At 42.6% G+C, this 72,089-nt stretch overlaps 2 protein-coding genes across 4 annotated transcripts; one reads left to right on the top strand and one right to left on the bottom strand.

Annotated features, from left to right (window-relative positions):
• Positions 1-40,643: 40,643 nt before the first annotated feature.
• On the top strand, positions 40,644-58,445 carry LOC104606070 (uncharacterized). 2 transcript variants are annotated; one of them, XM_088898863.1, is made up of 4 exons: positions 40,644-41,143; positions 55,497-55,566; positions 55,728-55,816; positions 57,443-58,445. In XM_088898863.1, exons 1-3 carry the CDS (start codon positions 40,954-40,956, stop codon positions 55,789-55,791), a joined length of 324 nt encoding a protein of 107 aa, XP_088754989.1. In that variant the 5' UTR covers positions 40,644-40,953; the 3' UTR covers positions 55,792-55,816; positions 57,443-58,445. The 2 variants fall into 2 exon arrangements, with proteins under 2 accessions (XP_088754989.1, XP_010269423.1); XM_010271121.2 differs by lacking the exon at positions 55,728-55,816 and having other exon boundaries at positions 40,653-41,143.
• A 1,992-nt stretch (positions 58,446-60,437) lies between these two features.
• LOC104606071 (calcium-dependent protein kinase 2-like) lies at positions 60,438-65,744 on the bottom strand. 2 transcript variants are annotated; one of them, XM_010271122.3, is made up of 8 exons: positions 64,912-65,744; positions 64,062-64,205; positions 63,758-63,910; positions 62,966-63,093; positions 61,929-62,096; positions 61,679-61,806; positions 61,394-61,493; positions 60,438-60,871 (listed from the first exon to the last, which is right to left on the bottom strand). In XM_010271122.3, the coding sequence occupies exons 1-8, from the start codon at positions 65,600-65,602 to the stop codon at positions 60,779-60,781; spliced, it is 1,605 nt and encodes a 534-aa protein (XP_010269424.1). In that variant the 5' UTR covers positions 65,603-65,744; the 3' UTR covers positions 60,438-60,778. The 2 variants fall into 2 exon arrangements, with proteins under 2 accessions (XP_010269424.1, XP_010269425.1); XM_010271123.3 differs by having other exon boundaries at positions 62,966-63,081.
• Positions 65,745-72,089: the final 6,345 nt, after the last annotated feature.

Here is a 72,089-nt window from a genome sequence, read left to right as displayed (position 1 = left end):
TGTGCATTCAGCCATGGTGTGCGCAAGAGCCACTAACGAGTCTTCATGGGCCAAGTGCTTATGGCCCATGGTCGGCACATCAAACATCCAAACATCACATGTAAAGGAACAATTGATCCAATCAATTAACTGCTGTAAAGCCCATTTTGTAGCCCATTTAAAATCCTAAAATTAACAATTAATGTCGACTAGGTATATGGGCTGAATCGCAGTTAGCAGTTCGGCCCATACAACTTTTCTCACAATAGTGGGCTTTTGTAGTTTTAACCATTTAAAACTGGGCTTTACAGGTGGGCCGAATTAATCCCTGTAATTGAACATCAGATTTGGAGCAGCAAGTGTGAGAAATATGGACTGAAAAATAGTCCCCTTTGAACCCTAGATTCGGTCCAAACAATTTTGGTCCAATCCAGTCCGAAATGGTCCAAAACAGATTTTCAATTCAAGAATTAATTCATGAAAGATCTGAAATTAATAATCTTGATTTTAAACAATCACAAATCAACTATGGATTGTTCGCACCACCTGTAAAACAGAGGTTAATCACTAATGTTGCAATTTCACAAAATGCAAATCGCAAGAAGCGATTTCTCCATCAGCAAATCTCCAGCGCTGCCATCTTCTTCCTTCTTGTTTAATCAGGAAAATAAATAAAAAATAATGGAAATCCTATTTCTATTAATTAATTTCATTCTTGATCAAATCCTATACATTCAGTCTAGAAAATAAAAAAGAAATTATTTACAGACCGAATTGAATAAAAGAAAAGAAAAAGGGTGCGCAGACCATCTACGCCAAATCTGCACTGCGATCTCCAGGTTCGAACAGTCCATTAAATCAAAATAAATAAAGAACAATTCTAAATAAATTTTTGGATTTGACAAAATTAATTTCAGATCAATCGCCCTTAACAAGAAACCATTTCTTGAAATAAAGAAAGCAATCTGTGCAAGTCTTGGCAGAACTTCTTCTGTCCATCTGCACAGGTTCAGATCTGATTTTCTTTTGGTTCAAGATTCGAACCTGCGGCTCTGATACCACTGAAAGAATGGTAGGATCCATCTAATGGATGCCAAGAAGGTTGCGGAATGGGTGGGCGAATTTCAAAAATTTTCCTACCTTCTTCCAATTGGGAATCATATTCCCTAAATTTAGAATTCAATATTCAAGGATCTTACTTGAACCATAATCGAACCAGACCTAAACCAAAAACAAAAGGGAGGAATATACCTGATCCGGAGAAGCAGTATCTCCCAAAGTTGGTGTTCACGCCCAAAGAAAAAACCAAGATCTGCTCCTGCTGAAGATGACACAGCTGTGGGTGGAACGGAACCAGTAGAGTGCGTCCTACACACTCCTTCGCAAGAATCCTCTAGAAACTCTGAACACCGAATCTTCTTCAGTCTTTTCTGCAAGACTGATGTCAAGAACTGGTTTCTTGACTTCTTTCCTCTACAAAGATCGAATCTTGTGAGAAGCAATGGCGGTGGCGGCTGGAGGAGAACTCCAAGGGCGAAGGCAAAAGAATTGCTTCTTTTCTCTCTGGAGTATGAATGAGATCTAATCACTATTCGCAGGAAGCTTTCTTGCTTTCTCTCTAAAAAAAAACCCTTGGTTCGAAATCTGATATTTTTTTCTCTTAGTGTTTCTCCTCCTTTATTCTTGATTAAGAAACCTCCTAATTAGGAGTTATCCCAATCCAAATCAGTATTTGGATAGGGGGTTATCTTAATCCTATCTGTAGAATAAGTTAGTTTACTCCTGTTCTTATCAAGAGGTTACCAGATTCAAATCTGATTTGAATTTGGTCTCCCATAGTGGATAAGGTTAAAAGGCCCTATCCTTTTTCTAACATAATCTCAGATCTGCCCCATAGATGGGTGATCACATCAGCCCAGCTCGAAATGGGCTTTTGCCCCATTAAGTGTTCAGTGCTTAATTTGTTTCCAATCTGCTGCCCAGTTGGGCTTCTTTGTATGGCGTGGGACCCAAGCATTGATCTATACACCAGCCACATGGGTTCGGCCTAGCCTTTATTACAAGGCCCAACCGAATTCATTGAAAAGCTCAGTGTACCCCTGAGCCCATCACATGGACCCTATGGGCCCAACACTTACATTAAGTTGTCCCTGGGCCAAACCATCTTATAAAAACCCAGGGACTGTGGGCAAGTGCAAGATTAGCCCATCAGGTACTATCCTAAATGGTCTTACACTTAACCTCTCAGCCCTTAATGATCAAGCACTGCCCGACAAGAGAGGACCTCTCCCTTGGCTGCAAGGAACAGTGCCACACTCTCCACTCACATGGATCCCGGGAATTAAAACCATTTGCAAACATTTTGAAACCGTACATATATATATATTAATTTTGCAAAACAAAATTCCAATGATTGAAATCAACTACCGGCAGTTTGGTTTCCATCAGAGAGAGTGCATTACCGATCATTACCCTTTGTCCGACAAAGGGGCTGATCCTGTCACTATGATCACCCACTCAGATGAGTTCTCAGACTGTCCCAACATACCCAGGTTTTGATCCCCATCTAAGGATCTCACTGATTGGTATATCAAAGACAGCCCGATCCGACACCTAGTGAAGTGTCATAATCGAGTCTAGGGGTCAGGTGTAACTTTCCAGTTTTGCCCATCTATCTCCAAGGTCTAGGAAAATACTGGAAATCTGGTCCTGTTCAAGGATTCGAGTAATCCCATACTACATGTGCCTTGGGTCTCACCCTGGTGGCCAAGACAGGCCATCCCAACACTTGGTGGCACACCAGTATCAACCTTGGCAGGATAAATCTCCCCAGACTTATCCAATGGCTGTGAACATTTAAAAATAACACGAGTCTCTATAAGTGTCCAGTTTTAGGGTCTTACACAAAATCATACCAAACAACATGAATCAAACATGCACCTTATTTATTTACACTAAATAACAAAAGTACATCAAATCGGATTGAAGCTAAGGGCATACAAAACTGTCTAACAGATTGGCCAGCTTGAGGAACTCGGTGATGTTCTTCGACTTATTGGCAATGATGTGCCACTTGAACTCTTTGTGAGTGATTCCCTTCCGCGTTGCGGTGAGACGTACTGCTGGGTCAAGGTCTGGTATCTACAGGCATGTCTTGTTGAAGTGCTTGATGTAGCTTCGAATTGACTCTGCATCACGTTTAAAAGGGTATCCTGTGACTTTAGACACTTCTTACTTGTGATGAAGTGGCCCGTAAACATGTTTGTGAACTGCTACCAGCTTCTGATGAAACCTAGCATGAGGTTTCTATACCAGGTCCGAACTACTCCTTTGAATGTGGTGGAGAAAGCCATGCACATACAAGCCTCATCGACCTTGGTGAGATGCATCTGGGACTAGAATGCATCTACATGACCGTTAGGATCAAAGGACCCATCATACTTGTCTAGCGGTAGTACCTTAAAATCTTTTGGCATTGGGCCTTCCAGGAGCTCGGGCGACAGGGGGAATGGCCGGCCCATCAGAGCAGGCATGGTTCTTGTGGCCACCGAGCTCACCTCCTCTCTTTCTCGACCTTGATCCGTTGGATGGCTGGGCTTCATTGGTGGACTGCTCCATGCTTCTTTGGTGGTGCAGCATTTGTACTGCCAGCCTCAGTATTTTCAAGTACTTCGATCTTACTCTGAATGGTAGGGCGAGGTCATTCAGGGATTCTCCTCACTGCTTCTTCTTCGTTGCGTGTCCGATGTTGGTTGTCGCAGGGAACCGAGGGATCTCCTCTCGAGCCTACACCTCGGGCCCCGAGTTGACAATCTACATTACCTTGATGTGGAACTTGCTGACTACGCCTCTCAGGCTGGCTGGGTTTGGGCCTATCCCTCGACCTCTCTCTTTGAGAACCAGGGGGAGTATGTCGGTCGCCTATTGTACCCCGTGGCGGGGTTTGTCCCGAGGGAGGGACCAGTACCTGCGAAGTTCTCTCACCATGGGGGGAGATTGGTGGACATTCTGGTGAGCCCGATGCTAATTCTGGTTCTGGGTTTGCCCTTGATGATGATTTGCCGGCTGGTTCGGTTGTAGTGGTGGAAACTGCTGCCGATATTGTTGATAGAAGTAGTACTATTGAAACTGTTGGAATTGATGGATCTGCTGCATTTGGATCTGCATCGTTTGGACACTCTGGACGAGGTTGTTAAACTGGTAGTGCCCGACAGGGGGGATCATGGAAGGCTCTGAGAATGTAGCGCTCACTTGGGGGAGAGGAACACTCACCTGTTGGGTAGTGTGTGGCACGGACATTGATGGGACCTCGGAGACAGTCAAGGGAATGGTGAACTGGCCAATAGTCACCAAGGAACCCTAGGGAGTGACTATTTGCTGCTCTTACCTCCTAGAGATGTTCATGTCGCTCTTTCCGTTGTCATTGAATGATGCTATTGAGGTTGAAATTGAGACTGGGACTGTAACTAGGATTGGGATGACCTTTCGATTCGTTCCCACAAACGACGCCAATTGATGTTGCACGATCTGGAAGCTCCTAGCTAGAAGGTGGGATGGACGTGCTCACGTGGCGAGCTGGATCAAACTGCAAATAGGGATCAGAGAAATCGGGGTGGATGACCCGGTGAGGTTGCTTTGATGATTAAGTTAGTATTCTTGTTGTGGTTGCGAGCTAAAGTTTGTATGCTAGAGAGCTTGAATGTATGTAATCACACATACCCAAGCCCTGAAGGGGTTGTTTCCCTTGTATAGATGAGTTGTCGGGGGTCTCACAAAACAGTTCGGGATCTTCGGCCTAAGTAGATGAGATCAATTTCTTCTTTAGTCGGGGAGTAACATATCAGTCAATGAAATCTAACGTTACCGCCCGATCTAGGTGGGGAGAGGATAAGGTCTGCCGTTGTGTGGCGTGATCCTGTGAGGTTTGGAGTTCGTTGGGAAGCTTCTGGAGTTGATTACGTGTTACTTCGGTTCCTGGGCTCTGAACTGGCTTTATACCAAGGTGGTAACAAGGTGACTTTATATCGAGGTGACTTTATGCTGAAGTGGCTTTGTGCCGAGGTGGCTTTGTACCGAGGTGACCGATCACCCAAGCACTGAAAACTACTGACTAGGCTCCTCTTACTGAGTTATCATCCTACGGGAAAATTGCGTCCAAGTGACCTTTACTTACTAGGTCGTGCCAAATTACCCCTCATCAGTTTCCATCATACTGATTGGCGTATCAAAGATCTCATACTGCCCCAACATACCCAGGTTTTGACTCCCGCCAAGGATCTCACTGATTGGCATATCAAAGACAGTCCAATCCAACACGTAGTGCAATTCCATAATCGAGTCTAGGGGTTAGGTGTAACTTTCCAGTTTTGCTCACCAGTCTCCAAGGTCTAGGGCATAACTAGAAAATGGTCTAGGTTTAGTGTTTCAAGTAAACACAGACTACATGTACTTCGGGTCTCACCTTGATAGTTGAGACAAGCAACCACAACCGACTTGGCAGCACATTATTGTCAGCCTTGGCAGGATAAACCTCCCCAGGTCTATCCAACGGCTGATAACATTCTAAACTAACACGAGTCTCATAAGTATCCAATTTAAGGGTAATTACACAGAAACGTACCAGATATACCATGAATCAATTATGTATTTTTATTCATTTACAATAAATGTCTAATGTACATCAATATGATTGGAGCTAAGGGCATACACTATCTAACAACTTCCACTTGCACTTAGGTTCAATCGGGTACAAGCTGGAGTTTCATTCTGTCCACGTGTTTCTCAAACACTTTCTGTGTCAGTGGCTTTGTCAATGGGTCTACTACATTTTCCGTTGATGCTACCTTCTGAATTTGAACACCCCCTCTAGCAATAATCTCCCATAGTACATGGTACTTCCTCTCGATGTGTTTTGACTTCAAGTGGGCTCTTGGCTCCTTAGCCTGATCAATGGCTCCAGTGTTATCACACAACAGTAGCATCAAAAGGCCAATTTTGACCTCTTTTGTGCTTCATCCTGTACCCATCCTAAGGCTAAGTAAATGCATAACTTTAAGAGTTCAACTCTTGAGAAGTAACATCAGAAGACCACTTTGACCCTCCTTACTTCTTGGAGTATTTAGTAGGTATGCATATGGCGAGGGTCTAACCCTCTCATGACCAATATCAAAAGATACTTCATCTCTCGACCAACCCAAGATAAGTAGGTGCACTTCAACCTTGCCCTATGGTTTCTAAATTCTAGGATGTCTAATAGGTATGCGTATGGTAAAGGGCCTGACATCCCTTTAACCAATACTCTGCTCCTTTGTGTAACTTTGTGGCTTCAAAATCTAGAAGTGTCTAGTGAGTACAAATGGCTAAAGGACTAATCATCCTTTAATCAATATTAAACTATACTTCATTGGTGTTCACGTTCTTTTATTTAAAATAAACTAAGGGTGTTATAATAATAACCTACTTAACCCTCTTCTTTTTTTGACAAAAAATGGACCAAGCCTTTTCTGAATATCTAAGATGTTGTACACCCCTTAAAGACCGGATTCTCGAAAAAATAGATGACATAAGAGCCATTGGAGGGACACCCCATTGGGAAAATGTTATGAACTTATCACTGGTGCAATTGGAATGGCCATTGCTTAAGGCGGCCTTTGAATGTTGGGATCCAGAAAAAATGGTCTTCTCCTTTGGGGAAATTGAGATGTGTCCGACATTAGAAGAGATAGCTTATCTCTTGTGAATGCCCATCGAAGATGAGATTGCCTTCTCAGTTGCCAAGCAGGGGTACAAAGCAGACCTATGACAATTATTATCATGCAAAAAGCCCTAACTATAGATGGTAGATGAAGAATCCATCATAGTTAAGTAACTCCTAAACCACAATACCCAAGTCTTCAAATCAGATAAACCAAAGAAGGATATCGAAAGACAAAAAAGATGCCTTGTTCATGGCCGTCGTAGGTCATCTCCTCTTTCCACTTGACCATAAAAGGATTCACATGAGACTAGTCACAGTGTTGCGTTAAATCAAAGACGCATCGTAGATCACCTTGGTCACCATGATCTTTGTAGAAATTTTGTGGAACTTAACCATGTTGCAAACATGTAGAGCATGGACCTTCTATGGCTCCCTCTAGATCTTATGGTTGTGGTTGATACAACATCTTTCGTATTTGGTCATCCACACTGGATAGTTTTTATCTTAACCCACATACAAGGTAAAATAAATATTGAACACTAATTCACAAGCAGCAGCCTTGACAGAGAAACAAAACTTGGCATTATTGCAAAGGGCCACAGGAGGAAAGATAATTGGAACATTGGATTGTCTATCCAAGAAGGGTGTAATCAACCCTATTTAGCGATAGAAAGAAGACAAAGCATGGTTCTAGCAGGTTTATTGAGCAGCTTTGCAGGCCATGGCTTGATTTATGGGGAGTCTCCCTTTAGGTATTGCATGATGGGATCCATCCAACTATGGTCAGATTAGACTGGTAGTATTGTTTTTTGGGTCTCTCCATTAGTGCTAGGCTGAGCTAGTGTCTCAATGCACACCTTCCTCCCCAAGTTGGTGCAAGAAAAACTAACAAGCTTGGATAAGGCATTGGCTTAGATGTTTCTCCAACCTGGGTTTCTACTACAACATGAAACTACACAATCCTTTGATAAGTCCTTAGTGGTTTTATAAGTAGTTTACCATAGTAGGCTCCCATGCCTCATACTCACCATTGATCTGATTCACAACAAGTTAGGAGTCATTGAAAACTTCTGACTTTTCAAAAATGAGCTCTTTAGCCAATTTGATTTGGACAATTAGTGTTTCATGGTTTGGTTCATTTTACTAGAGAATGTGAACTCTTCTATGAAATTTTATGACACTTGAGCTTTGATGACCAGTCGAGGCTTGTATTGAATCTTGAACTCCTTTAGTTCTATGGCCTACTTGACCAAATTGTTTGACATTTCTAGATTTTGTAGGATCAATGTCTAGGTACCTCATCTCCGCATCCTGTAGGACCTTATTCACATAGTAGATTGACTTCTACTAGCCACCTTATTCTTTGACGAGGACTATGCTTACCACTTCATCCCTAGTTGACAGATAAAGGAGGAGCTCATCTCTAGGGCTCGGCTTAGTGAGCAAAGGTGGTGAGCATATATATTTCTTAAGCTACAAGAAAGCATGCGTGCATTCATTAGTCAATTGGAACCCTTGGGCCTTCCTTAAAGCTTTGAAAAATGGCTAGCACTTCACGGCCGATAGGGGCATGAATCGACTGAGGTTTGTGAATCTTTGTTAGGCTTTGTACTTAATTCAATATCAAGGCATGCCAATGATAGCTTTTATCTTCTTAGGATTTGACTCAATGCCTTTTTGTGTCTCTACAAACCCGATGAACCTTTCCAAACTGACCTCGAATGCACACTTGATTTGATTGATCTTCATCATATACTTCTTGAGGATGCCAAAGATTTCCTCTAGGTCTGTGAGATCCTAGTCGACTTTGACACTTTTCACCAACATTTCATCAATGTTCATCTTAACGTTAGCTGATCTTGTCTTTGAAGATCTTAATCCAAAAGGCATCACTTGATAACAATACCTGTACAATGGTGTGATGAACAAGGTCTTCTCTTGGTGGAGCAAATGCATCTTGATTTGCTTACACCCTGAGAAAGTGTCCATAAAGTTGGGCAACTCATGACTTGAAATGACATCTATGAACGAGTCATTCTTATATAGCAAGAGGCTATTTTTAAGGAATGCTTTGTTGAAGTCGATGAAGTTAGCGCAGATGTGCCACTTTCCATTTTCCTTCTCCACCATCACCACAGTGGTGAGCCACACGAGTAGTCAACTTCTTGAGTAAATCTGGCTTTGAAGAGCTTGTTGACCTCCTCGTTGATGAGTTGCCACCTCTTTAACACAAAGTTTCTTTTCTTCTACTAGACGAGGTAGCAAGTTGAGTCCATGCTGAGTCGATGGACGATCACTTCGTGGTCAATCCCCATTATGTCCTCTAAAGACCAAGCAAACGCACCTGCATTAATCCTTAAAAAACCAATAATGTTTGCCTGAAAAATGTTGCCCAATAGGGAGGCTATTTAGGTAGTCTTCTTGGTGTCATCATTAAAAAGTGTCAGCTATACAAGGCTTGGTTCTTCACGTTGGGCTATGAGCTCATTGTCACCACCCAATTTTTTTCTTGGTTCTCCGTTTGAACCCCCAATTCACCTCGAACACCTGATCAAACCATTCCAATCCATTAAAACCTTAAAGAACCCAAATCTTAGACCCTAAATCCTTAAAATCCACCATTGAACCCACCAGGTACCCTTAAAGCCTAAAAATACTCCTCATGCCAAATGATCAAAATACCCTCCTTCCAAATCACCAAAACTACTCCCTTACCAAAATCCCCCTCTTTCCAAACCACTATAAATCCTTCCCCATTGCCAAGTTACCAAAATACCCACCAAATCAAATTCCCAAAATACCCTTCAAATCAAATTCCCAAAAATACCCTTCATAGTTTCCAAAAATACCTTCCCCATTGCTAAGTTACCAAAATTCGCCCTCACACCAAACTACCAAAATGCCTTTCATTCATCAAATTACCCAAATACCCCTCTAACATACCCCTTCAGCCCCAAATTACCAAATTGTCCTCTAAACCCAAATTACTAAACTGCCCTTCTCATTCCAAATTACCAAATTACCCCCAAAGTCATAAATTACAAAATTACCCTTTGGACCCAAGTTATCAAACCCTCATATCCCTTTAAATCCTGACTTACCAAAACCCCATTCATTTTTTGAGAGTTGACAAAACCTCCCCTTCCTCTCCATTATAAATAAGAGGCTCCATTTCCAAGAAAAGAAGAGGTAGATTGGAATATGTAAGGAGACCCCTGTATTGAATTGGCAAGAGGGCTTTTGAAGGGCCGAGGGAGAGGAGACTTTCTTATATGAGATTAGAGCTAAAAAAGAGATGAGAGGGAGAGCAAAGGGAGAACAAAGGAAAGAATAGGGAGTTTGAGAGAGATTGAAGAGCGAGAGAAGGCATAGATAGAAAGGGATTTTAGACTGAAGAGAAGGGAGAAAGGGATTGTGAGATCAGAGGGGAGAAATATATTGTGCCTTTCATCCTAGTCACCGAACATATTGCTAAATCCCATCATCCCTATCGTCAACACCTCGCAGTTTTCCATATTCTAGCGTTGTAGTTGACGTCTTCAACTTGTCTTCTTATAATCAGCAAGCTCAAATTGCATCCAAGATCTAGACTCGGTAACATCATCAAGACATCTAAATCACCCTTGAAGTCATTCAAGCATTACCACTGAAATCAATAATGGCTTATTCTTCATGTCCAGATAGTAGCATCGTTAATCTGTTGGAAGGCTACAAGAGGTAAATCTTTTACCTCACTCCCCATATAGTTTGAAACTTTATCTGCTGGTAGAGTAATGAATCTATTAGTTTATTTTCTATTTCATCTTTTTAGTTGCGCTTATCATCTACATAATCAGTTCATTGCATCTTGCTATTGAGTTTGGGAGTAAGAATCAGGCGTTCTCCGGCTTTTAGGGAATGTTGCCTTGCTATTTCAACTCTTCAAGCCTTCCAATTAAGTCTGAAGGTGGGAATTTTGATAGAAAAGGGGCGGGGATTCCCACCCATTTTGCTTAAGTCCTTGCATCCAAAAAGGGGTTGGTCTAAAAGAGGGGGAAGATGTAATCTTAGCAACACTCTTCCAAGCTGCTAGAGAATATAGATTCTTAGTCCGATGAGATGCTTATTTTTCTTTGTTTTTCATCAAAAAAATTAAATAAAAATAAAAAAAAAAAGAGAGAAAGGGGGTCTGATATTCACACTGACTTGAGAGGGGTGCCTAACCCCTTCCCTTTCTCTCACTCTCTCTCTCTCAACTTACACAAACTAGACTTGTCTAGGCTGAGAAGCGTGGATTTATGGATTATTCAATTTAAATATTATTCAAATAAAAAAGATTTAAAATTAAAAAGTCAAATATTATTTAAATATCATAATAACTAAATATTTGAAATAACAAAATATTTCATAATACATAATAAATTTTAAATAGTTTACTTATTATTTCAATATTTAAATCACTAAATATTTAACATAACTAACTTTTAAATAATTAAAATAACAAAATTATGTAATAAATTTACAAAATTTATTAAAACAAAAAAAATTAATTATAATTTATTTCATATTATTGAAATTAAAATAACTTAATATTTGAAAAGAAATAATAACGAAATTATTTCATAATAGTATAAATTCTTATTTTACGAATTATTAAATTCAATAGATAAGTAATATTTAAATAACAAATAATGATATTATTTAAATAACTAAACCATAATTTAAATATTATTTAAGAAATAAATAGGTTAAGTAACGAAAGTTTATAATAACTTCAAAAAATGTATCAAAAACACAAAAATAAATATAATAGATTTAAGTAAAAATATAAAATATAAGTAATTTAAAATTTTTTAAATATTACTAAAACAACTAAAAATATATTAAATAAGTTAGAGGTATTGAAGCTTTGAAATAACAAAAATATTTAATAACTTTCAAAAAATATTTTTAATATATAATAAAAAATAGAACAATGATTGCAATTATTAATGTACTAATAATAAAAACATTATTTCACTTTTACCAATTAATAATCCTAGAAAACAACTTTCAAAAGAATTTATGTTTATTAATAATAATTTAAAATGTTAATATATATTTATTGTATATTTACATATGCTTAAATTAATATTTATTGTATTTTTATTAGTTATTTATAGTATTTTTATGATAAATATATTTTCAATAATTCTTGAGATTAAACTATTGTTATTTATTAAAGATTAGACTATTAGTTTAGCTAAAATTAGGAGTGTTCACAAGTTGGTATGCTTTGGTTCGAACCTGGAAATGATGACAAAAGTAGTTTCGGTTCTGAGTCGTTTTTTAAAACATTGCAAAGAACTTTAGCTTCCAATAAATTTTAATCAATTTTAATATTTTTAGTAATTTTATATTTTCATTAAACACTATTTCTTAGTTAATTCTAGTAATTTTCATAATTTTCAATTTGTTAGTAATTAATTTAATATTTTCATAAGTACTATTTTTAAGTTATTTTTAGTAATTATGATATTCTTTGGTTATTTATATATATTTTTCTCAGTAATTTTAATATTTACAGTAATTGTAATATTTGTAGTATTTCTAAAGTTATTTCTATTTTTTAGTAACTCTAATATTCGTAGTTATTTATTTTTGATATTTTTAATATTTATATTTTGTTAATAAATGTAGTTAATTGTTTACTAATAATGAAAAAATTATTGAATAATTCTTTTCAATTAACAATTAATGAAAAATTATAAATTTTCAATTTAATTTAAAATTTTTAGTAATTGCATATTGATATTTTTCAAAATATCAATTTTCAAACATTTATTGATTTTTTAGAAATTTATTGTAAATTTCAGTAGTTTCTTATTGATATTTATTTTTCATAAATTTATTGAAAATTTTCTGTTATTGATTTTCACTAGGTTTAATATTTTCAATCTTATTGAAAATCAATTTATTTTTTATTAAAAAGAAAGTATTAAATTATTTTTTATTAATAAGAAAATAATAGAAACAAAAAGTTGAGGGGAAGCATTTAACAAATCTTGTAAAGTTCCTTAGGCTGTGTTAGGTTGTGGTACAAATTTATTTGCACTAGCACAAATGCATGGGAGTGCAAATGTAAAAAATGCAAATTCTTGTTTAATTTAGTTTTATATTTTACTTTATTCTGTTTCATGCCTTAATTTATTTGCACTAGCACAAATGCATGGGAGTGCAAATTCTTGTTTCATGCCTCAGCTTATCTCCTCCAGACCCTCAAAGCCTTCGGCCTTCGTTCGAAGCTTGGGAGCGAATTTACTTTGTTTCCCTCAACCAATCCGAGAATCAATAATTGGCGTCGTCTATGGGAAACGTTGCTAAGACACTCCTATCTAACTTAAACTTTGAAACTCCTGAGCACCCATCACCATGGTATGAAGAGACAGGAACTCCTAGAACCTGGTCACAAATTAACAGTTTCAGGCGGTCCTCGATCGTTTGGAATACCTCACATAGCACGTGGAGCAAGTCTACCCCGAGGCAGGAGGTTCCTCTCGAGGCGACCACCCCACCGGGCTGTCAAATCACTAGGGCTAACGTGAGCATGTTGAGCCCCCAGCACTCGGCTTAGCCGACCCCCAACAGGCCGAGCCCGCGAGTCCGGCAGCAATCGACCCGCCAGCCCAACACAAAGAAATGTAAGGCCTCCCTGCCGAAGGGAGGAAGAGCCAGCACGGTCCGAAGACAGCTGCTAGCCCTCTAAACAACACCACTACCACAGGAGGGAGAACCCCCGGGATGAAGGCGAGGACCTCGGCCGCCGTAGCGCCCACTCAAGGGCTGAGGGTAGATGCCGAGCCTTTCCCACACCAGTCTCGGACCTCTACGACGTCTTGAATGATCGCTGGGCCAGATGGGAGGTGTGCGGTCCTGCCTTGGAGAATTCTGGAGTTCGTGCCGACCCTCACCATGCCCACGAAGACAGAGACGAGTGGCAAGCTCCAATCAACCCTCGAATTGTGAAATTGTGAGCCAAGCTCGAGGCCATCAAGGACGAGCTCCGCCAAGTCTGAGAGAGCCGAGTTGACACCTCAGCCGATCAAAGAAGTCTGATGGGGAGAATGGACACCTTCACCCCAGATATCATCTCTGAGCCTCTCCCCCAACACTTCAAAGCTCCCACGCTGGAGATGTACGAAGGGAACTCAGAGCCCGATGACCACCTGGAAAGTTTCAGAGCCTCATGATACTTTATGGGAATTCCAACGGCATAACATACCGGACTTTCCAGGCCACCTTTAGGGGGCAGCCCATCATTGGCTCTCCAGTCTCCCACTTCGGTCAATCAGCTCATGGGAGCAGTTTTCCAACCTATTCCTTGCTCGCTTCATCAGCAACAAACGATGCCAGAAGAGCGTAGTCTTGTTAATGTCCATCAAACAAAAGTGGGGCAAGAATCTACAGTCCTACATCGACCACTTTAAGAAAGAAGTGCTCAACATCCAAGACCTCGACCGTATGGTCTCCATGAACATCGCAATCAACGGGCTCCTCCTCGGCTTGGCCCTCAAGTGTTTGGTTGCCAAGACCCCACTGAAGACGAAGCTAGAGTTCCGCAAGAAGGCCCAAAAGTGCATTGCAGCCGAAGAAGCTTTGGCTGGGGATAACCAGGAGAGGGAGGCCGAGCGCCACAATGGGGCCCCCGAGAAGAAGAGGAAGAGTGGGGACCACCAATACTACAACAGCAAGGACAACAAGAAGCCACTGGCCTCAGCCCTGGCTTATAGTCATACACGCCACTGAACTCCACCAAGACCCAGATCTTGATGCAGGTCGCGGAGGAGAAATTTATGAAGTGCCCTAAGAAGATGAAGAGGACCCCAAGAGGGGGAACCCAAAGAAGTACTACAAGTACCACCACGGCACTGGCCACAACACGGAGGACTACTATGATTTGAAGAATGAGATAGAGTCCCTCATCCACCGTGGGCACCTCAAGCAATACGTCGAGGGCGAGGCTAGTGCCTTGTCCTCCCAACAGCAGCTCCACGACCACCACCAGCACCAACAGATAGCTGGAGTCATCGACGTCATCACCGAGGGCATGGCCTCGGGTGGGGCCTCGGCTTCAGCCCGCAAGGCCTACGCTAGGCAGCTAAACATCGAAGGGCCTGCCCCCAAGAAGCCAAAGCAGTAGGAGACCCTCTCCTTCACGGACGAGGACCTGAAGGGGTCACGGTTCCCCATGATGACGCTCTGATGATCTCGGCCGTCATCACAAACTTCGTAGTCAAGAGGATTCTCATCAATAGTTGATCCCCGACCGACATCCTCTTCTATGAAGCCTTCCAAAAGATCAAGATAGCGCCTGAGAACCTCCAACCAGCCGATGTCCCACTAGTCAGCTTCTCCGGTAACGTCGTTAGACCAGAGGGAAAAATTACCCTACCTGTTACGATAGGGACTAAGCCTTGGTAGGTGACGAGGATGAACGAGTTCCTATTCATGAAGATTTCTCGCCCTACAATGCAATCATGGGGAGTTCGACCTTTCACGCGCTCAGGGTATCAATCTCCTCATACCACCTCGCCTTTAAGTTCCCCATCGAGCATGGCATCGGAGTTGTTCGTTGGGACCAGCAAGCCGCCCGCCAATGCTATGTGGTAGCACTAAAGGGCAAGAACAAGGAAGCATTGCCACTAGAGGGCTTCGACCGCAAGGAGGAATCAGTGAACCGAGGCCACCCAGCCGAGGATCTCACCTTAGTTCCCCTAGATGAGGTCGAGCCCGAGAAGACCGTCCGTGTCGGGTCCAACCATCCCCTAGAGAGCCTATCTGAGCTAGTAAGTTTCCTCAAAACTAATGCCAATTTCTTTGCTTTGTCCGTCGTTGACATACCCAGAATTGACCCCTCGGTCTTAACTCATGGGTTGAGAGTGGACCTGAGCTCTAGGCCAGTTCGGTAGAAAAAGAGGAACTTTGCACCAAAGCATTGGAAGGTCATAGGAGAGGAAGTTGGCAAGCTACTCGACATCGGATTCATCCGAGAGGTATACTACCCTAACTGGTTGTCAAACGTGGTTTTGGTAAAGAAAACTAATGGGAAATGGAGGATCTATATTGATTTCATAGACCTTAACTGAGCCTGCCCTAAGGACAGTTTTCCTTTACCAAGGATAATCCACCTCGTCGACGCCACTGCGGGGTATGAACTACTTACTTTTATGGATGCCTTCTCCGGATACAATCAGATAAAGATGCACCAGAGGACGAGGAGAAGACCTCGTTCATCACTGAACACGACACTTACTGCTACAAAGAGATGCCCTTTGGCCTCAAGAATGCAGGGGCCACCTACTAACGCCTCGTCAACAAGGTGTTTAAAAATCAAATAGGGAGGAATGTCGAAACCTGCGTGGATGATATGGTGGTGAAGAGTGTTAGATAGTGTATGCCCTTAGCTCAATCAAATTGATGTACAATATGTCATTTATTGTAAATGAATAAAGTGCATAATTGATTCAAGTGATTTGTTGTATTTCTGTGTAATACCCTTAAACTGAACACTTATGAGACTCGTGTTAGTTTAGAATCTTCAGAGCCGTTGGATAGATCTGGGGAGATTTATCCTGCCAAAGCTGACACTGATGTACAGCTTGAGGTACATGCAATGTGGGTTTTCTTGAAACCCTGAATTGGACCAAATTCCAGTATTGCCCTGGACCTTAGAGATAGATGGGCAAAACTGGAATGTTACACCTAACCATTAAACACGATTATGGTACTGCACTAGGTATCGGATTAGGCCATCTTTGATATGCCAATCAGTGAGATCTTTTAGAGGGGGTCAAAACCTGGGTATGTTGGGACAGTCCAAGAATTCATCTGAGTGGGTGATCATAGTGACAGGATCAGCCCCTTTGTTGGACAAAGTTAATGATCGTGGAATGCACTCTCTCTGATGGAAACCTAAACTGCCAGTAGTTGATTTCAAACATCGAGATTTATTTTTGCAAAATTTATTTATAAAGAGATATACATACACACACACACATACATATATATATATATATATATATATATATATATATATATATATTATGATTTCAAAATGTTTGCCAAAGGTTTTAATTCTCGGGATCCATGTGAGTAGAGAGTGCAACATTGTACCTTGCAGCCGAGAGAGAAGTCCTCTCTTGTCGGGTAGTGTTTGATCATTATGGGCTAAGAGGTTAAGTGTAAGACCATTGTGGGTAATACTTGATGGGCTAATCTTGCATCTTCCCACAGTTCTTGGGTTTTCATAAGGTGGTTGGACCCAAGAACCATTTAGTGTAAATGTTGGGTCCATTAAGAGCCCATGGTGAAAGACTCAGGGGTTTATTGTCTCCTACAGTGAATTCGGCTAGCCTTGTAACAAAGGCTGAGCTGAACCCATGTGGCTGATGTGTAGATCGATGTAAGGGACCCATGTCATACAAAGAGAGCCAACTAGGCAGTAGGTTAAGGAGTAAGTGAGCACATAAGCTTAATGGGCCTAAAGCCCAATTCGAACTGGGCTTAATTTCGTTAATTAAAAGGGGCAAGATCTGATATATAATTTGATTAGGATTACCTGAAGGATAAGATAAGTCTTATCAATTTAAGAGTCCATATCCAAATATCAGATTTGGATCAAGAAACTCTCTCCTAATTAGATTAGGAGGCTGATCCAAAGAAGACTATAAATAGGGGGCGAATTCCTCAGTTTTATACATAGCAATCTACAGAGTTCTCCCTGTTCTTTCCGCCCCTACCCAGTTCAATCTCTACATGTGGAAGTGACCAAGAAGCGTTCTTGATATTGCTTCTTGGTAGAAGAAGCAATCTGAAGTCGTGCTCACCAACCCCTATTCGATTCTTGGTGAAGAATCCTGGTTCTTGATGAAGAGCCATCTTGCCCATCCTACTTCAACATGCACTATGTCATCTTCAGTGGAAGCGGGTTTTGGATTTCTCTTTGGGCGTGAACACCTTCATTGGGAGTTACTACTACTTCGAATCAGGTATATCCCTCACTTCCTAATGGTTTCAGATCTGGTCCAATTTTAATGATCCTTGAAAATGTTGTTTTCTAAAATAGGGAATGCGATTCCCCGATGGGAGAAAGAGAAAATTTTGAAATTTCGCCCAACCTTTCTGTAGGGTCCAGACATCCATATGATGGATCTCTCATCCCTTCAAAGAGCCTAAAAGCCGAAGCACACACCTCGGACCTAGCCAAGACCTTCGACACCTTACGAAGGTTCAACATGAAACTCAACCCTAGCAAGTGTACCAGAAAACCGATGATTATTCCTGGTTTGGTTACGTGTACCTAATGAGACATAAGTCTGAATCCTTTGAAAAATTCAAAGTGTTCAAAAAATAAGTCGAGAAACAGTTGGGAAGAGAAATTAAGACCCTTCGGTCAGATCGAGGTGGCGAGTATCTCTTTGACGAATTCAGGGACTACTTAAAGGAAAATGGGATTGTATCACAACTGGCTCCTCCTGCTACACATTTAAATGGTGTGTCATAAAGGAGAAATCAGACTCTATAAGATATGGTCTGTTCACTTCTCATTCACTCAGAGTTACCCACATCATTTTAGGGTTTTGCGTTAGAGACTGCGATTTACGTGTTGAACCGGGTTCCAACTAAATCCATTCCTAAGACTCCATATGAGCTATGGACTGGTAAGAAACCAAGTGTAAGACACTTGAAGATTTGGGATTGTTTGGCACATGCTAAAAGAACTAGTGCTAACAAATTGGAATCCAAGATTAGACGTTGCCTATTTGTAGGCAACCCGAAAGGCTCTGTAGGTTACTTGTTCTATGATCCAAAAGAGCAAAAGTTGTTTTGTAGTCGAAATGCCCACTTCCTAGAGAAAGATTACATCCTGGATAATCTTCATCAGGAAGTTGTTCTTGATGAGGAGAGCCAAGGGGTAGTGGGACATGTCCCACCAGCTCTAGAAAATAACCAACCCAGAAGATCTACTCGGGTTTCCAAACATCCAGTTTGTTACGGCTATGACCAAAAAAGTTACTTGGTGGAAGCCACAACCAGTGAGGAGGATCCCATGACTTATTCGGAAGCTAAGTTGGACATAGATTACTTGAAGTAGGTAGATGCCATGAGAGCTGAGATGGACTCAATGGATTCCAATGGAGTCTGGACCCTAATAAATCCGCCCCCTAGGGTAAAAGCAATTGGTTGCAAATGGATCTATAAGAGGAAGAAGGGCACCGATGGTAAGGTTGAGACCTACAAGGCTCGCCTTGTGGTGAAAGGGTATACTCAGAAAGAGGGAATCGATTATGATGAAACCTTTTCGCCTGTGGTCATGCTTAGATTCACTAGGATCCTACTAGCTATAGCAGCATACCATGACTACGAGATTTGGCAAATGGATGTCAAAATCGCTTTCTTGAATGGAGATCTTACCAAAGATGTCTATATGCAACAACCACAAGGTTTCATAGTTGCAGGTCAGGAACACAAGGTATGTAAACTCAACCGATCCATATATGGACTTAAGCAAGCTTCTAGGAGTTGGAATATCCGGTTTGACTCTACCGTCAAACAGTTTGACTTTGAAAAAAATCCGAATGAGCCCTGTGTTTACAGGAAGATAGTGTGAGATAACGTTACGTTCTTGGTTCTGTATGTAGATGACATTCTACTCATTGGAAATGATGTAGGAATGTTGACTACGGTGAAAGTATGGCTTTCACAGTAATTCTCCATTAAAGATCTTGGAGAAACCTACTACATATTGGGTCTACAACTCTATAAAGATAGATCGAAGAGGATAATAGGATTATCCTAGTCTGCCTACATTGATAAGATTGTCAAAAGATACAGCATGGAGAACTCCAAGAAAGGAAATGTTCCTTTCAGACACGGAGTCACTCTCTCCAAGGGTATGTATCCCAAGACTCCCGAAGAGATTGAAGGCATGAAAGAGATTCCCTATGCCTCAGCCATAGGAGTATCATGTATGCCATGCCGTGCACTCGTCTTGACAGTTCTCAAACAGTGAGTGTGGTAAGTAGATATCAATCTAACCCAGGGCAGGAGTATTGGACCGCTGTGAAAAATATACTAAAATACCATTGAAGGACAAAAGAGTTTTGTCTGGTATTCGATGTCAGTCCACTATAGATCCAGGGGTATACTGATGCCGATTTCCAGTTAGATCCTGATGATAGAATGTCTACATCTAGTTATATCTTCACGATAGGATTGTGTGTTGTTTGCTGAAAAACCAGCAAACAAGGGTCCACAGCAAATTCCGCAACCTAGGCCGAGTACATTGCTGTAAGTGAAGCTACCAAGGAAGCCGTTTGGAGGAAGAAGTTCATTCAGGAGTTAAGAGTAGTTCCATCCAGCACATCACCCATTCCACTGTTGTGTGCAAACACTAGAGCCATTGCTCATGCTAAGGAAGCCCAAGCCCACTCAAAGTCAAAGCACATCGAGAAGAAGTACCATGTACTCCTAAGAGCTTGCTACAAAGTAGCTCACTACAAAGTAACTCACGACTAAGCAATGTGATGCCCTCAGGAAGCTTCTATCTGACAAGACCGTACTCGTCAGACTGCACCATGTCTCTCGACTGACGGCGCAGTCCCTGCCCATTTGATAGTCTGCACCCACGTCTTTCGACAGATGGTGGTATGCCTGTCCCTTTAAAACGTGTCACTCATCCAAGCGGGTACTACATTGTAATGATCACCTGCACAGCCCTGGAAGGTAACAACTGCGGCAGGAGCCCAGTGGCGGTTACGCCCAATTTGACAAGAATGCCCCTATAAAAGCCCTTTTATCGAAGAGGAGAGGGCTCTCTCGAATTAGATCTAAACTTGGACTCTTACTTGCTTACGAGCTAATCTCGAAACATAGTGATCTAGCGCGACCTACACTCTTAGCCTTTTACACTCTTTTCTTCCTCCCTAGCGTTCTAACTTAAGCTTTGGAGTATTCCCGCTGGGAAAATCCCACAGCGATCCTTCATCTTTCTCTTCTCAGGTGTCGTTCGTTGACAACAAGGAGCCAGTTAACAGCTAGCTAGGAGTTCCTCTAAGCTTTCACAGTTTCTCTTCCAAAAAACCCAGCATTCATGGCTTCTTCCAGCAATGTCGGACGTGGCACCATCCAGAACGCTTTTGGGGATCAGTCCTAGCTTCCTACTGTCTGTATTGGATAGTTCACCGTCCCCCTCTCTGTGAACGGAGTCCCCAGTTTGAACGTGCCTCTTACAGTGGCACCTGCGGTCGCTCCACTCCCTTCCACAATTGGAGCAACCTTTGCTGAACCCTCGGTTGTGCCCCCAGCGGCCAGCCCGAACCAGTTGGAGGACTTAATGCAATGCATGCAGGCCATGCAGGCTCAAATGCAACAATTTCAACAATTCCAACTCTACCAACAACAAGTGCTGCACTAGGTCTCCCAGTACCAATACCAGCAGCAGTTCCCCTATCTACCTCAGGCCCAGTCGTCGCTTCCCCCTCGGCATCCGGCCACAAAGCAGACCAAGCCTTCCCGCCAGAGTGAGCGACCTCCTCCGCCCCCTCGAGAATGCTAGGCCATCCCGGCCTCGGTGGAAGACCCAGCCCAAACTCTTTAGATCGATGCTTCCATTAAGGAGCTCCTGCGATCTAAACTGTTAGGCCCGTTAGACAGAAGAAACGCAACCTAGCCCAGAGCGATGAAGGGCAATCGACGAGGAGGTCGGGAAGCTCCTCGCAGCCGATTTTATCAAGGAAGTCCATTACCTGAGCTGGGTGGCCAACCCCGTCCTGGTGAAAAAGGCTAACGGTAAATGGTGCATGTGCATCGACTACACCGACCTGAACTGAGCTTGCCCAAAGGACTACTTCCCACTCCCCAAAATCAACTGTTTGGTGGACGCGACCTTGGGGCACGAGTTGCTGAGTTTTCTAGATGCCTACTCGGGCTACAATCAAATCAGGATGGACCCGACAGACGAAGAAAAGACTGCCTTCATAATCGAGTTCGGCCAGTACTGCTACAAGGTCATGCCCTTTGGGATAAAAAATGTCGGGCGACCTTTCAAAGACTTGTGAACAAACTGTTTGAGCCATTGATTGGCCAAAAGAAAGATTGTTATGTAGACGACATGGTCATCAAAACCCAGCTCTCATACAATTTAATACAAGACTTGAATTTAGTTTATGAAATCCTACGTAGATTCGATATGAAGCTAAACCTGAATAAGTGTCTTTGGTGTCACCTCGGGTAAATTTCTGGGATACATCGTAAACCGACACGACATTGAAACCAACCCGGACAAAATAAAGGCCATCTTAGATATGAGACCACCCCGAAAAATGAAGGAGGTTCAGAGGTTGAATGACCGAATAGCCGCCCTGAGCCACTTCATGTCCAAGTCGGCAGATCGCTGCCTACCTTTCTTTAAAATAATTAAAAGCAGAGAGTTTGAATGGACCCAAGATTGTCAGCTCGCGTTTGACGAGCTCAAAAAGTACCTCGCTAGTATACCGGTTTTAACCCGGCCCAAGGAGGGCGATGTTTTAGAGTTGTACCTCTCGGCAAGTGACGAAGTGGTCAGCTCGGTACTAATAAAAGAAGTAGATCGGGTCCAATGACCTATCTACTATGTTAGTAAAGTGTTGCAGGGAACAGAAACGAGATATCCCGAGATAGAAAAACTAGCATATGCACTGGTCATTGCAGCCCGAAAGCTCCGCCCGTACTTTCAGGCTCATACCATTGTCGTCCTCACCAACAAGCCTCTGAGGCAAGTCTTACTTAAGCCCAAGGTCTCTGCTTGACTGACGAAGTGGGTCGTTGAGCTCAGCATGTACGACCTCCAATATAAGCCGCGAACTTCTATTAAGGTCCAAGCCTTAGCAGATTTTGTTGCGGAGTGCACTTTCAGCTCCGAAGTCCCCAGGCCGGTTAAGCACGAGGCCCCCAGCTCAGGCGAGCCCGAAGCTCCCAGGCCGGTTGAGTCCGAGCACCGTGAGGTAGCAGCCAGTGCGGCATCTCTCCTAGTTAGGCCAAGAGCGAACTGGGATGAGAAGCCCTGCATCCTTCACGTAGATGGCTCCTCGAACCAGTAAGGCAGCGGAGCCAAAATAGTTTTGCACGGTTCAAGCGGCATGAAACTGGAGTATGCACTACGCTTTGAGTTCGCCGCATCTAACAATGATGTAGAGTACGAAGCATTGATATCCGGGCTAGCTCTAGCCGAAGAAATGAAAGCCAAACACATTATCATCTGCAGCGACTCCCAGCTCGTGGTCAATCAGGTAACAGGAGAATATAAAGCTCGCGAATCGACTATGATTGCCTACCTGGCCAAAGTAAGAGAGGCTCTGCCCAACTTCCAGTCACATTTCATTAGGCAAGTCCTGAGGTCCGAGAACGTTGAGGCTGATGCCCTATCTTAGTTAGCCAGCACCAGTGATAACACCATGAGAACCATGTACATAGAGAACCTACCTCGGCCTAGCATTCTCGGGGGGGCAGAGGAGGTCGCTCCTGTCATTCAAGTAGAGCCGAGATGGATTGACCCGCTCGCGCGCTTCTTGCTACATGGGGCCCTCCCTATAGATCACAATGCCGCCAGAAGGGTAGAGCGTCAGGCGGCCAAATACGTAATGATAGATGAACGATTGTACCGAAGATCCTACACGCTCCCCTACCTGTGCTGCTTGCGACCCTCCGAAGCCGAGCTCATACTCCACGACACTCATGAGGGCCTATGCGGCGGACACTTAGGGGGCAGAGCCCTTGCCCAAAATGTACTACGGCAGGGATACTACTGGCCAACACTGAAAGCATATGCTATTGAGTTCGTCAGAAAGTGTGACAACTGCCAGAGACATGCCAACATCCACCATTAGCCCGCTGCCGATCTCAAGTATCTCACAAGCCTGTGGCCTTTCGTGCAATGGGGCATCGATATACTTGGACCGTTTCCACCAGCAACCGGCTAGAGGAAGTTTCTAGTGGTCACAGTGGACTATTTCACCAAGTGGGTAGAAGCCGAGCCCCTTGTAACAATCACAGCCTGAAACATTCAGAACTTCTTTTAGAAGAACATAGTATGCTGCTTCGGGTTACCTCAGGTACTGATTTTTGATAACAGTAAGCAGTTCGAGGATATCAAATTCCAGAACTGGTGCCAAGACATGGGAATCTAACAGAACTTCACTTCGGTCACACACCCTCAAGCAAACGGCCAAACAGAAGTCACGAACAGAGCTATACTCCGCGGACTGAAGGCACGGTTAAACCGAGCTAAAGGATTATGGGCGGATGAGCTGCCTAGTGTTCTATGGGCATACTGAACTACAGAGAAGACCGCCACAGGAGAGACTCCCTTCAATCTCACCTACGGCACCGAGGCAGTCATCCCAGCTGAAATCAAAGTTCCCTCGCTACGACTGGAAGCATATGACGACAAGGCAAATGAAGACAAGCTACGTACCAACCTCGACCTACTCGACGAAGTAAGGGACCTCACATATATCAGGACCGCAACCTACCAGCAAAGAGTAGCTCAGTACTATAATGCCAGGGTCAAGAAGCGGAACCTCCACATCGGTGACCTTGTCCTTCGTAAAGTTATGGTACCTGAGCCCAGAGTTGGCAAGCTCGGACCGAATTGGGAAGGACCCTATCGAGTGAAATGGGTACTCGGGGAAGGAACATACAAGCTCGAAACCCTCGAAGGGAAACAAGTACCTCGGGCATGGAATATTGTCAACTTAAGGAAATATTACCTATAACTACTGAATAGACCACGAGATACACTTGGAGCCTAAGGGTCAGAATGCCAAGCTAACACGACCTCGGCGCAATAAGACCTAGTCGCTTCCATGGCACGGGCAAACTCCAAGGGCAGACTATAAGTCACTCCCTCAGCCTAAGGGCTAAAAAACTGAGCTAGCTAAGATCTCGGGATCAAGAAAGACTTAGCCACTTCAGTGCTGAGAGCAAAGTATGAAATATCAGAGGTGTAAGCAACTCGGGTTTAAACCCCACGAAGCATAGCTCGTCTCAGCACGTTGGTTGGATTAAGGAATCACCAACAAGCGTATAGTTTGGGCTTACATGGTAATCACTACACGATATACCATAGAGATGCCTTAAATGGTAAGGGACAGCTCGGGGTAACGACTACCAAAAAGTCCTACTTCGAATATGCAGTGCCAATAGCTCGGGTGATGAGATCGCTTTGGCAAAAAAAAATAAAGGGAGCACGCCATACTTTGAACAAAAAAAGAAATTTCATTACCATTTAAAAAAAAAGGGATAATCAAGCTAAACCGCTCGAGAAAGTTTAACAGAAGGTAAAAGGGCACAACTGCCCAACAAGATCTTTTCAAGACTGGGTTTATGGCACCCGGGAGCCACCAGAAATCAGAGCAGAAAACCAATGTCGCCAGCCTTAGGGGTCCACCTCCTCCACCTCATCCTCATCCTCCGGGGAGTCAGGCTCTTCCTCCTCCGCTTGGTCCGCCGTCTCGGGAGACAGGCCCTTCATGGTGATGCCGTCAAGATTGAGCCCGAAAAATTTCTTTCAGACCAACCAGCGGCACATCTTGAATCCGGAGCGGTACGAGCTCGAGCCATACTCCACTTGGAGGTCGTGATACTCCTGGGAGTCCTTGAAGTCCCAGACCACCCTCTCCCGCTCGGCCTCCACCATGTTGTCAAAGTTCCGAGTGGGTCCAGAAAAGTGGACTCCAAGTCCCGGACCTATTGACGAAGAAGCTCCCTCTCCACGGCCACCCTCGACGACTCCTCCCTATAGCACGCACTCTCCTCGGGAAGCCTGGCGATCAGTGCCTCCTAGTCTTGGATGAGCTGCTCCTGGGACTCGCTCCCCTGACGAGTGTGATGCAGCTCGCCCCGGGTCCGGTCTTCTGAACGATGACCCTCTGGTTGCGAGTGTCGCCGGAGTGGATGTTCGTCTGGAGGGCCATGGCGTGGATGGCGGAGTTCACCTACAAAAAGGAAACTAAGGTCAAAAGGCAGCAAAAGGAAGAAAAAACAAGAAGAGGGAAAGGACCACTTACCACCATACAGTGAGCAGAGGCGAACCCAGCGAGGTCCCTGGGGTCCACCTCCCCCCACTTAGCGATCTCCTCATGGCAGATCGCCCTTCGGCTCTTCCGCATGGCCACTACATCGTCATTAATCCCCTCCCAGTTCCCCACTAGGAACCGCGGGTAGGGGAATGATTGAGAAGAACTAGGAGGAATCACCCCTTGTTGCGGGAGCTCGCCCTCCTCGAGGCCAACTCCGCCCGCACCTCCTTCAAATGGAGGCAGCGGAACTTCAGGCGACGGGGAAGTGAAGTCTGGCTCTGCAGACCTGAACTCAGTACCCCCAGAGGTGGGAGTCCGGTTAGGATGCGATCTCTTTACTTTGTGCTTCTGGTTGCTTGAGAGGAAGCGGCGCGCGTCAACACCAGACATGATGGCTGCCAAAAGGTCCACAAGATATTAGTTCGGTAAGAAACAAAATGTATGTATAAACAATATTGTTACAAGGCACTATGCGACCTAAAAAGGCAACCTACCCGGGCTCAAACCGGCCTATGCGAGCTTCTCCTCGATCAAGTAGTCCGAATAGAGGAAGCCTACCGATGCCCAGGATAGCATCGTTTTCCGAGTTTCAGGGTCCAGCTCAGCCCCGGGGTTCTGGATGGCGCCCCTCCAAGAAGTTGGGAAGGGCCACCCCTCGGGGTTATGGACCACAAAATAATTCCGCTTCCACGCGGGAATCTTATTTGGTAGCTCGTATAAGAGCTTGTAGCCACAGCGGGGAGAAAGGTAGTAAAAACGCTTTTCCGGAGGAACTCCAGGAGCGGCATTTTTAATACAAAGAATAGAAGCAAAAATGTCAAGGTTCAAGGGGAGGTAGTACTCATAACACAAATTAATGGTCCCAACCATGTTCCGGATAGCGTTGGGATGAAGCTGATCAATGGTAACATTAAAGTGGTTTAGCACCTCCACTATAAGGGGGTGCAGGGGAAGACGCAGGTCAGCCTCGAGCTGTTTCTAGTAAATAACTATCTCATCGGGACCATGCTCCCTAGGAAAGTTACTAGTGGGGAGACTGTAGACGAGGTCCCCAGGAAGGTGAAAATAGCAAATTAGAGACCTGAGTCTCTCCGCCGTCATAGAAGAAGGACCGAAGGTGTCAGGCTCCCTCCCCCGAGAAGCAGAGGCCACATCACTGGAGGTCTCCCGAGCCTCCGGGACCTGCTCCCAAGCTCCCCTCGAGCTCGAGGGAGCGTCATTGTCCTGGCTACCGTTCCGATAATAAGTATGGTACGGATACCCAGACATGATTGACAGTGATTGAGACTCACCGAAAAATATGAAACGAAGTGGACGGAAGAGCTCGGGTAAACTAGATGGATGCGCAACCTCAGAATCCGAAGACAGCAAGATGGCATGAAAGGAAATGAGGCCCAGGGGGCTCTCCTATTTATAGCCACTACGCCCCCGAATCAACGGCCCAGATTAAGCTAGATCTGATGGTTCATAGTCAAGCTGACTGCACACCTTCTGAAACCGAAATGTGTCTGGTTGCACATCTTCCATGATTGAAGTAATGGTAGCTGCACGACATCCGGAGTTAAGAGCCACTTCAGCATGTTTTCGGTATTCGAAAAGTCAGAAATCCCCTTATTCCCGCACGCACATTTAATATGAGCAATCAATCAAGATTAAATTTCGGTCAAATCAACCCATCACACTTAATGAAATCCTCACGCTAAGGCAGCGCTCTTAGCCCAAGGAGTAGGGGGCAATTGATGGAGGATGATTTGACCCAACCTACTGAGACGATGACACGTGGATCTGACTCAGTGCAAGCAACAGCTCAGCGTCATGGCCTGACCCCAGCTAAGTAACGAGCCTGTAGAGCAGCTTGCTACGTCATAGCTCGCTATAGGGGGAGCTCGCTACAACGCGAGCTCTAGGTCCCCCGAGCTACCGAGAAGAAGGAAATACTCCAAGAACTCGAGAGCTAGGGAAACCAGCTCGCTTCGGCAAGAACTGCCCCTAAGACCAACCTTGTTGAGGGTCACCTCGAAATACTCCTAAGAGCTTGCTACAAAGTAGCTTGCTACGCAACAGGGTAGCTCGCTACAAAGTTACTCGCGACTAAGCAACGCGACGCCCTCAGGAAGCTACTATCTGACAAGACTGTACTCGTCAGACTGCACCACGTCTCTCAACTGACGGCGCAGTCCTTGCCCATTTGACAGTCTGCACCCACGTCATTCGACAGATGGTGGCATGCCTGTCCCTTTAAAACGTGTCACTCATTATAACGATCACCCACGTCCTTGCCCATTTGACAGTCTGCACCCACGTCATTGTAACGATCACTTATGCAGCCCTGGCAGGTAACGACTATGGCAGAAGCCCAAGGGCAGTTACGCCCGATTTAACAAGAACGCCCCTGTAAAAGCCCTTTTATCGAAGAGGAGAGGGCTCTCTCGAATTAGATCTGAACTTGGACTCTTACTTGCTCACAAGCTAATCTCGAAACATAGTGATCTAGCATGACCTACACTCTTAGCCTTTTACACTCTTTTCTTCCTCCCCAGCGTTCTAACTTAAGCTTCAAAGTATTCCCGCCGGGCAAATCTCCCAGGGATCCTTCATCTTCCTCTTCTTAGGTGTCGTTCGTTGCCAACAAGGAGCCAGTCAGCAGCCAGCTAGGAGTGCCCGGATCATGCCCATCAGAATCCTAAACTGTCGGCAGTTGATTTCAAATGTTGAGATTTATTTTTGCAATATATATATATATATTATGGTTTCAAAATGTTTGCCAAAGGTTTTAATTCCCGGGATCCATGTGAGTAGAGAGTGTAGCACTGTACCTTGCAGCCGAGTGAGAGGTCCTCTCCTGTCGGACAGTGTTTGATCATTATGGGCTATATATATATAAAGATGCACCAGAGGACGAGGAGAAGACCTGGTTCATCATTGAACACGGCACTTACTGGTACAAAGAGATGCCCTTCGGCCTCAAGAATGCAGGGGCCACCTACTAACGCCTCATCAACATGGTGTTTAAAATTCAGATGGGGAGGAACGTTGAAACCTACGTGGATGATATGGTGGTGAAGAGTGTTAGATAGTGTATGCCCTTAGCTCCAATCAAATTGATGCACAATATGTCATTTATTGTAAATGAATAAAGTGCATAATTGATTCATGTGATTTGGTGTATTTCTGTGTAATACCCTTAAACTGGACACTTATGAGACTCGTGTTAGTTTAGAATCTTCAGAGCCGTTGGATAGATCTGGGGAGATTTATCCTGCCAAGGCTGACACTGATGTACCGCCAAGTTAGTTGGGGTGGCTTGCCTCAACTGCTAGGGTGAGACCTGAGGTACATGCAGTGTGGGTTTTCTTGAAACCCTGAACCGGACCAAATTCCAGTATTGCCCTGGACCTTTGAGACAGATGGGCAAAACTGGAATGCTACACCTGACCATTAAACACGATTATGGTACTACACTAGGTGTCGGATTGAGCCGTCTTTGATATGCCAATCAGTGAGATCTTTAGAGGGGATCAAAACCTGAGTATGTTGGGACAGTCCAAGAATTCATCTGAGTGGATGATCATAGTGACAGGATCAGCCCCTTTTTTGACAAAGTTAAAGATCGTGGAATGCACTCTCTCTGATGGAAACCTAAACTGCTAGTAGTTGATTTCAAACGTTGAGATTTATTTTTGCAAAATATATATATATATATATATATATATATATTATGGTTTCAAAATGTTTGCCAAAGGTTTTAATTCCCAGGATCCATGTGAGTAGAGAGTGTAGCATTGTACCTTGTAGTCGAGGGAGAGGTCCTCTTTTGTCGGACAGTGTTTGATCATTATGGGCTGAGAGGTTAAGTGTAAGACCATTGAGGGTAATACCTGATGGGCTAATTTTGTATTTGCCCATAGTTCTTGGGTTTTAATAAGGTGGTTGGACCCAAGAACCATTTAGTGTAAATGTTGGGTCCATTAAGAGCCCATGGTGATGGACTCAGGGGTTTACTGTCTTCTACACTGAAATGGCCAGGCTTTGTAACAAAGGCTGGGTTGAGTTGAACCCATGTGGCTGATGTGTAGATCGATGTAAGGGTCCCACGCCAAACAAAGAGAGCCAACTGGGTAGTAGGTTAAGGAGTAGGTGAGCACATAAGCTTAATGGGCCTAAAGCCTAATTCGAACTTTGCTTAATTTAGTTAATTAAAAGGGGCAAGATCTTATTTATAATCTGATTAGGATAGGTGAAGGATAAGATTAGTCTTATCCATTTAAGAGTCCAAATTCTAATATCATATTTGGATCAAGAAACTCTCTCCTAATTAGATTAGGAGGCTGATCCGAAGAAGACTATAAATAGGGAGCGAATTCCTCAGTTTTATACATAGCAATCTGTAGAGTTCTCCCCTATTCTTGCCGCCCCTACCCAGTTCGATCTCTACTTGTGGAAGTGATCAATAAGCGTTTTTGATATTACTTCTTGGTAGAAGAAGCAATCTGAAGTCATGCTCACCAACCCCTGTTCAATTCTTGCTAAAGAATCCTAGTTCTTGTTGAAGAGACATCCTACTGATCCTATTTCAACACACATTGTGTCATTTTCAGTGGAAGCAAGTTTTGGTTTTCTCCTTGGGCGTGAACACCTTCATTGGGAGTTACTACTACTTCATATCAAGTATATCCCTCACTTCCTAATGGTTTCAAATCTGGTCCGATTTTGTTTCAAGAATGATCCTTGAAAATGCAGTTTTCTAAAATAGGGAATGCTATTCACAGATGGGAGAGAGAGAAAATTTTGAAATTTTGTCCAACCTTCTTACAAGGTTCGGCCATCCATAAGATGGATCTCTCATCCCTTCAAGGATCCTGAAAGCCGAAGCACACACCTCGTACCTAGCCGAGACCTTCAACACCTTGCGAAGGTTCAACATGAAACTCAACCCTAGCAAGTGTGCCTTTGGCGTCACCTCAAGCAACTTTTTGGGTATCGTCGTCACACAAAGAAGCATTGAGGCCAACCCGGACAAGATACAAGCCATCCTGGACATTGCACTCCCTTAGTTGGTGAAGGAGACTCAGAGCCTTACTGGCTAAATAGATGTCCTCAATCGCTTCATGTCAAAGTCAGTCGACCGCTGTTTGCCCTTCTTTCGCGCCATCAAGAAACTGAAAGACTTCTAGTGGATGGAGGAGTGTCTGCATGCTTTCAACGAGCTCAAGGCATACCTTGCCTCGCCTCCCCTCCTCGCTTGGCCAGTCCCAGGAGAAACCCTATATCTATACCTATCGGTCGGGGACTAGGCAGCCAGCTCAGTTTTGATAAAAGAAGATGGAACGCAGAAGCTGATATACTACATCAATAAGGTCCTCTGTGACGCCGAAACCAGGTATCCCGAGGTGGAGAAACTAGCCTTCACCCTCGTGGTCTCGACTAGAAAGCTCAAGCTATATTTTCAAGCTCACACTATAGTGGTCCTAACGAACCAACCCCTTAGGGATGTCCTCACCAAGCCTGAGGGCTCGGGGCATTTGACCAAGTGGGGGCCCGCCATCAAAGCACAAGCCCTAGCAGACATCGTAGTAGAGTGCACCTTCAATTGAGCCCTCCACCAAGCCCTCTGAAGATGCTGAAGGGGACCACCCGGCCGAGGAGGCTCACCCCAAATGGAAACTCTTTGTTGATGGTTCATCCAACGCCAAAGAAAGAGGAGTAGGCCATATCCTCCTCACCCCAGACAATGCAATCATAGAGTAGGCACTAAGGTTCGACTTGCCGACATCCAACAACAAAGCCGAGTACGAGGCCCTCCTCGCTGGATTGCAGCTTGCTAGGGACCTCGGCTACCTACACGTTGAAGCCTTTAGCGACTCACAATTGGTGGTGAACCAAATCAATGGCGACTACGAGGCTAGAGAGCAAAGCATGTCCAAGTACCTCGCCAAAGTTCAAGAGCTAGCCCGTCACTTCCATCACTTCTCCCTACAGTAAGTCCCATGAGCCAAGAACACAAAGCCAATGCCCTTTCTAAGTTGACAAGCACCTCGGATGCAACCCTCGACCACACTGTCTGCGTAGAGAAACTACCTCAGCCCTCTATAGAAGAAGCCGAAGTCCTCTCAGTAGAGGCCAAACCGTCATGGATGAACCTCATCAACAACTTCCTTTTGACTGATCAACTGCCCAACAATAGGAACGAAGCTAGGTGACTCTAGCGTCAAGCAACCCACTACACCTTATTGGAAGGAAAGTTATACAGAAGGTCATCACCTTGCCTTACCTCTGATGCCTCCACCAGGAAGAGGGCGAGTATGTTCTCCGATAAATTCATGAACGCATTTGCAGTAACCTACTCGGCGGTCAAGCCCTAGCCCAAAAAACACTAAGGCAGGGGTACTTTTGGCTGACCCTTAACAAGGACGTAGCCGAGTTGGTACGGAGGTGCGACCAATGCTAGAAACATGCCAACTTATACCATCAACCGGCCACAACCCTATCGGCTCTCAACAGCCCTTGGCCCTTCGCCAAGTAGGGGATGGACCTCCTCAGCCCCTTTCCTCAAGCGACGGGGAGGGGGAGGGGCAGGAAATACCTTGTTGTCGCCATGGACTACTTCACCAAGTGGGTAGAAGCTGAACCCTTGGCTACCATCACAGCTCGAGCAATTTAGAACTTTTTTTGGAAGAATATTATTTGCCACTTCGGCCTCCCCCACATGCTGGTCACCGACAATGGGAAGCAATTTGATGACGCCAATTTTTGGGAGTGGTGTGCCTCCCTTGGCACCAAGCAGTAGTACACCTCGATAGGTTACCCCCAAACAAATGACCTAGCCGAGGTCACCAGAAAAACTATACTGGATGCACTGAAGACAAGGCTCGACCAAGCTAAGGGTATATGGGTTGATGAACTAAGTAGTATACTTTGGGCATACCGGACCACACCTCGGACAGCCACGGGAGAAACCCCATTCGACCTAACCTACGGTACGGAAGTCGTTATCCCAATAGAGATCGGCCAGCCGACACTCCGAATTGAAGCATACAACAAGGCCGAGAACAATGAAGCACTTAGAGTAAACCTAGACCTACTAGAAGAAGCTAGAGAGCAAACACAAGTAAGGGTGGCTGCCTAATAACAACGGGTGGCCCGCTACTACAACTCGAGGTTAAAACAAAGGCACTACAAAGAGGGAAACCTCATTCTCAGAAAAGTCATGGTTCTTGATCCAAGTGTGGGTAAACTTGGCCTCAATTGGGAAGGCCCCTACAGAATCAAGCAAGTTGTCGGCCCCGGCACCTTTCACCTCGACCACCTAAGTGGAAGACCCGTCCCTCGGACGTGGAACTCAAAAAACCTCTAGATGTACTACTAATGAATGTATTTTCTAATAGACAAGTGATGACCGAATAAAGCAAAGTTCCTCTTCGGCTCAACGCTTAGCGTGTGTTCACATTAAGTCCCTAGGACCCCTTGGCTCCACAACTGACCGAAGCGCGTAGCCTCCCCCGAGGACTATGCGCTCGTGCCAGACCAACACCAGGGCACATGGCTAGTGGCGAACACCCAAACTTAACACCTCGCCAAATAGAAATACACTAGGACAACCGAGGCATCGCACGCCTCACTACCCGCCTCGGTAGCGGATGGCCTCTTGGTCTTATACACTTAGCGTGATCGAGTAAAGGCGGCAACCCCGAATAACTCGGTGGTTCGCCTCGGCCCGAAACCCCGACCTCCTTAGAGCATCACCTCAGCCTCACCGAAGTAACCACTTGGGAGGAAGGGAGCCAAGCGAGCTACACCTCTACCTCGGCCCCTCCCCCACAACTCAACAAGCCTCCTTGGCCTTGCCTAAGTAAACACTTGGAAGGAATTAGGTCAGGTGAGCCACACTTCGGTCACATGGCTCCACCTTAGCCTCTCCCTCCTAGCTATTTAAGGTGAGCATATAATGAACTAGTATGAGCTATTTCTTGTGCCTTGTGATCTTTTCGAAGGGAGGGGCAGGGACCCCTTGGCAAAAAAATAAGGGAGAGAAAAGAGAAGAGAAGGAAAGAACACATTGTACAAAAAATAGCTTGGATTTTTCATTCATTCACTATGAGAATTTACAAAAAATTCATAGCCTCGAAAGCCGAGCACATTTACATCACAAAAAACAACAAACAGAAAGATAAAAAAATAGGAAGAACCTCGCTAAGTTTCGCTGCCAGCCGGGGGGAGGGCAAAGTCCTTAGCATCCTCAGTAGCTTGGGTCTCTTTGAGGGAGTCAGGAATCACCTTCAGCCCCTCGACGTCAAGGTCAGGCATCATCTACAGGAGGACCTTCTTAGTGTCCTCGATGCCATCCAAGTACGACGAGGATGCATACTCCACGAGGGTCTGCTGGTACTCATGAGACTTCTTGAAGGCCTCCACTACCTCGGTTGCCGCCTCAGCCGCCCGCTTCTCCGTCTCAGTGGCCCGCTCCTTGGCCTGTGTTGCTCACCACTAAGCCTCCATGGCAATGTTGTCGAGGCGAGCCCTTTCCTCCTTGAATTTCTTTAATGCCTCTTGCTCCTAGATGAGAAGGGCCTGCGCAGCCTTCAAGTCAACCTCCAGTGTCTTTCGGAGTTGCTACTCGTCCTTGTGGGCCTTCCTGAAGGTGTCCCATTTGCTTTCGGCTATGGAAACCGCCACCTAGAGCTTCTCAATGTCCTTCTCAAGCCTACCCAAGTGCTCCAGGGTGAGGCCCATCCGGTCTCCCAAACCGATGAAGTGGCGGAGATCTGCATCAAGTATCATTAATAAGGGCTACAACGAAGAAAGAACAAAAAGATGAAATACGAGGATAAAAGCTCACCTCGGCCAGATGGTAAAGCTCCTCGTCGCAGACAGACTGAGGCTTACTCTGCATCATCTTGAAGCGATCCCTCAAAAGGATCGCCCTACACACTAGGGCCTACCCGACCCCTTCTTCAGTAATCGAATCCCCCTCGTGGATCGACCACCGGGGGTGAAAGATTTTGGAGGGCTGCCCGGTCTCTCCAGAAAGCTCCTGTGTAGATGAGGGCCCCACGAGATACCCCTTGGTAGGGGGCCTCTTCGGCACAACGTCTTCGGAAGGACCCCCCTTGTGAGCTACCTTCTTCGGCAGCTGCTCTCTTAGAGCCTCCTTAGTAGGCCTCTTCCTGCTAGCCTCGGCCCCCTTCGTGGGCCTCTTCCTGTTACCCTCGGCCAGCTTCTTATTCCCCTCGGTTGGCTTTCTCCCATTGTCCCCTCCGCTGATGGGGACTTGTGGATCAGTCCCCCTGGTGGGGGCAAGCGCCCACTCATCCCTCGCGGGCATGTCCTCGGCAAGCCTTCTCGGCGTCTACCCTCCTGCCTTCTTGCCCGCCTGGGCCTTCTGCTTGGCGCGGGCACTCTCTACCAACAGTTTCTTGGCATCCATCGGCACCTTTGCAAAAATAAGAAGCTGAGTCAGTACCATCAGACGACGATGAACGGAACCTGTTAAAAAAAAAGAAAAAACTACGAAACCACTCCTACCAAGGGGGGGCAGGGCTGAGCCCCACAAACACCAGGGGAAATTCCTCCTCCACTAAAGGCTTGGCCTTGACTGTCCCCAGCACAAGTAGGTGAGCTATGGCAACGGCCTCCTCGCCCCGAAGCGGAGGAGACACTTCTCGATTGTCGTGCAGGCCTCTCCCTACCTCGACCTAAATGAACAACCTTTGAGGTGAGAGATCTAAAAGAATTTTCCCTTCCAGTTGTGGATGGACGTGGGGTTATCGACGGGTTTCCCCCTTCGTGGCTAAAGGTAATATATGTTGGCATTAGAAGAATGCTTCCTCAGCACAAACATGTCATGGAATAACTTTGGGGTCAACTCCACGTCCTGAAGCCAAGCCCACACCAACATGGCTACTATGGTCCAAATGGCCCACACCACTCCAGCAGCTCCGAGATTAAGAGATAGAGAGGGAACCTAAGGCCGATCTTTAAAAAGTGTTGATAGATACAAATTTCCCCCTCCTCAGGGGTCCATGGCCGGTCACCGACATTTGGAACCCTAAACTGGCAAGACTGAGGTATATGAAACCTCCTAGCTAGGGCTCTCACTTGGGCCACATCCAAAGTGCTATCAAACTCCGAACGTGGAAGGTCGGCCATGGCCACCCCTCGGGCAGCGCTTTCGGCCACTGTCCCCAGGATGGGCTCCGAAGTCCGCTCCCCCTCGGCTTGGGGGGACCCCTCTAGCTCCCTTAGTGTCACAGATGCGGCGCTCTCACAGGGAGGGTCATCGCTTCGGCGGCTGCCCTCGGTACCCTCAAAGGCTACCCTCTCCCTCAGCACCATCACCTCTCGCTGAGGAGGGACGATAGCCAGTGGACCTAAGGGAGAGAGGGGGGTAGGAGTTTGAGGAGAGCTCCCTTCCGAGCCAATCGAAAGTTCATAGCACTCAGGCCAAAGTTAGAGTGAGACGTAGTGCGAAGTGTTACCTAAAGATGAAGAAGAAAAGGAGGAAGATGAGGTGTGTTGAAGAGTTTAAGGTCTGGGAGCGGTGTTCACTCGATAGCAAAAGGCGCCTAGAGACAAATGACAAAGAAAAGTCGCGGCTAAGGCCCCTATTTATAGAAGAATGGACGGCTTAGATCCCACCAGATCTAATGGTTCTAAGCCCTCTGCCTTTGCTGACCATCTGTGGTGTGACACTCGGCGCTCAACCTTGGGGAGACGAAACGACACCGAGCAAACCGGTGCCCAGCCTCAGGGAGACAAAATGACGCTGAGCGAACTGATGGACCCATTCACCGCGACCCACCGGTTCGGGAGTATAGGCCTAGTGGACGCATGGACCGGTTCGCCCTGAGTGCCCGTCCCCTTACAGAAGGCTCTCCTCGCGCTAGACCCGTATTGGGCATGACCCCAGTGTGTCAACCCGTGAATCGTATCGCACATGTCCCTAGACCGCACTGTGTGAATACAAGGCATAGGCTCGGCTCCGTCGAGCCCCCTCCACCTCGGGCTCCCTAGCCAGAGCCGAGGCATCTGCAGTTTCACCCCTCTTCCACAAACTGAAATCAGGCTAAAGCAGAAGCGAGATGAATACGATGCCACTACAGGGTACATTCCATCGAATAAGCCCAATGGCACCTACCGATATCGACACTCCCCTTGGCCGAAGCCGGAGCCCTTTTCGAACCCCCACCTCAGCCTCGGGAGTGGGGGAAAGTGATGTAGGCACATTTGGCTAGCCTGTATGGGACTGACGCGTGTCAAATAGAGGGCGCCAACATAGGCTCGCCATGAGAACGCCCGGGGTTACTCGATGCAGACTAGGCAAACCCAATCACAGCATTCCACGTGGCTTTGACAGAGGATCTTCCTAGGCCCTCGTGCGACTCGCATCTGGACCATCTGAGCCCAACTACCCCCTGGCAGCTCCGACTATGAATACAAGGCATCGCCACGAGGTAAAGGATTCAAAACCTTTATGACCTTTAGTGCTCTCTCCTCTAAGGACTTAGCGCTATCTGAGACCTTGTCTGGACCCCACGGCTCTAGACTCACTGCTTATCTTGTGTACATACTAACTTGACCGTCGGAGTCTTTGCCTTGGGTTCCCACCTGAGGCCTCTAACACCTTCTCCCTTGCAGATTCGCTACCATGGGAGTCATATCTCGTCCCTCTTCGGACGCCCTTCTCAGTACTAGCCCTTGGCCTCTACATTATCTGAAAGAGCAATCTACCTCGACCTCCAGCCCTCAGCCTCGGCTTATCTCCTCCGGACCCTCAAAGCCTTCGGCCTTTGATGAGACCAAAAAGAACCCTATTTTTATCCCCTAATATTCACTCTTTTACATTAATTTGGCACTTAGATGGACTCATTACTCTTGTATTTCGATTTAGGGCAATAAAGAAGGCAATTGGAAGAAAACGGGGCAAATCGGGTGAGTTTGCACAGTTTCGGCGATAGTTAGTAATCGGGGCATAACTCTCAATTCCGGACTCTGAATTGGACAATTCAAGAAGCTTTAAAAATATGAAAGGAAGGCCCATAACTTTTATGTTTTGGGTTTTGACAGATTTGGCCCTCATCGAGTACGAAAACGAGCCCAAAGTCGGAGCAAGTTCGTAGCCAGGCCCATTTCACATCTAAAGCCCAACTCGTAGAAATACCTTGAAACAGCCCAAGTTATCAAAGCAGCCCAACTCGAAGTCAAGTCAAGAGTCCCAATTTCGAATGTAACCTCTTGAGAGAGAGTCTTATTAGATCTAAAGTCTTGAATGTAATCCTATCAAGATAAACAGATTGGATTAGATCACTAGATAAGAGATATGATAGGATTAGTTCAAAAACAGATTAGGACTTTCTAATTTGAAGTTAATCTCCTAAAAGGAGTTGGAAAGCAGCCCTCTCCCTCTGCTATATAAATAGGGGGGCGGACCAGCTCTAGCATGACTCACTCCAAGATCCAAGAGATCACCAAGCAACTCAAGAAAATCAAGAGAGCAGTTCGGCTAAGGAGAAGCAGAGCATGGAGGTTTCGTAGATCATGAGCAGCTAAGCTTCTTTTTCTGGTTCAAGGGGGGAGGTTCAATTGTGCCATTGTGAGGTTCTGTAGTTAATTTATTTTCTTGCTTTTTAATTCAAGTATTCATTGATTCTTGTGCACATTTTTATTGGATGTTAATGTTAATTAGTCTGACAAACTGAATTAATGTTGATTTTCCTACTACTATCCATGATTTCGGTGATCCGTAGTTGTCACGAATAGTGGTACAAGTAGCAATTAGGTTAATATCTTTTTGGGTCAATTGTTCGTGATAGTCTTTGACCAATGTATTGACATGGTTTAACCTAAAAGGAATCGATGGAACAAGATTCAATAATTGCAGCTATCTCAATTATTGTTGTTTTGGTTTAACTGTTTTCACAAATCTTAATGCTATCATCGGTTAATATGGAATGCTGTCGTACCCAGTTGAGTGGTGATAAATGTTGATCGAATGCTGAGTTTGGTCAACTGATTTAGGAAAACACAAGGTTTATTATGGCTATCCTAATAAATCTAAGGTTAAATGCTTGAATCGCAAGAATGCTGAAATCTACCTAGGATCGATGGCCAATCGATTCAACCCGAACCCTTGAACCAAAATTCGGCAAGACTGATTTTTTCTTGTTTGTTTAGCTGTTTTCTTATTCTTTTAATTTTAGTTATTAAATTTTCCCACTCAATTATAGTATCCATTTGGCTAAGAGATTATTGTTTAGCTCCTTGTGGGATTCGACCTAGTACCACTTTTACTACAAATATTTTATTGTGGGACTAGTACTAATTTTGAGGGCTTCGACAACCCGTCAGCCTTCCTTTGAAGTTTGGGAGCGAATTTACTTTGTTGCCCTTGGCCAATCCAAGCATCAACAATATCCATGCATGTGGAAGAACGTTGTGGCCAATTTAAACCATTAATGATATATGACTTTGCCATATTTCAAACTATATTCTAGGTTTTTTGAATTATTAATAATTCCATAAAGCTTATTTATTCTTCAATTTAACAGTCATCAAAATAGGTGTTTTGAACTGAATTATTTTAACATTAATACAGGGCAACAAGAAGAAATATATGACTCTTGGCATGAGGATCTGCTAGTAACCTAACTATTAGGCTATGTTTGGTTTGAAGGAAAAGGTAGGAAAATGAAGGGAAACCCATACAAGGTTTGTAAAGATTTCCCCATCTTTCTTTTCCTTTCCTTAACTTTTCCTTCAAACCAAACATAACCTTAGCGGGTTCTTTCGTTGCATCCCCAATAAAAATGCATGTTTGGGCATGTAAATATAAGAGTTTGGATCTAATCCCAACACATGGTCCCGATAGCCATTGGGGTTATGCATTGGGAACATCTCCCTTATCCTTCATGGCAAGATATGTTCTTCGATGTACAACTACAATGGCAATTGGGATTGGTTATTGGGACCGCATTTGGATGCAAACAATGTGTACTTATATGCTTAAAGCCTAAATGTGTATTCTGATGAGCATTTAGCAATGGATCCTACTAATAGGTAACCAACAAGCTTTAACACCTATTTTTAGCTTAGAACTAAGGGGCTGTTTGGTATTGTTAACATTTCAAGTATAAATGCCACCACATCAGCACCACATATACATAAGGTTCAAAGTATCGACACGTATCGGCTTGTATTGGCCAATACGTATCATGCCGGTGGCTTCATGATACACCCCTACAGGAATTATATCGGGTCAGACCATGGTTCAAAGGGTAGCTGAGACTTAAACTGACCCCTCTAAATCGATTTAAAAAAAAATAAAACATAAAATTACCGATACACGTCATACACCTTTGCATAGACATTTGTTGACTTTGATAGTCGAGGCATTTTTAGTTAAAACATTAATTATAAAACATTTTGCATGAAAATCTAGGCAAAAAAGATTTGAAAACAACAAATTGATTTTCTATTTCTGAAGTAAAGTCTAAACATTGATGTGACACATATGTGGTGTTGATATATGCATTGTTCATCAGGTACGATATATTTGTGTTTCAAGTATATAAGGTGTTCAAACTGACTCGATCTCCAAAATGTTCTCCGTTGCAATCTCATGTGAGTAGACGTGGTAGAGTTAAATTGGAAGTTGAAACACCACCAATGATACCAAACACCTCTTAATTCCTCACGTGAAAGTTTCACGGATACGGTAAACTATACGATCCGACTAAAAAACCCGCTCCGCCATTAAAATTCTGACATTATTCATGGGTTCATGAGTCGATGAGTCACGGCCTCACGGCCTTGTTCTCTTTGTCGGTTAATGCGAATCATGGGCTAAAAGTCTAAAAAACATGTGGAGAAAACAAAACCATGTGAGCAGTGAGCAAGGGATCCTCATAGCCATTTCGTAAATATATCTGCAGTTAAGCTTTATCGTATAATTTTTTCTTTCTTTCCTCCCACCAACTGCAGGAGCTGTGCTCTGACCTGCATACTCCATATCCATTTTATCCCTTTTCTCCGCTGCACTTTAGACTCAAAATATCTATTCTCAATACTAACTTTTTATTACGAATAAAAACGATCCTACCTTTTTTATTATTACAAAACCCTAGAAAACCAGGGGAGAGATAGAGAATCTCTGTTCCTTCAATATTTTTGTCCCTGACCCATAGAAGATCTCTTCGAGATCAGTCCATGGAACCTTACCCCAAAAGATCCCGTTCTGAGAATGGTGGGTTTCGATTGAACTCTAGGAGGGGCGAACAGCAAGAGTGGGGTTATTTCCAGCAAAGTAATGGAGGTGGGGATCTCGAATGTAGGCGGTTCAATACGCCCGAAGGTTGCCCATTTGGATCAACATGCAGATTCCGTCACGTCACAGCTGGTAGATTGATTTTTCCCTAATTTTCTGATCCGTGTGTTTTCTCCCTTTTCTTTGATTTACTATTTACTTTTTCTGGTTTTATGGTGGATTAGTAATGGGAATTAGACTTCAAATTAGAGAATTATAATGATAAAACTATTGCTGATGGGTTTAATTGTAGTTTAGGCTTATATGCCATCTTTGGTGTTTCGAAATGGAAAGAATTCAGTATTTTATAGTTTCAGTTGGGTTGGTACCTGAGGATTGTGCAGCTTCTTTGATGCTAGAAGGAACCAGTGATTTGATGATTTTTGTTCATTTCCGCTGAATTTAATTTGTTTTCTCGCTGATTATTTATTGTCTTTGATTTGTTGACAATTTGACATCTTATATTCGATTTTATTTGGAGAAGTTCAACTGCTGTGCTCTGTATAATTGATGTTATTAAGGACCATGCATACGATCTTCTAGGGTCTCATGGTATCTTAATGTGTGATTAGTGTCTGTTCTACAATCTCATCTGCAAAATAGACTAGCTACTTTTATCCAGAGGTTGAAATCTGTCTTTGGATGGAACTATTATTTGTCCTGTGGATTTAGTATTTTACTTTACTGGGACCTCACTGACTCAAATCCATGATCAAAACTCTTGCGGTTCCTTCTTGTGGATTTGTAACTTTTGTCAGTACCATAAACGAACAGAAAGTGGGGTCTTTCTACTTCTACGTCTTCCTCTATGTCAAGGCTAAGGACTATTGTTTTTTTTTTTTTTTTTTTTTTAAGCATTCCTTTTCTTTTGGCTTGGAGAAGGGTTTCAAGGATGAGAAAGTTGCTGGTGTGAGGTATTAGAAGGTGGAGAAAACCCACCTTTTCTTTTTTTTTTTTTTTTTTTTTTTTTTATAACTTGAGATGTAATTTTTCAAAATTCAATCTGGAGGCCATAGAGTTACTCATACCATTATGTGGAAAACAGCGCTGATGAGAATAGAGGGAGTTGATCTGCTGAAAAGTTGGACCACTGTTCTCTCCAAAAAACAAGGAAGTTATCATTGGAAATTCCTATCTATCATCCTAAAGTCCAGACTCCTAGATCTGGGTTATAGTTAAATATAAAACCTTGGGCTGACAAGCGTGGAAATGTTGGTTCAAGTCCGAGAGTGGCAACCTATAATGCTAAAACACCAGAAGCTATGTCTTTACCTTGTCTACCCCTCTCAACTCGCAAGGCCTTTGATGGTTTTGAAACTGATGGTCCTTGCCCTACCACTCCTATTACTGTTGCACATGATGAGATAGCTCTTGCTATACAAGATGATGAGGTTGCTGCTACTATAGAAGTTGACAATACTATTGAAAGGGAGATGAATGTATATTGAGGAGAAGAAAGAGAGGCCTCCTCCCTTTTTTATAAGCCTTAAGGAGCACCACTCCTAATTGAATTAGGAGATTCCTAATCCAAATCTTTATTTGAATTTGGACTCTCTAAGTGGATAAGACTTATCTTCTTAACCTAATGGGTGCTCCATACCCTTATCCAAACCCATATTCTCCTAAGTTAAGCAGTCATGTGACACTGATTAATCCAATTAATCATGGGCTTTAGGCCCATTTAGAAAGTGGCTCACGCCCCTAGGTAGTTGCTGGCCCATTTAGGTTCAATTTGTATGGCGTGGGACCCCAACAATGACCTTAGATAATCCCACATGGGTTCATCCCAGCCCTTGTGAAAAGGCTTAGCCGAATTCACTGTCAAGTATAGTGAACCCCTGAGTCCATCAGTATGGGCTCTTAATGGGCCTAACATTTATAGTAAATGATCATTGAGTCCAGCCATCCTATAAAGGCCCAAGGACAATGGACTTAACTAAGATATAGTACATCAGGTAAACATCCCTTAATGGTCTCTTACACTTAACCTCTCAGCCCATAATGATCAAACACTGCTCAACAGGGAAGGACCTCTCCCCTGGCTGCAAGGTGCAGTGTTGCACTCTTTGCTCTGATGGGTCCCGGGAATTAAAACCTTTTGCAAACATTTTTCTTAAAAACATAATATATATTATCATATAAATATATTTTGCAAAACAAATCTCAAACACGGTTGGAGTCAACTTTCAGCAGTTCTGGTTTCCATTAGAGAATGCAGTTCCGATCATTCACTTTGTTCGACAAACGGGCTGATCCTGTCACTATGATCACCCACTCGAGTGAATTCTCAGATTGCCCCAACATACCTAGGTTTTGACTCCCAAAGGATCTAACTGATCGGCATATCAAAGACAGCCTGATCCGACATTCAGTGCAGTACCATAATCGAGTCTAGGGGTTATGTGTAACTTTCCAGTTCTGCTCACCAGTCTCCAAGGTCCAGGGCATAACTGGAAATTGGTCCAGGTTCAGTGTTTCAAACAATCACACTACATGTGCTTCGGGTCCAACCCTGGCAGCTGAGACAGGCTGCCCCAACCTTCTTGGCAGCACATTAGTGTCAGCCTTGGCAAGATAAATTCCCCAAGTCTATCCAACGGCTGAGAACATTCTAAATTAACACGAGTCTCGTAAGCATCCAATTTAAGGGGTAATTACACAGAAACACTCCAATCATAACATGAAACAATTATGTACTTTTTACTCATTTACAATAAATGTATCAATACATCAATTTGATTGGAGCTAAGGGCATACACTTTCTAACAACTCCTACTTGCACTTAGGTCCAATCTGGTACAAGACTCAGTGCCATAATGTCCACATGTTTCTCAAACACTTTCTGTGTTAGTGGCTTAGTACATGATACTTCCTCTTGATGTGCTTTGACTTTGAGTGGGATCTTGGCTTCTTAGCCTGAGCAATGGCTCCAGTGTTGTCTCACAACAGTGGAATGGGTGATGTACTGGATGAAACAACTCCTAATTCGTGAATGAACTTTTTCATCCACATTGCTTCCTTGGCATATTCACTTGCGGCAATGTGTTCGGACTCGGCCGTGGAATCTGATGTGGACCCTTGTTTGCTGCTTTTCCAGCTAACTGCACAAGACCCCATCGTAAAGATGTGCTAGATGTAGACTTTTTATCATCTGGGTATAAGTGGAAGTGGCATCAGTATACCCGACCATCTGTAGTGAAGACAAGACAATACTCTTTAGTCCTTCTAAGGTATTTGAGTATGTTTTTCACGGTAGTCCAATGCTCATGTCCTAGGTTTGACTGGTATCAACTTACCACACTCACTGCCTGAGCAATGTCTGGCCGAGTGCACATGGCATACATGATTCTCCCTACGGTTGAGGCATAGGGAACTTCTTTCATGCCCTCAATCTCTTCAGGAGTATTTGGAGATATACCCATGGAGAGAGTGACTTCGTGTCTGGAAGGGACAAATCCCTTCTTAGAGTTCTCCATGTTGTGTTTGTTGACAATCTTGTCAATGTAAGTGGATTGGGATAATTCTATTATTCTCTTCGTTCAATCTCTATAGAGTCGAAGTCCCAAGATGTAGGAGGCTTCTCAAAGATCTTTCATGGAGAGTTGCTGCAAAAGCCATACCTTCACCGTAGTCAACATTCCTACTTCATTCCCAATGAGCAGAATGTCATCTACATACAAAATCAGAAACGTAACATTGTCTCCATTGATTTCCTGTAAACATAGGGTTCATTCGGATTCTGCTCGAAGTCAAACGGTTTGACCATAGAGTCAAATCGGATGTTCCAACTTCTAGAAGTTTGCTTTAATCCATAGATGGATCTGTTCAGTTTGCACACCATGTGTTCCTGACCAAATGCAATAAAGCCTTGCGGCTGCCGCATATAGATATCCTCTGTAAGATTTCCATTTAGGAATGCGGTTTTGACATCCATATGCTAGATCTCATAATCGTAGTGTACTACTATGACTAACAGAATCCTAATGGATTTAAGCATGGCCACAGGCGAAAAGATTTCCTCATAATCGACTCCTTTCTGAGTGTACCCTTTCGCTACAAGACGAGCTTTATGTTAGACAGTGTATGCCCTTAGCTCCAATCAGAATGATGTACATTATGACATTTAAAGTAAATGAATAAAGTACATATTTGATTCATGTTATCTCTGTGTAATGCTCTTAAACTAGACACATATGAGACTCGTGTTAGTTTAGAATCTTCATAGCTGTTGGATTGATTTGGGGAGATTTATCCTATCAAGGCCGACACTGATGTGCCGCCAAGTTGGTTGGGGTGGCTTGTCTCAACTGCCAGGGTGAGACCTGAGGTACATGCAGTGTGGGTTTTCTTGAAACTCTGAATCAGACTAGAATTCCAGTATTGCCCTGGACCTTGGAGATAGATGGGCAAAACTGGAATGTTACACGCTCTCTAGACTCGATTATGATACTACACTAGGTGTCGGATTGGGCTATCTTTGATATGCCAATCAGTGAGATCCTTAGTGGGGGTCAAAACCTGGGTATGTTGGGACAGTCCGAGAATTCATTTGAGTGGGTGATCATAGTGACAGGATCAGCCCCTTTGTCGGACATAGTGAACGATCGGGGATGCACTCTCTCTGATGGAAACCTAAACTGTCGGCAGTTGATTTCAACCATTGAAATTTGTTTTGCAAAGTATATTTATATAGAGATATACATATATATATTATGGTTTCAAAATGTTTGCAAAATGTTTTATTTCCCGGGATCCATGTGAGTAGAGAGTGCAACACTGTACCTTGCAGTCGAGGGAGAGGTCCGCTCTTGTCAGGCAGTGTTTGATCATTATGGGCTGAGATGTTAAGTGTAAGACCATTGAGGGTAATACCTGATGGGCTAATCTTGCATCTGTCCACAGTCCTTGGGTTTTTATAAGGTGGCTTGACCCAAGGACCATTTAGTGTAAATGTTGGGCCCATTAAGAGCCCATGGTGATGGACTCAGGGGTTCACTATCTCCTATTGTGAATTCGATCAGGTCTTGTAACAGAGGCTGGGCTGAACCCATGTGGGTGATGTGTAGATCAATGTTTGGGTCCCACGCCATACAAGGATATCCAACTGGGCAGCAGTTTGGAGGGTAAGTGAGCAGATGGACTTAATGGGCCTAAAGCCCAATTCGAACTAGCTTAATGAGATTAATTAAAAGAGGGCGGTTCTGGGATTTAGATTAGCAGATAGGATAAGGGATTGTCCCTATCCACTCAGAGAGTCTAAATCCAAATAAAGATTTGGATTAGGAAACTCCTAATTAGATTAGGAGGGCTGATCTTTATCTGCACATAAGATAAGGGATTATCTTTATCTCTTAAGGAGAGTCCAGATCCAAATACAAGATTTGGATTAGGAAACTCCTAATGGGATTAGGATAACCTCTCTTTAAGGTTATAAATAGGAGAGCAGGGCGAACCCTCAGTGCACAACAGAAATCATTTGACTGACTGCTGAATTCCAGAGAGAGACAACATAGTTTGACTTCACTGTCTTCTTCTCTCCTGCTCTTGCCACCATACCAGTTCGATCTCCACCTGTGGGAGCAATCAAGAAAGGTTCTTGATTTTACCTTTTGGCAGAAAAGGTAATCTAAAGTCGTGCTCAGTAGCCCTCCATCAGATTCTTGCTGAAGAGTCGTCCTGTTGATTCTGCTTCATCTTGCACTGTGTCATCTTCGGTGGAAGCAGTCTTTGGATTTTTCTTTGGGGGTGAACACCTTCATTGGAGGTTATTATTACTTCGTATCAGGTATATCCCTTCACTCCCTTTTGGTTTCAGATTTGGTCCGGTTTGGTTTCAAGATTGATCATTGAAAATGGAGTTCTCTAAAATAGGGAATGCGATTCCCACATGGGAGAGAAATTTTTGAAATTTCGCCCAACCTTCCTGTAGGGTTTGGCCATCTATATGATGGACCTCTCATCCCTTCACTTTATAGGTCTCAATCTTTCCATCATGGCCCTTATTCCTCTTGTAGATCTATTTGCAACCAATTGCTTTCACCTCAGGGAGTGGGTCTATGAGAGTCCAGACTTCATTGGTTTTCATTGAGTCCATATCGAATTTCATGGCATCTACCCACTTCAAAGAATTTATGTCCAACATAGTTTCCGCATAAGTCACGGGATCTTCCTCACTGATCGTGGCTTCCATCATGTAACTTTCTTGATTATAGTCGTAACGAACTAGAGGCCTAGACACCTGGGTAGATTTTCTAAGTTGGGTATTATCTGGAATCTGTGGGACATCTATCACTATTCTTGATCTCTCATCATCAAGAACAATTTCCTGACGATGATCGTTCAAGATATAATCCTTCTCCAAGAAGTAGGCATTTCGACTACAAAACACTTTTTGTTCTCTTGGGTCATAGAATAGGTACCCTATAGAGCCCTTGGGGTAGCCTATAAATAGGCAACGACTGATCTTGGATTCCAATTTGTCTGCACTTGTTCTTTTAACATGTGCTGGATAACCCCAAATCTTCAAGTGTCTTACACTTGGTTTCTCACTAGTCCATATCTCATAGGGAGTCTTAGGAACGGATTTGGTTGGAACCCGATTCAACACGTATATAGCAGTCTCCAATGCGTGTCCCCAAAAGGATATAGGTAGTTTTGAAAGGATGAGAAGTGATCGGACCATATCTAATAGAGTCTGGTTTCTCCTCTCTGAGACACCGTTTAATTGTGGTGTAGCAGGAGACAACTGTGATATAATCCCATTGTCCTTAATGTAGTCCCTGAATTCATCGGAGAGATATTCACCTCATTGATTTGATTGAAGGGTTTTGATGTGTCTCCTCAATTGTTTCCCGACATTTTGTCTAAACTCCTTGAACTTTTCAAAGGATTCATACTTATGTCTCATTAGGTACATGTAACCATACCGAGAATAATCATCGGTGAAAGTTATGAAATAACAATGCTGGTTGCGTGTTCTAACATTCATGGGACCACATACATTAGTATGTATCAGGTCAAGTGTGCCTGTAGATCTTTCAGGCTTACTTGTAAGTGGTCGTTTTGTCATCTTACCCTAAAGGCAAGGCTCACAAGTTGGCAGATCTTCTACAGTTAGAAAATCCCAAGGACCATCCTTCACCAATCTTGTGATACGATCTATTTTAATATGACCAAGTCGGTAATGCCACAGGCACGTGGGATTAACTGTATCACATGTTCTCTTCTTGGGGATAATTTTCGACGTTGTTTCGGTTATATTCATTTCTAGAGAAGGACGGAGGACATAGAGACCATTCTCAAGTTTTCCATAAGCAAGGAATTTATTATTCAATTTAATAGTGATCTTATCACTGAATAAAACAGAATATCCATTGTTACATAATTTGGAAACTGAAATCAAATTTTTCTAAGTAATGGTACATGAAGACAATTTTCAAGTGTTACAATTCCTTCTCTGAAAAATAAATCTACTATTCCTATAGCAATAGCTGCAACTGTTGCAGAAGTCCCCAAGTAAAGCACCACCTCATCGTCATTTAGCCTTCTGCTTTGCTTGAACCCCTACAATGTGTTACATGCATGAGTGAAAGCCCAAAGTCAATACACCAGGATGCAAAAGTGACCAATATATTGGTTTCTATGACAAGAGATTCGAAATTACATTCTTTGTTCTTGCGGGATTCCAGATACTGAGGACAGTTCCTCTTCCAGTGTCTGGTCTATTTGCAGAAGTCACATTCATTTGATGATTTGTCTTTCTATTGCCTTTTCGGCTTGCTTGCTTTCTTCTGAGGCCTCTTCGTGCCCTTCCTCTTTCTTTTTCTAGATTTGCCACCTTCAACAAGCATGGCTACTGGCTTATCCTTCTTAATTAGTTCTTTAGCCCTCTGCAACATATTGCTGAGTTCCTGAAGGCTAACATTTAGTTTGTTCATGTTATAGTTTATGACAAACTGATTGAAGGAGAGAGGCAGAGAGTTTAGGACGACATCAGTCTTTGTGTCATTGTCAAGTTGGGATCCAAGTGCCTCCAGTTCGTTTATGTACCCCATCATCCGCATGACGTAGTCATGAACCGGCTGGCTCTCAGTCATCATTGTGGTCATCAACAGCTTGAGGACCTTTTGTTTGGTAGAACAATTCTGCTCTTCATACAAAGTCTTTAGACCATCCAGAATATCTTTATAGATTTCGATCTTATTGAATTGTCTCTGGATTGAGTTGTCTAAAGATGCTACAACGTAACACCAAGCAAGAGAGTTCTTCTCCTCCCATTCCTGATATTCCCTCCTATGTGCTTCAGAAGCCTTGTTGCTCGGACGTTCCAAAGCTGGGTTCTTGGCAACCTTGTTCAATTTCTCGGATGTGAGGACCAAATTAAGGTTATGGTACTAGCCAACATAATTAGGTCCCTTTAGTTTGTTGTCGTCCAACAATTTGGTGAATTGTCCATGTGCCATTTCTGATAAAATGTTTAATGGACAGCATCAGTAATGGGCGATTAATTCAGTGTTTAATGGACAACAACAGTAATGGGCGATTAACTCAGTGTTCCTATCTTATCTCTTAGCCAAATTCAGTGTTATCTTATCTCTTAGCTAGATTCAGTGTTCTTATCTTATCTGTTAGCTAGATATAGTGTCCCTATCCTATCTTATCTGTTCAGTGTTCTTATCTTATTTGTTTCTATTTTATCTAAATTCAGTGTTCCTATTAATTAGGCAGTAGTATAGATAAAGGTTATTAGGAAGTCTTCCTAAAAGTAGGACTCTTATCTTCTTGTAATCTCCTATTTAAAGGAGCAGATGATATTCAATGAAACCATCGATATTTCAGTCAAGAAAGAGCAGAGGAGAGTTGTTGATCTCTTTAACAAATCACCATTAAGGCGCTAAAGATAGGTTCCTCGAGAAAAGGGAGAAACAAGGGAAAACAAGAAGTTTTCCCCGTTAACCGACCCATGACGAGATCCTATTCGTGGGCCCATAACAATTTGGTATTAGAGCAAGGCATCATGGGTGACTTTGAGCAATTGAAGACTCGGGTTCATGATCTGGAGCACAAACTCGTGAAAAACAGCAAGGAGGTGCGCGAGATCAAGGACGACTTCCGAGAATTGAGGCGCTTGATGGAGTTATATCTTTCCAACAAGGACAAGAGTTCAGAAGGGGCTGCAACCATAGATGGTCGCCGACCAGACATGGCAGAATCGTCCGGCGAACAGTAGGTCGTTGCCCAGGGAACCGCGATCGTTCCCAAATACAGAAGGCTGGAATTCCCTTCCTATAATGGAGCCAGAGATCCTTTGGGATGGTTGTACAGATGTGAGCAGTTCTTTCGCAACCAACGGACAAAGGACAGGGACAAGGTAGGCTTAGCCGCATTCCACATGACAGAGGGGGTGCAACTCTGGTTTTATAAATTGGAGCAGAAGGAACCTGGGCTCAGTTGGATCCAATTCAAATCCTACTGCCTTCTCAGATTTGGGCCCCCATTAACAAGCAATCCATTAGGCGAACTAATCAACCTCAAACAGACTGGAACTGTGGCTGAGTATCAACGTCAGTTTCAAACCCTCCTTGCAAGAGCATCTTCGGTATGTCCAGAACAACAGGTTGACATGTTCACCGCGGGGTTAGCGGAGATTTTGAGGGTGGATGTCGAGATGCAAAATCCCCCCAATCTGGTTACTGCTATGAATTTGGCTCGCGCCTTTGAACGCAAATTGCAATTCAATCGCAGAAGTATCAGTATAGGGCGGCCTCAAACAACATGGGCAGCCCCAAAACCACTCGGAATGGCTCCATCTTTAGCAGCCAGCCAAGAACAGAAACCACAGACGAGCAACAATTCCAGATTGACATCCAGTGTGGGAAGCAGCGTTGTTGCATCCCCTATTAAGCACTTGTCCAGGGCTGAGATGGTGGAACGCAGGGCGAGGGGATAGTGTTTTAATTGTGATGAACTTTACTCAGCAAGGTAGAAGTGCAAGAGACTTTTCTGCCTCCTGGTGGAACAAGAGGAAGATGAGGATGAACCCTCTTCATTGGAACCCGATCCAGGAGGGAAAAATCATTCCACCTATCCTGGATTCCTTTGACTGTGTTTCAAGACACCTATCCTGAATTCGAGCTTGAGGACAAGCTCTTAGTCCAGGAGGGGAGTAATGTTGTGGATGCTTTTACAGCCGCAAACAGCAGCAGTAATGGGCGATTAATTCATTGTTTAATGGATAACAACAGTAATGGGCGATTAACTCAGTGTTCTTATCTTATCTCTTAGCCAAATTCAGTGTTATCTTATCTCTTAGCTAGATTCAGTGTTCTTATCTTATCTGTTAGCTAGATACAGTGTCCCTATCCTATCTTATTTGTTTCTATCTTATCTGTTCAGTGTTCTTATCTTATCTGTTTCTATCTTAGCTAAATTCAGTGTTCCTATTAATTAGGCAGTAGTATAGGTAAAGGTTATTAGGAAGTCTTCCTAAAAGTATGACTCTTATCTTCTTGTAATCTCCTATTTAAAGGAGCAGATGATATTCAATGAAACCATCGATATTTCAGTCAAGAAAGAGCAGAGGAGAGTTGGTGATCTCTTTAACAAATCACATTAAGGTGCTAAAGATAGGTTCCTCGAGAAAAGGGAGAAACAAGGGAAAACAAGAAGTTTTCCCCATTAACCGACCCGTGACGAGATCCTATTCGCGGGCCCATAACATAAAAGGCAATTGTTATTAGTTCACGACCTAAAATTGTTTCATGTTATCTCACATAGAACGGTCTTTTATCTATGTTCCATCTCCATTTATTCATCTCCGAGATTTCCCTCCTATCTCAATGACGAGGAAATCACATAGGTGCATGGAGCCAACTGTTTCAGTTGCAAAACCCCACCACTTTCTATGAAGGATCAAGTATCCACTTATCCAATGAGCTTTCCCTTTGGCCTCCATCAGACAAGGTTCATTGCTATTTTAGGTTAAAACTTTCTATCTGGTAAGTGCTAACCCGTCATATCGTGGACTCCAAGGTACCATGAAAGTCTTCCATTTTAGGATAGGCCTCTCCCACCTCGGTCTATAACGTCCCTATCATCTTATGATGCAATCCCATCGACTGGACGAACAAAATGGATAGCCCAATTTTATGGTGCATCTCCACCCACCGATTCAGCCCGTTTTCATGCTAATGACAGAAGGCCTTTAGAGAATTCATCATATGATATTCTCTATCTCTTTGCACTTATATTAATCCGGAGGGAACGAAAAACAGTCCCTAGGTCTGATTTAGGTCCTACCAAAGTGGCTCCCACTGACTTTCATAAAGTCAGATTCGAATGGGCCCAAATCGGGCTAGGGTTCTGCGGGGTTCCTCTTGGGAAGGAAGTTGATCAGGGGGCCCATCGAAAAGGGAGATCATGCAATGATCTAAGGGCATCATGGCAATGATGTGCATTCAGCCATGATGTTCGCATAGAGCCACACACGTCTAAACATGGGCCAAGCAATTATGGCCCATGAACGAATCACATTCAACACATCACAAGCACAAGCACAACCACAAATTGATCCAATTAATCAAACTTTCTTAATGTGCATTCAGCCATTAATTTTTTTTTTTGATCAATAACACAATTCATTATCCTAATGGGTGCTCCATACCCTTATCCAAATTCATATTCGCCCAAGTCACATGATTGCTTAAGTTGTCATGTGAAATCCTGATTTATCCAATTAATCATGGGCTTTAGGCCCATTTAGCAAGTGGCTCATGTCCCCAGGTAGTTGTTGGTTCATTTAGGTTTAATTTGTATAGCGTGCCCCAACAATGACCTTACATAAGCCCACATGGGTTCGGCCCAACCCTTGTGAAAAGGCCTGGCCGAATTCATTGTCAAGTACATTGAACCCCCGAGTCTATCAGTATGGGCTCTTAATGGGCCCAACATTTACAATAAATGATCCTTGAGTCCAGCCATCCTATGAAAGCCCAAGGGCAATGGACTTAAGTAAGATATAGCCCATCACGTAAACATCCCTTAATGGTTTCTTATACTTAACCTCTCAACCCATAATGATCAAACATTGCCCGACAGGGAAGGACCTCTCCCCTAGCTGCAAGGTGCAGCGTTGCACTCTCTGCTCGGATGGGTCCCAGGAATTAAAACCTTTTGCAAACCTTTTTCTTAAAAACATAATATATATTATCATATAAATGTATTTTGCAAAACAAATCTCAAACACGGTTGAAATCGATTGCCGACAGTTCTGGTTTCCATCAGAGAGAGTGCAGTCCCGATTATTCACTTTGTTCAACAAAGGGGCTAATCCTGTCACTATGATCACCCACTCAAGTGAATTATCATACTGCCCCAACATACTCAGGTTTTGACCCCCAAAGGATCTCACTGATTGGCATATTAAAGACAGCCCGATCCGACACCCAGTGCAGTACCATATTCGAGTCTAGGGGTTATGTGTAACTTTCCAGTTCTGCCCACTAGTCTCCAAGGTCTAGGGCATAATTGGAAATTGGTCCGGGTTCAGTGTTTCAAACAAACACACACTACATGTGTTTCGGGTCCAATCCTAGTTGAGACAGGTTGCCCCAACCTTTTTGGCAGCACCTTAGTGTCATCCTTGGCAAGATAAACTCCCCAAGTCTATCCAACGGCTGAGAACATTCTAAACTAACACGAGTCTCATAAGTGTTCAGTTTAAGGGGTAATTACACAGAAACACATCAATCATAACATGAAACAATTATGTACTTTTACTCATTTACAATAAATGTATCAGTATATCAATTTGATTGGAGTTAAGGGCATACACTGTGTAGCAATTTAGCTAGATGAGAATGCAAGAAATCAATCAAGGGCAGTTTTCCATAGAGTTTGCATAAGTGATGACTCAAATGGTCCATTCATTCTTGAAATTTCCGTCATGGTAGGAGGAAAGCACAAAATCTAGAATATGCTATATGAAAATATTTACAACTTGTGTGTAGTATGTGGTAGATGGACTCTTGTAAAATGCTGAGGAGAATGGATGGACTGTTGTAAAAATAAAGCTCAAGAAAATAATAAGTAAACCAATAATCTTCAATAAGAAAAATGACTGGACTCAAGTGAGGTCTGTTAGAGGTTTCAGAGCAAACTTGAACTGGGACATTGGGTAGTGGCTGTTTTAACTGCCATAGGTAGGTAGGGATGGGGGGAGGGTGCCAAATGGCTAGTATTTTGCTCAGCATTTTTTAACTGTCTAGGATTCATGTGACATCTCTGTCAGTTTACTTCTTCAATTGGATCCTTTGTAAGTGTATTGAAGATTTTGATAGAAGAAAAATAGTGCTGTAGTTTGCTAGTTTTTTGCTCAGCATGGGAGGGAGATTTCGAACTTGATACTAGGTTCTCTAGAATTTGCATGACATATTTGCCACCTAGTTTCTTCTTAAACCACTTCAATTGGGTTGTTTGCAAGTGTGTTTGAAATATTGATGGAATAAATTGAGCTTTAATTTGCAAGCATTTTAATCTTGAGTTCATCCCGTCTAGAAACAATTAGGCTGAGGTGCTAATGCAGTGAAGCTTGAGGAAAATGTTTTGTTGCGTTCATTATTATTTCTTTTTTATATTGTTGGATAAAGATGGGTTATGAACCAAGGAGGCAGTATCAAGTATCAATACTAGCAGAGTTTTAACAAGCTAGCTCTTCTTGATCTCCATGAAATTAATGGAGACATGTTATGATGCTTGCAACTTTTTTTATCATATTTCTGGGTTTTGTTTTCATTGATTATTTAAACACTATTGTCCACTTAAAGTATGGAGTACCATAGCTAGTCCAACCCAGAAGGCTTGGCTCACCTGGTGGTGATTGGTATTTTTGTGATTTTAAATATAAAACATGAAAGAGGGTGAACTGAACAGGTCCAGAGGCCTGGCCTGGTCTCCTAGATGGTGTTGTCTCTTATTTATTAGCTGAACAGGCTTAATCTTCATGCATGTGGGATGGAAATTGTGCTCATGAAGGTCACGGAAGTTTCCTTTGTGTGGCCTATTATTAAGTGCTCATGAAGTGCTCTATTTGCATAACCTATTATGCTTTGACTTGGAGATTCTGGAGTGTTCAATTGGTAAGATATCTCTTGGATGTGTTGTTTTGTGAAGACAATTCTCTGCAAAAAAGTCATTACCTTTGATTAGTTGTGTTACCAAGTTATTTTCATGTCCGATCCTTGTTTTGTCTCTTATTGATCTTGAACAGTCAAGTTTGGTCATTGATTGTCATGCTTGATTGCTATCCGAGTAAAGTTCTATAAATGAAATGGTTTCAACAAATGTGCAAAAGAATCGTGTCTATGGAGTCAACCTTAAACTAACATAAAATCTTTTTGTCCTTGAGTTTTTCTTTGGTACTGTTTATATTTGATCGATGTCATTGCAGATGGCCGAGATGTGGGGCAGCAGAGCCTTTCTTCTGGAGGAAAACCAAAACCTTGTATGAAGTTCTTCAGGTTTGCTCTTTGGTTTTCAATAATCTATTGTCATCTATTGTGTACATGTAAAAACCATAATTAACCAATTGGGAATCCCTCCTCATACATAAATTGGGCTTAAAGAAAAAGGACAGCTGAGCTTGAAAGTTCTTGAACCAGACCAGTATTTTGTCTTTCAGGTCTGGCATTGCTATCAGGGCAGCAGTTTCACTCTCACATCAGCTTTCGATGGGTTGGAAGTGAAAAATTGCTGCAGTCGAGTCCTCAGGTACAGCTTAAGGGGAGGAATCTTGAATGGATGGATATTTCTTCTGGCCACAGTAGTTAATTGTCTATGGATTTCAGGGTCTTATCTATAGAAATTAGTCCTGCTTGAACCACATAAACACCTCCATCCACAATGTCTTCAAATCTCCTATTACATTTTTCTTTCTCTATTTATTTAGTGTCAAGGCAGGTTTATATGTCTATGGATGAGAGTAAGATTACCCTTGTGGTAGACATTTAAGGTTTCTTTTTAAAGCAATGAAAATGTTGTACATGCCTGATCCCCAGGTCTTAACTGCAACCAATAGATGTTACTCATGAGCATGGTTTTCAAGGTGCCAAGGCGAGGCTAGGCGATAGGGGGGTGCCTTGTCACCTAGTTGCCTAGGCGATGGATTTTTTCAAGTACAAACATGTATCTTATGGTAGTTCCCTAGGTTTCATAATCATATTTCCTTAATAAATATCCATAATTTTCATAAGAAAAGTATAAACTTCATGTTAAAGTATAGAAAACCAACATATTCATGAGAAGAAAAAGAAGAAAGAAAAGAAAATTAAAAAAATATAGGGGCTGAACCCCTATTTCTGTTATAGGAAAAGAAGAAAAGAAAAGGTGGAGGAAGAAGAAGAAGAAGAAGAAGAAGAAGAAGAAGAAATTAGTATATAAACACACAAAATTAGTAAAGAAAAATAAGAAAATGTGTCGATTGAACAACATTTTATGTTCTTCCTTGGTTATTGGTTCAGGTTTTGAAGTCTTTGAGGGTTCAATACAGCATTTAGCAATGTTTGTGTTGATTAAACCCTAACAAATAAGAAAATAATAAAAAGAAATTAGTATATAAACACACAAAATGAATATTTTAGTTTAAAAATGTCTATTTTATAATTATAACCTCAAAAAATTAAGAATATAAATGTTTTTTATAACACGCTATAGAAAACTACTTGGCAATTAGGCAAGGCGAGCCTCCAAGGGCGCCTTGTCGCCTAGGCGTCGCCTTGACAACTATTCTCATGAGCAAGCTGGCACCTTTTACACATGCATGTTCTTCAATTACACATTGGACTAACTGCCCAAAAGTTTACCCAATCATAGTTGTGACCTGTAGTCTGTTCCATTATTTGGGATGATTAAAAAATGACACATAGTAAGGAAAGAGTAAATACTTGATGATGATGGTGATTTGATAGGGGTCTGTTTTGATTTAGTAGATATTTAGTTGGCCTGTCGACTATGAACCATGTTACATAGGTATGACATTGGACACAGGTGGACAGGATGTTGGGTACTGAATTTATACTAAAATTGAAGCATCTGACACAATATGGCACCCTTGTGTGTATCTGTGTACTTAGCTATTAGCTACATCCTACATGCCTATGATAAATTGATTCCTAGCTTATGAATCAGGTTTACCTTCTTTTTTACATACTTTTTTGATCAGTAACAGAAATTTTGTTGCTTAAGATTAGAACTTTATAAGGGTCATGTACAAGCAGTATATAAAATACATACAAAAGTAAAAGCAAACCCCAGTCACGCATAAAAAATACAGTCCTTACAGTAGATGACCTTTTTTTACATAATTTGTATATTTATTATTTTCCGTCTCTTGGGCAGTACTTCTGGTTGTCCCTTTGGAGAATCCTGCCACTTTCTACACTATGTACCAGGAGGCCTCAGTTCTTTGGGTCTAGCCCCGGTATTGTCTCTTTCAGCTGCTGCCTCTCAGCGGAAATCAAGCGGGCCAGTAGGGGACCCAAGTGTCACGGTCAGTGGCTACAAGACAAAACTTTGCAACAAGTATAACACTTCTGAAGGCTGCCGGTTTGGGGACAAGTGTCATTTTGCACATGGAGAGAGTGACCTACACCTGCCAAACAATATGTCTCGAGGGAATGTTCAACGGGCTCCAGCAGAAGGACCAAGAGGATTGGGTCCTCCAGGTTTTAATAACAGCGTCTCCAACTTCCCAAACCCAACAACATACATGAACATCTCAAACTTCAATTCTCAAGGCTATGGTGAGCCAAACGCACCTGGTGTTCCAACTGCTAGTTATGAAGCTGGGCCCGTTGGTGAAAATGTACAGGTTTATTAATGAAGAGGGTTGGGTGGTCCTTGTGGTTGGATTTGTTGGAAAAACTTGCATTCAGTAAATAGAACTTCTGGCAGAGTGATGATCGAAGGACCATACCAGCGTTTGGTGATGCTCCATTGTCCGTCCGCTAAACGTTTATTTTGTATCTGTTCTATAGCACCTGTTCTATTTAGCTTCTCCAGGAGAAATTTGGAACAATATGCCTTGGGCAGATGCAAGAATTTGCTTCCGATCATTCCTGCACTGGGTCCAAGTCCATGCCTATTTATGAATTTTCTTTAGCAGTCCTTTTCAGTAATGGTGACAACGTAAGGGGACAAAGGGATGGAAAGATCGAGATGGTTATATTCTTGGTTTTGTAATGAAGCTCAATTTATATTTGAGAGTTTAAATATTCATATGGTAGGAAGTTAAATTCAGCATCAGAATCATTTAATTTTTCAGTGTTCAAATCAAGGGAAGATTTTTGTTCTCAAAAAAAAAAAATCAAGGTAAGTTTTTGACTTTCGTAGTCAGATTATATGGGTTTGTACTTCCTGCAAGCTGTGTATGTCTTCTATTAGATTCCATGATGATCATCACGACCCCATTTTAGTTCCCTATGCAGATTGAAGATGTGAATGCCGGAGTTGCTCAGTTTGATTTATTATGGATAAATAAGATCATATAATCCGAGTGATCAACAGCAAAAATGGTTTAGAGATATTTCACGTGTTCCAGGTTACTTGGGCAAAATTTTGGCCGTCTAAATTCAGCATCTTGTCCTTTTCAGCAGGGCTTTCCAGAGTTCTACCCACATGGGGGCGCCCCACAACGTTCCACAGCACATCCCAGCAGTGTATTGGGAACATTTCCGTACCAGAAATGATGAAACATCATCGGAAGATGTTCCCAATACATGGCCGGTTGTGCTGTGGGACGTCGTGAGACGCTCCCTTGTGGGGGGCTGATTTGAACTCTTCCACATATGACGCACTTCACACCAAGGTTCAAAATATCACAACTTACCGGTATGTATTGTAGGTTTTGGAATCCACCAAAAAACCTCATCCTGAGATTAAGTCTTGTACGTTATAAATGTGTGAAAATCAATTTTTGCATTTTCCGTATATTGATACTTTTGAATTTTGATCCCAAGGACATGATTAGGGCTATATTTTCAGGCCCTGTTGTAGGTGACTCTTTGAGAGTTGAAATCCTTGTGAAGGAATTCAGAAAGTCGAGTTAAATGTTTCCAAACTGATAATTGAAGGGGAGTCAAAAGGAGATGGACTAGTGGGAATATATAAATGAAAATAGGCAGTTCAGATATTTGGCTCAAGGAATGGAAAATCAGTTTAACTGGATTAAGAGAGACGCTAATAGCTTAGCTGATTCTTTGGCTCAGCAAGGGGTGGGAAGAAATGATTTGTTTTGAACTGTGTAATGTTTTCTTTTTTGGAGGGTGGGAGCTAAGAGAATTTAGCTCTCCTCTTCTTTTATTTGGTTAATTATTTCTTAGTGCAATCCATTCAGTTATTGATCAAAAAGAAGAAAAAGGGCATGACAAAAGGATTCGTAATCAATCAATCAGTATTGTAGCCAATCAGGTAATATTTATCATCAAAATTCAAAGGATGTTGGGGGAGGGGGGTTGATTGGCCCATTAACACGTGGGGGTCTATTCCAGTCACGGCTAGCGGCTAGCTTCTTCAATTTACAAAACAGGACACATTCAGAGGCCTATAAATGAGCCTGATTCTATTAGACCCCTCTACGCATGCAAGTGAGCAAGTCTATTAGCATTTCTATTTGCAAAACAGGACACATTCAGAGGCCTATATTTGTCTATTATGTCTTAACACAGGAAATAAGCATCCCACACCATATCAGCTCCAACTTTGAACCATGATGCTTCACATACTCCTTGTAACAGTATCGGGACAGCACATTTGCAGTTGACTGTCGCAGAACTGCCTTGTGACTTCTAAATGAAACATGAACACACTCATGATGGAAATTAATAAACATTTCACATGATGCTTAGTGGGAAAGGGGGGGGGGGGGGGTTTGCAAGAGGTGCTGTGATAGAATACGTGAATTCAAGTATCAGTGCTACATGCTTTGTAGGATGAACTAATGTATCACGCAGAGAAAGCCCTCTCCTCCTAATCAAGCCTCTTGTGGATGGTTATCTAATTTTGGCATGCATAAAGGAGCAGCTTTGCAAGGATCACGTCTAGAATGTCAACAAGAGAAAAACCTACAAGCGGTGGTGATGGTAAATGGAATTGATAAGATTGTAAACATGCTGATCTTTGAGCTAGATCTCTTAGGACATGTTGATGTGGTTGGCCTGCCATCTCTGATGTGACTGTTACTACTTCTCAGGCTTTGAACGATTACTTTCTTAGACGTTGGCAGAGAAAATTATGGAAGATCAAGGGGAGTTTGCTTTTGCTGATGTGGCAGTTATTTTTGTTTAAGAAAACAAAGTCATACACATTGGGAAATACTACTAAATGGGGCCTCCTATAAAAGAGTAAATAGGGTTAATCTATTCTCAATTATGGAAAAAAACATCCTAAAAATTACAGTTACAACAATATATTCTTCGGATCCACTTAAAATGTTCCCAAAAATAGGGAACAGCCCATAAATCCCCACAAACTCAAACCAACAGTCCCTGCTCCCATCTTCACCTTCCCATTCTTTTCTCTTCAACAGATAGTGTACATGAGTTTATCTGCAAAAGTCTGATGGATGCTTCTGAATATACATAGTCAACTTCTGCACCATAATGGCATTGCAGCAAAATTTCAAGCAGGAAAAGTTTGTAATGTGATCATCCCTTCTTGGTATTGGTTGATACCCAATCAAACAAATACATCATGCCGCTTCTTTGGGTTTGTTTCAGGGTTCCCTTTTCTGATCATTGCTACAAACTCATCATAGTTGATCCGTCCATCCTGTAGTTTTTGGAAACATTCATAGCATTAGCAAACCGACTACTATTATGCCCCACAGTTCATTAATTATGGTTGAACCTGATAGACAAATCTTGACATTCCTACACAACTTGATTCAAGATGGAGATGACAAGTGACAAAAAAGAAAAAGATCCTGTAGTTTTTAATAATATTCCTACACAACCTGATAGCCTTTCCTCATGAAGGCTATTCTTTGCCCATTCTATGCTATGAAGATAGGATTGGATAGTCAAAAGCCCAAGTATTTAGAAGTAAGCTCTATTTTCTTTTGATATTTAAAAGAAGAGGGTGCCCATGGGGCATGCAAATACTCAATACCTTGTCAATTGGGATACATTACAAGATTGTAAGCACAATACCAAAAAGGATATTGGTATTTGCTTTTTGATTTTCACTTATGATGATTCTCACCAAATTAGAGAACTCAGTAACCAAAATATGTTTGTAGTGTATGCATAAATATAAATTCAATATTTCAATCTCTTTCTGTTCTCTGCTTACATTGTCAATGTCGACTTCAGAAAGTATTTCCTTTATATCCCTTCCATCATGCATTCCAAACTCTCTTAGAGCCTGATCTAGCTCTACTGTTGTAATGTACCTGAGAAAAGAAAAACAGACAAAAAGAAGATAGGTAGTAGGGAATAAGTACCATTGGTTGTTCTGGAAATTATATTAGATCAGAAATTAATTAAAAAAAAAGGAATTTCTAATTAATCAAAAAACCAGTTAGCATTTCCTATATTGATCTAAGGATGTAATTAATGCTTTGACCATCATACTTACCCACTGTTATCTTTGTCAAAGTATTGGAATGCAGTGTAAAGGTGTTCTTCTCTGTCCATTCTGTTCATGTGCATTGTTGCTGTGATGAATTCATCATAGTCTATGGTCCCATTGCCATCTGCGTCAGCCTATTTTCAAAGTATACAATAAATTAAAGAGAAAAGAAAACTATTTTTGTAAATTTATATAATTTTGAACCACACGATGTTCTTAAATAATATTATTCACTTTCTATATTTCAGAAACATACAGCTTCCATTAGCTGTTTAACTTCATACTCCGATAACTTTGTCCCTTGCTTGGAGAGTCCTTGCTTCAGCTCTTCAAGTGTTATGGTGCCACTGTTGTCAGTATCCATGTTTTTGAACATTTCCTTTAGTCCCATGATTTCTTCCTCCGAGAGACATCCTGCAATTACCTGTCCACATGAAACAAAACAAAATAAGTTGGGCAAAATTTCTACCTTCCTTTAAGCCATATAGAAGTTAGCATGTGGTTAGGATTTCAGTTTCCCAAACAAAGCTATGTAACTGATTAGTTGGGAAATTAACATATTATTGAGTTATGTTATACACAGTGACTACACTGTCACTACCACAGTAATCATTGTTAAAGGATGGATTCAAAAGTAATTTACAATCATGTAAAGCCACTAAATTTATTCTGGCATTCTGTCTTTGGAGAAGATTGGGAAACCGCCATTGTTTGTCATCTCATGACACTATTACTCTAATTTTAGGCATTTTGGAGCACCTAGTGGAGATAACTTGACATAGGAGGCTTCTCAAAATATGTAGGAATTAGCAAAATCAAAATTGACACCTGACAAGTAGATAATTCACTGAAACATTGCACATAAATTTGATTGTCAAAGTTGTAGTTGATTAGGAAGTTAGGTCATATGATTGACATTGACTGATGGAGCACCTAGTGGAGATAACTTGACATAGGAGGCTTCTCAAAATATGTAGGAATTAGAAAAATCAAATTTGACATCTGCCAAGTAGATAATTCACTGAAACATTGCACATAAATTTGATTGTCAAAGTTTAGTTGATTAGGAAGTTAGGTCATATGATTGACATTGACTGATTTAAGGCCTTTCTTGATTATATATAAGGTTGTTCAACAAATGGATCTTGCTTTCTAGGGAAAATTATAATTGCATCATATATTTCCTGTTTGTCTTAAATCACAAAATTGTCATGTAATTATGCATAATAATGAGAAAATACCGTTTTGAGTCAATTAAACATTTTTTTTTGGAAAGGTTATAATGTAGCATACCCGAAGAGCAACTTTCTTGAACTTGTTCATTGCTCTGAATTGTTTGAGCCTATTGAAGACAGCATTATCAAGAGGCACATCAGGCGCTTCTCCATCTTCCTTGATCCATGGATGATCTGAATTTAACACTGTTAGAAAATGTGTACTATCAATTCCAATTAATGACTCACAAAAGCTCATATTGGACACAGAATGCCTCATGGGGCTTCTTGATCATGAACAAAATCAAGCCAATAGAGTTGATGGTAAAATTAGGTATGTCATAAGAGCTTCAATGAGTTTTTCCAAGAGTAAATTAAGGAAGCTTCAATGAGTTTTTCCAAAATCAAGCCAATATGGTGAAGCTTAAGAGTAAATTAAGGAAGCTTCTGAATGATAATCATTTCTTTGGAGAGTTTATAGCTACAGAACAATGAAACCTGTGATACAAAATAAATTGTTCCAAAGTGTGTTATGAATGTCAGAATTATACACCTCTGTGATATTTAATACATAATATACACTATTTAGAGTTAATAAATTATAGGAGATTTCATGTTAGTCATAAACCACGGCTTACTTAAGCTTGCATGCAATTTAAGAATACAAGGGCAAGGAAATGAAATAACAAAATTAGTTTGTTTACTTTCTCTTACATTTCGTATATATGGTAATAAAAGAAAGCAATGAAAATCTACATGCGTAAAGCATTACTAGTAATTGGTCATGTTAGGGGAGAAAGGATGCTAATCCCTACTTTCAGTTGGTAAATTCATCTGAAGCAAAAAGCACTGAAGAAAAAGTTATACTTACTGAGAACTTCGACTGCTGTCAACCTCTGCTTGGGGTCTGCATTTAGCATCTTTCTGACAAGATCCTTTGCTCCAGCTGAAATTGATGGCCATGGGTCGCTTGTGAAATCAATGTGTCCACGTAAGATTGAATTGAAAATTCCATGCTCCGATTCTGTCAGACCATTTAATTCTTTCATAATTTAATCAATTTAAACATTTATTTCCATATATTTGTTCTTTACTGATGGTGGTTGTGTTTGTAGTTATGACAATATGAGGTAAACAAGCAAGGAAAAAGAGCTAATAAAGTAAGAAGAAATTACCAGCCCAAAAAGGAGGAACTCCACAAAGAAGAATATACAACATCACTCCTACACTCCATATATCCACTTCTGGTCCATATTTTCTCTTCAGGACTTCGGGTGCAATATAATATGCACTGCCAACAATATCCCTGAACACTTCACCTGTTATAGGGTAAACAGTTTGATGCCTAGCTGAGTAAGTAATAGCAACAATCTTGACTGGAATAGTTAAACTGAATCAAGAAAAGGTCAACTAAAAACTCTGTAAAGCAATAGCTAGCTAGAGCTTATAAAAGGTGGCGGGCTGAAGAAAGAGAAACATAACTTCTGAGAAGATTTTTTTTTTAGATTTTGTAGTCTTTTAGCAACTGAAGGATAAGATGCGTATGCTTAACCATTATGTTTTTGGTGGAATGAAACTTATGTTATAGGGCAAAGTTATTTTAGTCATTTTATTCCCCCATTCTCATCAGAGTCTACTAGAGGGACCATTGTTTAGACAAGCTACAAAGCTGATGAAAAGTTTGGTGGTTTAACAGAAAATTCTGAAGAGAGGAATGAAGTCTGAAGAATCCATTTAGTGTTAGATTCTTGCAGTGATTCTTTAAATTTAAATAGATATTTGGGGACAAAATTAGTACATAAATTCTCATATTTCATCTCTAGTATTTCACTTTTGAAGGTAAAATTCTAATTTCTCCTAAAAATATTTTATAAAAACTTCAGGTATATCTTTCAATATATTAATGACAGCAATGCTAAAGTTTGACAAGAATTCTGTCGGCATGAAACCATATTATTTATTGAAATCCTCAGACAGAAAACAAGATTAACTAAAAGATCCAGATAATGGGATTAAGTTTTTGACCTTGCTTGAAAAAGACGGAAAGACCAAAATCTGTAGCCTTTAGAGGGGCATTCTCATCCTTGCTCAAAAGGAGGAAATTCTCTGGCTTTAAATCCCTGTGGACAACTCCCATAGAGTGGCAAGTGTGAACAATCTGAACAATTGTCCTCAGCAGGGATGCAGCTTCACGCTCCGAGTAATACCCCTTTGCAATAATCCGATCAAAGAGCTCTCCCCCAGCACATAATTCCATCACCAAATGCACAGATTGTTTATCCTCGTATGCACCCTTCAATTCAACAATGTTGGGTTGGCCAGCCAGATGGTGCATGATCTGAACCTCTCTCCTAACATCCTCAATATCCTCTTTGTTAGCCAGTTTCCGCTTGGCTATCATCTTACACGCGAATTGCTCACCAGTAACCTTGTGGGTGCACAGATGGGTGACCCCAAATTGGCCTCGTCCGAGCTCCTTCCCGATTGTGTACACTGATCGAACATCTTCCATGGGTCGGTTCAAGACGGTTCCCATTTGGGAAGACTTGGAAGACTTGGTGGGTGGACTTGGGGTGGTGGGAGCAGTTGAAGGCTTGGGTGGGGAGACAGTATCCGAATCTGGGTTTTCTCCATTAGCAGACTGATCTCCTGCATCCTTGTTATCGGGAGCCTTAGCGTCCTTATTGTTATCGCCATGGGAGAAACAGTTGCCCATGGTAGAGTGGAAGGATGTGGGAGGGGACGCTGGCCCAGGAGGAGGAGAGGAGAGGAGAGACGGAGATGGGGTTCTGGGGTTTTAAGAAGGGGTGGGAAAGGAGAAGGAGATGCATGTAGAGAGAGAGGGAAGAGAGAGAGAGAGAGAGAGAGAGAGAGAGAGAGAGAAGAGAGAGAGAGAAGGGAAGCTCAAGGAGGGGAAAGAAAGAGAAGAGGTTGGATGGTTGATGAATATAGAAAGAATATCGATGGTGAGGGATTGTAGGGGAGGCGTAAATTTGAATTCGGTTTGAAAGAGTCGTTGGGGGCAGAGTTGAGGTAGGAAGGTTCAGAGGAACTGGCGGGAAGCAACGGTTTTCCTCTTTATTTTTGTCTTGTGCGAGTTGGGATCAACGGCTGCGGACAGCCGGACAGGGTGTGCTTGGGCTTACGGGTGGTTTTGAGCCTAGCGGAATATATTCGAGCTCGGTTCGGCAGGTAAACATCAAATTCGTGTTTGTGCTCGAGTTTTAAACATATTAGTTTGAATTTGGCTTGATTTAAAAGTTCTTAGGTTCGATCTCGGATTTGCAAATCGATAGAGTCAAGTTTTCTATAATAAAAAATTATTTATAATATAAATTTCATTAAGCTCACAAGCCTTACGAGCTGAATTTTATTAAGTCGAATTTGGTTCATTAGGCTTAATTTGGAAAGAGTGCAAAACCTTGTATTTTGTATTATTTTATACCCATTTACATTCTACATATTTATATTTGTACTCTTTCCAAACTAAGCCTTAGCAAACAAGTTTTCATGGGCTTGATTCAGCAGCTCAAAGCTTGACAAGCTTTAAATTGAGCTAGCTGTTTTGGCTTGTGCCATTTTCTGCTCTCTAAGTGACTGAATTGTCCCTAGAGGTTGATGAAATTTACATGTAGTGGCACGTACAAGGGCATTTTCGTCTTTTTATTTGTGGAAAAAAGGACAATACACCATGAATCCCATTGAGAGATCAACGAAGGCATCCTTCAAGTTAAAAGAAAAGGCAGCTGAGATGGGAACTGGCATGGGTCCAAGTGGGTTTCAGGCATGCACGGCAAAATTTAGTCCAATAATAAGCTCCTTTATCTTATTCCTTTATTGGCCAATTAATCAGCAGCTCCATTGCCTGCACGATTAATATGGATCTACAAAATAATTGTATGCATGAGACTTGCTGTCAAGGATGGAAAGGCCACAACCAAGGGACCTCAGGGCTTCCTTGCAGAAACTTGATTACTAGTAGAGAATTACCTTCTATCACTATAGAGGGGTAAGATGTTTGAGATAATAACTGGCCAGTTTGTGGGCTTGGAGGGCTGCCCACATCTCAGCCATTATAATAGAAGTTTGGGAAAATTCTGGATTAGTATTCTGTACTTTGGGTCTAGTGTTACTTTGGTCCCTGAACTTTAAAATGTGATAATTCAATATCCGAATTTTTAAAACGTGCTAATTTAATATCTATCGTTAATTAGCCGTTAAGTGGCATTTAAAAAGACACAAGTGCCTTTCGAGTGTCATCTAATTTTCTTTATCAATCATCCAAATGTTGATAAAAAAATGAAAAGTCCCAAATTCTTGTCTCTTCTATTCAAGAAAGTTGAGGTCACCAGAATGCCCGTTGAGGCGTGACCCCAACTTTCTTGAATAGAAGAGTCAAGGATTTGGGACTGTTCATTTTTTGTCAACATTTGAATGGTTGATAAATAGAATTAGATGACACTTGAGGGGCATTTGTGTCTTTTCAAATGCCACTTAACGGGCTGATTAACATTAGGTACTGGATTTGCACATTTTGAAAATTCAGAGACTGAATTATCGCATTTTAAAGTTTAGGGACCAGCCCATTTTAGCTTCTACCCAATTTGCTTCAATTTGCTTATTCGTGTATGACCAAGCCTTGGACACTATCTCTTGGGGATGGGGGGGGGGGGGGGGGACATCATGAGGTTCTTAAAAATCTTCTCATTCCAATTTTCCATAGGAACCAAAAAATCGTAATTATCCTTTCAAAACACCACTTATTTACCCGATTGGCATTTTTATCTAGGGATCCTTTCCACCAATCCACTAGGACCCAGTTTGGGTGAGACTAAGGATCAAAGTATCGTATCGAGTATTGTATTAGATAAGTCAGATATGGATATGGATATGCTTTGAAATTGCATGGATATGAATGAAGATATAAAAATGTTTAGATATGCTAGGAAAATGCATACAAATCACATAAATACATTAATAATATTAAACCAAAAGCTGAATCATCTATTGATAAGGTATAAACACATGAGAAATTCATACTCCAATAGGTTATATGAAGAGAAACATTACGGTAAACAATACCGGGACTCTAGAACATTCAAACATCATACAATAATTATCACTCTATCAATTTTTGTAATTATAATTTTCAATTTTTATTAATTTTTGGGAATATTTATTAATTTAGTATTTTATATAAATAGCAACTCCTTTTTTTAAATAACAAACATGTTTTCATTTTTAACATATAATGCTTTTATTTTACATATAATTGTAAAATAAAATATATAAACCATTTAAGGTAGATAAAATAAATTATTTATAATTTTTGGTTTTTATTAAATTTTTGAGGAAATTAAATCTTAAGTTATTCATTTCAGTTTTTATAATTATACTTCTTTTGTATTCCATTAATTTTGTTGGGAAACAATATTTATTTATTACCTTTATATAATAACTCAAATTTTCAAATAATAACTATTTTTCATTTTTAACATATAATTATGTATAAAATAAAATATATAAATCATTTATATCTATAGTAGATGTTCGGGTTATGGTTGAGTTGGCTCCGGATGACATGTGGTGCTTACGTGATCGCCCCATCTTCTCGGCCATGTCAACACCACATCATATCCACGACCTACCTTATCTCCTCGGCCACGTCAGCACTACGTTACCTCCACGGCCCCACTCTGCCTTTCTAGCCACGACGACTCCACATCATGTGGATAGACACGACCAAGACAGGAGAGTAGATGGGGACAACTTCTCTAGGGATTAGGTCTTATCCCGAAGACCTCGGTAGTTAACCTCACCCCGACAACACCGAAAGCCTAATCTGATCAGGACACGGATCTTCGGCTATAAAAAGGTACCTCCCTCTCAAGGTAAGGGATCCAACTTCTGACTCTTATATTGCTACCTTGCTCGGACCAGCACTGTTCTCCAACTAGTTGGCCTGACCACCTACTACCTCCTACTAACTTGAGCGTTGGAGTACCTACTCGGGGACAACTCCTCAGGCCTTTGACTTGTTTCTTGCTCGTAGATCTCATTGCACGGCTTCATCCTTCCACCTCGGCTCTGCCTAGATGACTGTGACCTCAGTTCTTGCACTACCTAGGATCGAGTAGCATCAAATTGGCGCCGTCTATAGGAATCGCACAAAAAGCCTTCCCTAAATCTTTCTCGCCACGCAGTCAAGAAGCAATCAAGATGCCAAGAAACTACTCTGAGCGTTCGATAGTCCGATCCCCATCTTGGGAATCCCACCATCGTAGCCCCCCACGCCAAGAAACCTAGCAACCACAACCAGCCACAGTCGACCCCATCCAATTCCATGCAATGTAAGAAAAGGTCGACCAAATCTTGGCAATGATGCAATTGTTGGGGTCTGTGGCACCGCCCACTCAAACCATCCCCTGAAAGAATGGTAGGATCCATCGTATGGACACCAAAAAGGTTGCGGAATGGGTGGGCGAATTTCAAAAATTTCCTACCTTTCTTCCAACTGGGAATCACATTCCCTTATTTTAGAATCAAATATTCAAGGATCTACTCGAACCAAACCAGACCAGGTCTGAACCAAAGATCAGGGGAGGGTTATACCTGATACGGAGAATCAAAATCTCCCAACATTAGTGTTCACGCCCAAAGAAAGATCCAAGATCTGCTCCCGCTGAAGATGACATAGCGGTGGTGGGGCAGAACCAACAATGTACATCTCATGTACCGAACTCTTCACAAGAACTCGTTGGAGGCTTAGAGAACCGAACCAAATCAGCCTTTCAGCAAAGACTAATATCAAGAATAGATTTCTTGATTTTCCCTTCAATGGAGTTCGAACTATGTAGCAAGGTGGCGGCGGCTGGAGGAGATCCCTAAGGCTGAAAGAGGCGTGAATGCAGTTTTCAGCTTAGGGGAGAGGTGGGATCCTATCTAGATTGCAAAGAGTGTAACTACAAAATCCTAGGTCAAATTCTTCTAATTCTCTGTTAAGGTTTCCTCATTTCTTAGTGATTAAGAAACCTCCTAATCCCATTAGGAGTTATCCCAATCCAAATCTGTATTTGGATAGGAGATAATCTTAATCCTATCTGCAGATTAGATCAGCCCATTCCTGATCTCATAAAGAGGTTAATCCTATCTGCAGATTAGATCAGCCCATTCCTGATCTCATCAGGAGGTTAATCCTATCTGCAAATTCGCCCCTTTAAGTGGGTGATCATATCAGCCCAGTTCGAAATGGGCTTTTAGGCCCAAGAAGTAATTAGTGCTCAATAAGTTTCCAAACTGCTGCCCAGTTGGGCTTCTTTGTATGGCGTGAGACCCAAGCATTGATCTCCACATCAGCCACATGGGTTCGGCCCAGCCTTTGTTACAAGGCCTAGCCGAATTCACTGGAAAGCCCAGTGAACCCCTTGAGCCCATCACATGGAACCTATGGGCCCAACACTTACACTAAGTGGTCCCTGGGCCAAGCCATCTTATAAAAACCCAGGGACTGTGGGCAGATGCAAGATTATCCCATCAGGTATTATCCTAAATGGCCTTACACTTAACCTCTCAGCCCATAATGATCAAGCACTGCTCGACAAGAGAGGACCTCTCCCTCGGCTGCAAGGAACAGTGCTGCACTCTCTGCTCACATGGATCCCGGGATTTAAAACCATTTGCAAACATTTTGAAACCATACATATCTATATATCATATATATAAATTTTGCAAAACAAAATTACAACGATTGAAATCAACTACCGGCAGTTTGGTTTCCATCAGAGAGAGTGCATCCCCGATCATTACCTTTGTCCGACAAAGGGGCTGATCCTGTCACTATGATCACCCACTCAAATGAATTCTCAGACTGTCCCAACATGCCCAGGTTTTGACCCACACTAAGGATCTCACTGATTGGCATATGAAAGACAGCCCAATCCGACACCTAATGCAGTATCATAATCGAGTCTAGGGGTCAGGTGTAACTTTTCAGTTTTGCCCATCAATCTCCAAGGTGTAGGGCAATACTGGAAATCTGGTCCGGTTCAAGGATTCAAGTAATCCTACACTGCATGTGCCTTGGGTCTCACCCTGGCAGTTGAGACAAGCCACCCCAACACTTGGCAACACACCAGTGTCAGTCTTAGCAAGATAAATCTCCCCAGACTTATCCAACGGCTGTGAAGGTTCTAAACTAACACAAGTCTCATTAAGTGTCTAGTTTAAGGGTCTTACACAGAAATATACCACACTACATGAATCAAACATGTACTTTATTTATTTACACTAAATGTCAAAAGTACATCAAAACTGATTGGAGCTAAGGGCATACAAAACTGTCTAACATCTCCCTTGTTGCCTCAATGCGTATGAAGGCCGATCCTCACCTCGTAGACCCCTAAATGTGCTGGTCGGACAAGAAGGGAGCGTGGTCTGACCAAGAAAAGCAAGACACTGCAAGAAGATCCATCTCCTCTGCCTAGTCCCGTGAACCCGACAGTCGTAGCAAGACCCACCAGACTACTCGGATCCTAGCCAAGGAAAGACTCAACAAATGGACGCCACCCTAGGTGGTCTCTGTTGCTGAATCCAATTCAATTAAAGACCGCCCAGCACGGCCCAAGAAGGAAAGGGCCACACACGCTGTAGCTCCAGATGACAGGGATGTAGAGATCTGAGAGCTCCGACAATGCTTGACCGAGTTGGACCGTAGCCAAGCCCAAAGGAGCGCAACACCACCCGTAGATCAGCCTGTGCATCCAACTGGCCAGCCCGTCAAGGAGCCACCCTTCGTCCAAGAGATCATGGACGAGATTCCCCCTGTTGGGTGATGGGCACTACAGTTTGACAAGTATGACGGGAATACCGATCCCAGTGACCACATCGAAGCACTCAAGGCCCAAATGATGCTACATGGTTCATCCAAGGGCTTGATGTGCAAAGCTCTCATGGCCACCCTCAAAGGCCTAGCCCTGACGTGGTACTCGTCCCTTCCCCTGCACTCCATAGCATCATGGGAGTAGCTAGAGAGCCAATTTTTGGTGCAATTCACAACAAGCCAAAAGCATTGGAAGACTTCGGCTAGCCTCATGCAGGTGTAGCAAAGGAAAGGAGAATCTCTCAGAGACTACATGGTGAGGTTCAAAACCGAAGCACTACAGGTCTGGAACCTGAACCAATTTGTGGCTGTCACAGCCATATAG

This window comes from Nelumbo nucifera, chromosome 2 (assembly GCF_055504915.1).
Source record: "Nelumbo nucifera cultivar China Antique chromosome 2, China Antique-T2T, whole genome shotgun sequence".
In the NCBI taxonomy this organism is placed as follows: Eukaryota; Viridiplantae; Streptophyta; class Magnoliopsida; order Proteales; family Nelumbonaceae; genus Nelumbo; species Nelumbo nucifera.
The sequence above is the reverse complement of the archived record's forward strand: the minus strand, read 5'-3'. Positions and strand labels throughout refer to the sequence as shown.

What these genes read in the sequence shown, in the direction of transcription:
- LOC104606070 (XM_010271121.2), top strand. Translation starts at nt 40,954, where the DNA reads ATGGAACCTTACCCCAAAAGATCCCGTTCTGAGAATGGTGGGTTTCGA. An exon ending in ATTCCGTCACGTCACAGCTG is followed by an intron (nt 41,144 to 55,496) that starts GTAGATTGATTT and finishes ATGTCATTGCAG; the next exon opens with ATGGCCGAGATGTGGGGCAG. An exon ending in CCTTGTATGAAGTTCTTCAG is followed by an intron (nt 55,567 to 57,442) that starts GTTTGCTCTTTG and finishes TCTCTTGGGCAG; the next exon opens with TACTTCTGGTTGTCCCTTTG.
- LOC104606071 (XM_010271122.3), bottom strand. Translation starts at nt 65,602, where the DNA reads ATGGGCAACTGTTTCTCCCATGGCGATAACAATAAGGACGCTAAGGCT. An exon ending in AGTTCCTCCTTTTTGGGCTG is followed by an intron (nt 63,911 to 64,061) that starts GTAATTTCTTCT and finishes ATGGTCTGACAG; the next exon opens with AATCGGAGCATGGAATTTTC. An exon ending in CTGAAGTCGACATTGACAAT is followed by an intron (nt 60,872 to 61,393) that starts GTAAGCAGAGAA and finishes CAAAAACTACAG; the next exon opens with GATGGACGGATCAACTATGA.